We start from the raw sequence: 58,590 nt of genomic DNA on the forward strand, positions 1-58,590 counted from the left end.
CATAACTAAGACCGAGGTCAAAATAAACAGAACCAGGCTAGAACTAGGGCAGAATAAACAGACGACCCGACAATGGCATGAAGAAAACAAAAGGCTTAAATACAGACATGAGGTGATCAGGGGAAGTGGAAACATATGGGGAAACAGCTGACAGCCATAAACCTAATGACAGGACCAGGAGAGAAAAGCTAAATACAATTAACAGAGAACACATGACATTGTCAGAATAAAACAGGAAATACTAAAACTAAACATGACAACACAACTTAACAGACCTAATACGTGATGAATAAATACCAAACCCCAAAACATAGAAAACCCAGGAACAATAACCAATAACTGCCTAAACTAAAGGCAAAATAGGAAATAACACAAAAACTAATAACATATCAAAAAATACAAAGAAAACTCAGAGTGCTGGGTCGGAGACCCAGCCTGTGACACATTAAGCTTTTTAAGTATATCGATGAGATAGGCCAGCTTCATCAGAAAGACTTCATCATTAAACTGGCTTGCAACTTCATGCATGCCTTCCTCCTATAAAATCATCAGAATTTCCTCTCTGAGCTCAAAGACTCGTGTCAACACTTTACCTCACTAAAGCCACCTTGCCTCACTGTGAAACAAAACAGCTACATGCTCAGCTCCAATGTCTTCACAAAGTACGGTAAACTGTTGTGCGCTGAGGGGTCTTGTTTTCATGAAATTCACCACAGCAACAACGTTGCTTAAAACAGTCTTGAGTTCGGGGTTAATCTGCCTCGATGCGAGGGGTTCTCTGTGTACCAGGCAGCGTGTCCATTGCGCATTTGGTGAGACTTTTTTGATAAGTGCGCGCAACCCCTTCTTTTTCCCTGCCATAGTTTGTCCACCATCCATGCAAATTCTCACACAGTTGTCCGATTGAAGGTCATGTTCTGTAAGATAACAGTCAAGAAGCTTGAAGAGCTCATCAGCTGTCACTCTACTTGAGACATACTTGCAAAAAAGCAAATCCTCACACAGAGACTCTGACATGACAAAGCACACATAAGCAATTAACAGACAGTCTTTGTTGCTGTCTGTAGCCTACTTGTAATGCAAAAAGTCTGTCCTTCAGCGCATCAATGAGTTGTTCTTCAGTGTCACATGAAATATCACATATGCGCCTTGCAACTGTGTCATTGGAGAGAGGGACAGCCTTTAATATTTGCAGCATTCATCTCATCGAGCATACTTGACACCGTATTTAAAGCTCCAGAGAGTATGAGCTCCTGGCTCAGTGCCTCTCCTGGCTTATTTTTTGGCTATTATCGGCACTTGCCTCATTTGTCTCAGATGCAACACGTTTTTCTTTTCATAACTGTCAAATATCTCTCCATTTTGACTACCATTCAAACCTGGGACAGCAGTAGATGTGCATATTATTAACGCAACTGTGGCTAATTTCTTTGTACTACCGTAAAAGTGATTCTGATGTTAAACATTAGGTCCACGTTACTTTTCTGCCAGGTAAATTGCGCCACACCGGTCATAACCCTATGCCACACAAATAAGATATGCAAAAATATGCATCAATTTCTATTTTTTAAATTTATTTTTTCCCCATTGGCCAAATTAGTCTGTGATTGGCCTTAGTGTCCCAGAAATCATATTTAGATACAACTAAACATGACTTACAAATGTGTTTTAAATGGATGATTCCTCACTTGATGACAAATCATCCATTTACATATTTGCTGAGTTCTAAATTTGATGCCAGTGAACTTATCAGTGGTTGCTTTAAAAAAACAAACAACAAAATCGCCAATGAGCAAGCACTTGGCAACAGTGGGGAGGAAAAACTCCTTTTTAACGGGGAGAAACCTCCGACAGAACCAGGCTCAGGAAGGGGTGGCCACCTGTCGGGACCGAGTGGAGTTAAAATATTCAATGACATTATATAAACATTATATACACATTTTTTTTAAATAAAGCCTTTAAACTCTCAGTGCCCCCTCCTTCTGAAAGGGACTGCTTACAGAGCAGGTATGAATGGTGCCTGAGTAGACATACACAACTCACAACTTCCTGGCTCTCATGACTCCTCTGCAGAGGGTTTCCCTAAGAAGTGGTGGCCTCGTGGGGGGTGTTGGGGAACGGGGAGCTGTGCCTCACTGCCCTTCCCCTCTCAGAGAAACCCTTCTACAGAGGAGTGGACAGAGCCAGGAGCTTGTGAGCTGTGTATGTCCTGGTGAGCCTCCACCTTTTACAGGTGCCTAGAGACAGACCAGACCAGCTGCACCACACAGACACTTCAAATCGCATCTGCTGACAAAAAATAGATAGATAGATCCATCCATCCATTCATCAGGAACTGCTTACAGAGCAAGTATGAGTGATGTCTGAGTGGCATCATTCAAGAGATTCTCACTCATAATGATTTTGTTCATATATAAGCTAAGACATGTAGAAAAACTTTCATATTTAGTAAAAGATATTTATTAACACTATCTAATTACCAGCATATTTTCTGAGTGTTACTCAATGTCTGTAGGCACTGGGATCTTGGTGGTTGCCTAGGGTACAAAATGTCATCTATGTTTTGTTTGTTTTAATTCAGTTTCATTTCATTTCACAGATGTTAATAGAGGTTTACTAACTCTATGATATCCAAATTGAAAAATCTGTATGGATTTAGCATAATATATTAATCATTCATTGGAATAATCCAAATATGCAAACTAAATATCACATATTTGTTTGTAAGGAGCCCTTGAATGTTTTCAAAGGTGCCTACTAAAAATTAAATGTAGGGGTGGGTTTAAAAAAATGATTTTCCGATTCAAATCGATTTTAGCTTGAATAACACAATATCGATTCATTAAATCCTGAATTGATTTTTAAATATAAATGTATTTTGCCAGAAACGTCAGAATCTCAGGTTAAAGCTCACAAAACTTTTTCAACAACCACCAAACAACTAAAACAGCAAATGAGAGCAGGTAAATGGACTGCGCACAAAGATGTAAACACAAAGCGCGGACCCGACGTCTCACGAGTCTCACAAGTGTCAGTACTGATAAATGATCAGAATTATACTATTTCTGGCTGTCTAAGTCAAAGTGTGCATCACTTTAGTTCAAAGAACCAGCCAGATTTACTGTGAAGACTGGGTGGGGGGAGGGTAACTGAGTTTATTTGGGTACCAGCACACTGGTAAGGGGGGAGGTGGAATGGCACACATGGGGCTAAACAGGTACTACAACAATGTGTGGAGGTGACACTTGGTAAAATAGGAAGAAAAAAACCTCCTAATCATGTTGAAAATGAAAAAGAAGTGGCCGCACAGTAGAACAGGGAAGATAAAGTATACAAGAGAGTAGGGCCAAGCAAGGCAACTGGAAGAAATAGAAAAAAGGAAGTCATTTTTTCTAGGCTAATAATAGGTCTGGAATAAGTTCAGCCACACGACCATTAGGAAAACATGATTCAGAGCAATGTGTAAAATGCAGGAGTGCAGCATGTGTTACTGAAATGTAATGGATACAGACAGCTGCTGTAGACCTCTCAAGTCATGGTCCTCAGACATAAACAAATACCAAATCAGTCAAGGAATGCAGCCGTGCTGAACTCTTCACATTTTAATTGTGAACGCGTGAAATCCTTCAGTACAGAATGACAGTCATTAACAATAATGCACTTTGAACAGCATATTTAAACTGTAAAACAGAAAACAGCATCAACACAGAAAGCAGCTTGTATGAATGCAAACATTTCTTTTTATTATGACAACACAAAGTAAAGACTTTTTAGTGAGCTTAACCCTCATCCTGTCTCACAGGTTTCGGAACAGAGGCTCGCAGTATGAGCATGCTACAGGTTGTGCATCTGACGGATGTTCAGGGTATCCCGCAGCATTAGGTCACGTAGTCGCCAAAGTGCATCTGCCATTGTCTTGTGGGCGCCCTTACTCTTCAGCCAGTGGGACGGCAGTCTGCTCTCTTGCTCTTTTGTCAAACGCACATCTTGTTTTTGAACTGAAATTGCAAAGACATTAAATCAAAGATGAATATGAAAAAAGTACAATTAAACAAAATATTGGTATTCATGGATAAGAAATACGCGCAGCATGTGAAGATATTTCTACTACTGTAACTACCTTTCTATGTAGGCTGAATGACTAACTATTGAAGTATAAAATGAACCTGAGAGAGCTTGGTCCCACTTGCTAACAGTTGAGGATTCTGCTGTAAGGCCCTCGATGTATCTCAGGTAAGCCTCAGAGTGGAGCACCCGCTGATTTTTGGCAGGCGGGGACACAAACACTGGGGTGGATGGCTGCTGCAGTGCAGGTTGTCCCATCTGAGCCTGACCAGGGTACGGTGGTGGAGCCTGCTGTCCTGGGCCAACCAAACCCATCTAAACATAACAATGCAAGAACTCCATTATTTCTCTGATTCAAACTATAATTCAGCTCAATTCCACTCAATTTCTTTATACAGCCCAATATCACATGTGGAGGTTGAAAGGGTTTTACAAGCAGGAAAAAAATATAAAAAGGACATTCACATTACATTTGATCATCATCAGTACTGACATGTATACAAAGCTATAAAATATTGGCAGCTGCCACTGCTACCCCTCCTAGTAGATGCAAGTATGGTATAAATTTGATAAACCTAGGTGACTTCCTTCTTGAATTACTGTATTTACAAGATTTTCAGAAAGGTTGACCTCTGACCTTAAGATCAAGGTCACCAGAATTCGAACTTGTCCAAAATTATTAGTAGATATACCTGTGGTATCAATTCCAAACTCCTACGTCATCTCGTTCACGATTTAGCGGATCCACAAACTCTGAGGTGTAAAAATGCAAATGGTATAAAGGTACACTTTCTTGGAGGGAGCTAAATAAAGTGCAAACATTAAAGAAGTTTTTCAGGTACTCTGTATTGAAATTGTTTGATGTAAACTTTAAACCAATGACCTGATGATTTCCAGGCTTATATCCAAAACACACATCTGCATCAAGGTTGCAAACTATACCTAGACACAAATCTTATATACAGTTTTAAGGGATTTCTTTTTCAGAGCCCAACTGATTACCTGAGATCCATGAACACTTCCTGCTCCAGGTCCACCTACTCCATTGATACCTGTGAAGATATTAATCCATGACAAATTGGAGCCAGCCAAGTGCTACTGGTTTATATTCCAAATACTATGTTAAAAATACAATACTAGAAATTAACCGGTGTTTTTAGCAAGTTCAGAAATGCCAATCGTTAAAAAGATGATCACATGTGGATTTATTAGCATCATAATCAAGGTTATGTTAACACATTACCATCAGGTCTGTTGGTAATGAGCTGCATAAATACCCAAGTCCTTGATGAGACTATGCGCTCTCAGCTGTCTAGTCATCAACTTAAGGACCTCAGCCTATTGGTACAGGTAGCCCCTCCAGCAAGTCAGATTGGTAGACAGGAAGCAACTGCTTGACAGGTGGTGTGGCTATGACAGCACTCTTACCAAAGTATGGTATTCCAGGGAACCCAGGCATAACGCGCAGGAGATGTTGGGGAAAGACAGGCACCCCCATGTGATGTGGTGGTATGCCAGTCATACTAACCATGCCTTCAACATGTCCTTGCAGGGGCATCATAGCTGACCTATATGCACCCATCCTACCTTCTTAGGAAGGAACAGTAGTAACACAAAACAGCAACATGCATTAGTCAAACATGCATTCACTACCAGGCATGCAGTTATATGTTACTATATATAAATGAATGGAAAAGGTCACACAAATGGGAAATGTGCATGAAATCGTTTTAGTGTATGTGCAGCATGGCCAAGCATTCATTTTACCGTATAAACCCTTAAATGGTGTATACCACCCTTTCATGTGTAGGACACTCCATGACCCAATTGAAATGCAGATTCTACGATTTTTATTATGTGTCTGGGTGATGCATAATGGGTGTTATGCACAATTTAAGTTTATGAATTAGGTGAAATAATGTTAGAGGCAATATAAAAGGAAATCACAGCAAAATGAAAACAAAAAATTGAAGATGTGAGTAATTCTAGCAGTTAAGCTTCTTATTCCAGTCTTGTAGTGTGCACTGGGGATCCATCTGCATCTATGAGGGGTTACCTGACACAGGCGTCATGCTGGGATTTAGCATCCCCATGGGGGTTGGGGGAGGCACCACCCCCATCAGTGCCCCTACTGGGGTACCTGCTCTAGGGGACGTCTGATGCTGGGCCCTCTCACGTTCCTGTTGCTCAGCCACTTTTGCTGCTCGCTCTGAAACACAAGAAATATAAGTATAAGGTGTTAACTTTATCATTCACAATTCGTGAGCCATAAATAAGTGGATCGATAGATTCAATCAGTCAATCCATCAATCAATCTCTATGCTATCAACTGAATAGGAATATCAAATAAAAATACTCACCTTCATACTCTGCTTTCCTGGAACTGTCCAGGTTCCTCCACTCTGTGCCAACAAGGCGGCTCAACTCCCCAAAGGAAAAGTCTGGGTGCTGAGCTTTTATCACCGCTCGCATCTCACTGCTGAACAGTATGTAACCGCTCATGTTGATCTTCCTCTTTGAGCCTTCCTTCTTTGAAAGCCCTTTTATGGACTTTGGTGTGGACTGTAACCAATCAAAGGGGAATAATCCGTAAAAATACCGCACAATTATTATTGCTCAAAATTATTTAAAATAATTACTTTCATACTAACCTGCGGAGGAGTGTAAGGCATGATATCCATGTCACTAGACATGGAAGACTGCATCTGTGGAAGAGTCTGGTCCCCTAGCTCGCCATCATCATCCCCAAGATCCTCTAGCTCTTCATCAGTCATGTCAGCAAACTTAGCTTCCAGTTCCTCAATTTTCCTATCTAACAGAGGGGATGGCTCCTTCTGGGGTACTATAAGCTTCCTGTACAAGACATTCAGTGTAATTTATTCTTCTTTTCCAAATAAATTCTTCAGTTAGGAAAAGCTTGTTAATTGATTTAAGTTCTCCTTTCAGTAACTCAAATACATACACGGATGGCAGTAGAAAATTAAAGCACACACAGAAATGAAAACCATCCAGTATGAAAAGATCAGCTGTCTCTATGCAAACTATGCCAGTCTTTAAAACAGTTTGGACCAATAAAACATTTATTACTTAGCTCTTTAACACTTAATAGCTGAGACGTCTTGATTTTTCACCAACCAACAATGATAGGCATACATAGCCTACAGACTGTTCACCTAAAATAGTAGATTTCATCTTCCAGCACCTTCCCAGAGAGTGAGAAGCGCTTCAGACCTTTGAATTTCTTCATCTGCTTCTCACTCTCAATGTAGCGGCTCTCACAGAGCAGAACATTCTCTTCAGGCACTTCAGTCGGCCGACATGACAAATAGTCTTTGAAGGACGACACGACACACTTTCCTGTGAAATGAGAACAGATTTGATTAATGCTTTTAAGGATTCTTCTGATAATGTTATCATCATAAAGTAGTACACAAAGCTGACGGTGTTCTGTTTAGGGTACCTATGATGCAGGTCATGGGACAAGTCTCCTCCAGGTTGCTGAGGAACACTTCCTTCTTATAGAACATCTTTGTGGGTTCGTGCTCTGTTTCTTCAGGATGAATAAAGATGGGACCAAAAAAGTAACCCGCTCCATCGCGCATCCACATTTTCTCAATCCTGTTCAATAAAAAATATAAAAGACGCTGTTTTTTAAGCATTTGATTAACTATGATCAGCATACAAACAATAGAGTTTCAATTATTATAACTGCAGGGAAGCATGAGGCATATTCCAAATGGCAGTTTGGAAAAAGCAAAATTGAATTGTAAGCACATCTTTATAACTAAGCAAAAATATTAGTATTATAATATATTATAATACTAAGTTTTGTCTGTCATAACAGAAATGCTGACGCAACTTTCACAGGAGCAGCTACGCTACCTGCCAACTCGATGGGGCACAAGTCCATGAGAAGCGATGTAAACGAAGTCTGCTACTTTAAGCCACAGGTTGTTGTAGCAGAGTTGCTCGTAGTACTGACACCCTGGCTCCCCATTGGTCACATCCAATGGCACATCTTCCCTTTCCTGCAGACACAAATCATTTTGCTGACAGCGAGACTTATATGCACACTACCAGTTTTTATAGAAGCAGTCAAATCGCTATTTACCTTGTCTATTATACCATTTGTAATCTTGCTTTCATCTGCAATCTCTGGTGGCTTCTCCTCTTGTTTCTGGGCAAAAATGGATGCCACACGGACTACAGGAAGGGGTACCTCTCTGGGAACAAACCGGACAGAGCTCAAGGGCATCGTCCACATCTTGATCTTTTTGAAGGACTTGGACTTGGCAGAGTAACGGGACTCACAGACATAAACATCCTCCGCTCTGAAGCCTTCAGGATGAAGCTTGAAGTATTCCTTCAATGAAAAACGCATTTAAAACAATAAACAAAACAAAAAATGGCCATAAAACAAAACCTATTATTAATCTAAAAAGAACAAAAAAGCAGTGAATTACCTTCACAAACATGACCACACATTTTCCCATAATCTTGCTGACAGGAGCTTTGTTATAATAGTCACTCTTAAAAACTTCCTTCTCCAGGAATTTCCTTGTAGCCAGATGAAATGTTTCATTTGGCCTATAGAACCAGCAGCCATACAGCCACTTTTCCCCTGTGTGTATAAGCGGTAGAAAAACTTACTCAGTTTTACTGCCTGAAAATATCAATATGATTTTTTGTTTTAATGACAAAACAATTTAGTTAGTGTTAAGAGACTGACCGGTGTTGTCTTGCCAAAGACGCTCAATGTAGATTATATGGGGCTGGAGGTTAGGCTCCGCAGGCTCCACGTACACGTAGTCGCCCACATGGTACATACTGTCCTTGAAGCTGCAGTCCTGACTGTATGTGCGCTGTAGGCCCGACTGCCATGATCCTCCAACAGGATCCTCCCTCTTCTCTGCTTCTGTGAATTCACCACATATTCAGCAAAACAAGGCTATATGCACAGATGCATGGTAGTCTATGATAGCACTTTTTATGGACTTTTAGTTTTAATACATAAAGTGTTTGACATGTTTGACATAATACCGATTTTCTCCTCTTCTCTCTTAATTTTGTCTTCTTCAAACTCCTTAGGGAGCTTCTCTTTCTTCTCCTTTTCGACATCACTATGCAGATGCTTAGAAGTATAGCTGAGCGCTGGGGACATCAAGATCTCTCCGTTCTTACACAGTTCATCTCTGATACGTATGAAGAACTGCTGCAGCTCCACAGCATCTTCAAAGATCTCTGAGTCTGTCCTGTAATGAACAAATGGTGTAACACTAACTTCTGCTTCTTTTAATAATAAGCACTGATTTGGTTTTGTGTACAATGTTCAGCAATACTTTACCGATTCAGTCTTCTGGCCTTCTCCAACACTTCAAACATGTGGTCCTGAAATACATCCAACCTCTTGTAATGGCCTCGATCCACATTATTTCTGATAATCTCAAAATTGAGCGATGGCTTCTCTGGGTTAGCGGGATCAACAGCTGGGATCTCAGCGAGTGAATCGCTGTAACAACGTCCCTCATCATCTTGGTGGCCGAGCACAGAAACAAAGAGGCTGCGAATGAGTTCCTGGATGAGGCGAGGCACATCGGGGACATGGGCATCCTCTCCTCCCTCCAGGTCACGCCTCGTCTCTAACAGCACCCTGTGCAGCAACAGAGCGTCGCGGTAAATCAGAGACTCTGGCTCATTGTAAGTGCAGGCGTTGTTGAACATGAGCACCAAGTCCTCAACCAGAGCATCTACATCCTGGTACTTGTTAGCCAACATGTGGCTCCTGATCTTCTCCATGTCCACAGGTTTCTTGATGGCAATGTAATAGTCAGGCAGCTCAGCACGAGAAGGCAACCGCAGGAAGATCGTGCTGAGACGACGGCCCCGCTTATCAGTGTAGTTCTTGACAGCTTCGTACAGTTCATGCAGTTTCTGCTGTAGAGGTGTTAAATACTTTGACTTCTTTAGAGTAATGCTGTTCTTTCCTGCAACAGAAGTAGGAACATTTCTAATTCTTGACAGATAAGAAATTTACATACTTGCATATATTGTTTGATTATGTTACTTGAGTGACATACTTATTTTCAACTTTGGGGACATCATGTCATCATCATCAGTTGCTGGGCCAAGCTCTTTGCGCTTGTCTTTCATGATCTTCTCTAGGACGTCTGCATCGTTGTAAACCTACAGATACAGAAGTTCAGGGTAGACCCCCTCTAGGTTCAATCTCTGTGTCAAACAAGCCAACTTTCCTTTGATTGGCTGCCCCTTGCAAACAAAAGATTTGAAGTGGCTCCGCTGACAGAACTGCATGGCTTAGATGATGATATCAAAGATATCTGGTCTTAATAAATAAAGTCTGAGCTTCAAGCTCATAGGTGTGTGTATATGATTGATAATAATTAAAAGCTCAAAGGAGACCTTTGAGCTTTTAATTTTTGTCATACTATCTACTCTAATAGTGAAAGAAGGACTTGTCTTCAGGAACAAGAAACAAATCAGCTTCTTTAACTTTAGAAAATATAGAACAAATAACTGGGATCTCTAAAATGTATCAAAAAAAGGGAGGCGCATCAAACCTGAGAGCCTTCCTCATTGTAGTGTCGCGCATTGCGGAACATCAGCTTCATATCTTCCAGCATTGAGTCTTCGGTAAGGTACTTGTCTGAGCGGATATTGTGCTCTATGGTCCTCAGGTCCATTGGTTCCAGGATGACTTTGTAGTAGTCGGGATAGTCCTTCTTCGAAGGCTTGACCATGAAGAGGTCACACAATCTGCGACCAGTGCCAGCTTCTCGCGCCTCATTCACAGCAGCAAAGAGAGCTTTCATCCTGTTTTTCTTCGTATTCTTCTTGTGACTAGAAGCCAGAGAGAAACCACCAAAGAACTGTCACACAGGTATCCCCTTTCCAAGAAATGACCAACTTTAGAGAATTCAACAAGTACGTGACAAAGTGCACCTTTTTCTTTTTGTGCTACTGGTGTCAGAGGTGGCAGAGGAGAGCATGCTGTCGCCATCATCATCATCTCTCTGTAAAAGCTCCTTTCTCTTCATCTAGGTGAAAGGTGATAAAAACAATCCGGAGTTACAATAATTCTTTAACAAAAAAAACCAACAAAACAAAACACCACAAAACTGGCAGAAAGGTGTAATCTTTAATAATCCATAAAGGAGCTCTTTTTTAAAGAGAATGTCCAAGCAAATCCAACATAGACGCACAACTACAAGGAACAGGCAGGCACTGACCTGCTGAATATGCTGAAGTTTTAGAGCACGCTTGTAGATGGAAGAGTGAGGAACGTTGTAGCGCTTGGCATTCTCAAACATCAATGTCAGATCTGAGTCGATGTGCTCAACACTCTCATACTCGTTGTTTTTCATCTTGTTCCTGTGGGGAATTATGGGCTCTCACATTTGGGAAGGAGGGCACAGGAAAACTGAACTGTACAGTGAGTGTGTTTGATGCCACATTTTCCCACATAAGATAAAAAAGACAGGATGCAGGTGAAAAAAAAAATAAAACAAATCATTGATGAAAACATTGAAGAACAAATGAGGAACAAAACGAGCTGATATTTGCCAATATAAGAAAATGAAGTTTTCTTTCTTGATTTCTTTAAATTGTGAACTACAAATAATTTTGCCAAAATTAAAAAAAAAACAAGTTTAAGAGCATGAAAACAGCACTATGAAAACACAGTTCTGTCATACTTGATCTGATGAAGGCAGATGGGCTGACTAATCTGGTGGTAGTAGTCTGGGTAGTCTTTCCTGGACGGTAGCTGCAGGAAAGGCTCAGAAATCAGCTGGCCCTGGCTGTTCCTGGCACCACGCACAGCTTCATACAGCTGGAAGATGGGATTACTCATGTCCATGTTAGAGGTCATACTCTCTGCCTCTGATTCTCCCTCATCATAGTGGACAGACCCTGTCAAACACAGGAGATAAATGGCTAATGGCTAATCTCTGTTACAACACCGTAAAGAGCAACTTAATCAACATCCAACAGTTTAACAATGAGATGATGATGTACCGGAGAGTATGCCTTCCTCATCACTTTCATACTGAAGAGCCATGGTGATAGCTGAGAGGCGGTCTCCCTGTGCAGATCTTCTATTCCTTGCAAAGACAGACAGAAAAATTTAAAGAGCCGAGTCAAAACCACACAGTTAACACAACTTCTCTCTACATTATTCCAGGTGTTAAGTACCTGATACGAATGCTGGACTTGATTGGCTCTCCGTGTTCTATCTCTGACTTCTTTTGTGCAAAAATCTTTTTAATGGTGTTTGCATCCTGCAAGACAACAGCAAGTCACAAGTTAGTGTCTTGGACACCAGCAATAGCCTGTATCGTGCTTTCAGATGCACCCTGACCTTAAACACCTGTGATCCAGGCTCATTGTAGGTTTTTGCATTCTTGACCAACAAGTCTATGTCCTTAGCCATGGCATTGACACTCCTGTAATGGCCCAACTAAAAGCAAAAGTATTGGTTGGACATTTCATTAAGAAAATATTTAAAAACACTAAATCAGAATTTAACAGGAAAATATAAGCGTACCTGAATCTTTTGAGCGATGATTTTCAGATCTATTGGTTCCTTAATGATGGCATAATAATCTGGGTATTGCTAAATGAAAAGGGCAAACTGCAAATCAAACTAAACAAACGTATTTTATGTTTCATTTTACAAGTCATACTCGAGGTTCTCGTACCATTTTGGAGGGAAGCTTCTGGAACAGCTCGCTGACAAGGCGACCAGTGGGCTCAGTGTACGACACCACAGCATCAAGGAGCTGCTCAAGGACTTCTTTCAAACAGGTAGGTGCACTCTGATATGCAAGTATTTACATGAGTCAAGCAGCAAAATACAGTATCATCTTTAGTCATGTCAGCCGTAGACCGTATTCTCTTTACTGACACAGTAAAAGATGGCTTTTAGATCTGTTATTGCTGGGACTGAGTTTAAAAGTCCTTAAAACAGATGAGCTAAATGTTTCACATGACAGAACTGCAACTGCAATATCTTCAGAAAAATTTAAAGTCCTATCCGGTCGCTACTTCTTCTGCAAAGATCAGTGTTAGTATCTTGGTATAAAGTTTACATAATGCATTAAAATTTAATCACACTTTCTATTAAAAAATTTTGTAATTCATGATTAATTTTCTCATTATTACTACACATAAAAGTGATCAGCTTTATTAACAAATTAACCCCTGGAGAAATCTTGCTGTTTAAAGAGCACAATGGCATTAATTGATCATTATCATTTTAACTGTAGGCTGCAGTCAGAAAACAAAGCAACGACCTGTTACTCTGTTGCTGCATTTATTGGTTAGTTTGCTTGTGTGACTCATATTTTAACACAGCAACCTCATGTTTGTAGATTTTTGGTTTTGGTCTTTTGGTGAGTTTAGCGCTGGTAAAATATTAAAAATAGCTGTGACGGTAAGTAAAGCAAATCAAATAACCTGAGTATAAACTTCAAATAGCCCAAATCAAACTTTTCTGTTTGCCAATCCCATGGAAAACTGAAAACCCAGTGAAATACTTCATACATATGCAAGTGTGGAATAGTGCAAAGAATGGGACACTCCAGTTGTTGCAGGGCTAATATGGCTAACATAATTTTTAGCTTTGATCAAAACTACACTAACTAGAGCTGTAGTAAAAATGCAACTGAGGGTTAGCTTTGCTGATTACTAACAAAATACAGAGAGATGATTCAATGCTGATTCTGGCCAGTAGATGGCTTATACTGAAGAATAACAATGTATCCCTAAAATGCACCTCATCTTCGGTAGATCCTCCAGGGTTGTCTTGTGCATCATATCCATCTTCATCATCTTCATCATATTCCCCTCGCTGAACAAACTCATTTTTGGTGCGCAGGTAAAGGTCCCACAGTTTGCAGGCTGCTCTGTATTCTGGACTGTCCGACTACATTAGGGCAAGACAAATTAATTTTATGTTCATACTCTGGACCTTACACTTCCTTTACAAATATGTTAAACCATTTAGAGTAGAAATATCTATTTGTTACCTTATAATAAGTCTTTGCATTGTTGAATAAAAGTTGAAAGTCACTAGTTAGTTGTTCAACATCATCGTACTCCTCCATCTTTAATTTTTGCTGGATCTTCATCATGTCAATAGGCTGAGACACCACGTGGTAATAGTCTGGCTGATTCCTGTAGGAAAATTAGACTTTTTTTGTAATGTTTGTATTCAACTTCACATTTTGGGATTGCTATTATAGGATTTTAATAATGTAAGTATATCTAATGATCACTCATCCCTCTCATCACCTCCTTTTCGGGGCTCTAATGAAGAGCTCACACAACATCCTCCCCTGGTCATCCTTGTAATCTCTGATTGTGTTGTACAGTTCGTGGCATACAGCGATCTGTAAGGCAAAATTTAAACACTTAAAAACACCCACACCCTTTTCATCATTAAATACTTACGGTCAGTGTGGCACTATAATTCTCACAGTTCATTTTTTAAGAAATGGTAACTGAAATTTGTAAAATTACAGGATCCACAGTAGGAATGTTTGAGGTCCTTCTCCTCTTTCTCCCAAATGAAGGCACTAACGATGAAGCCTGGCTATCGTCAAAATCTCCTCCACTCACACTGCTAGAGGGAGACGTCGCCCTTCTCCTTTTCAAGGCCATGACGAACCCCTGAGAAGACAAAGTCCAATTAAGTAACAGCATTTGGGAAATAATGCACAGAAATAACAGAGCTATACTCAGTTGTACTGTATCAGAAGCAGATGATTAGATTGTCACTCATGAAAATTATAAACTGATATTATGAAGTCAAAAGATTTGCCAGCTGTTCACGGCGGTGCTGCTGTGACTTTCCTTGGAGTCAAAAGGGATGAACATAAAATAACAATTTGACGTGTGATTTCCTATACCTACAGATAACGTGGTCTCAAAATCTCACTAAGATGATTTCATGTATTAAACATAAAGTTGCCTTAAGGTTTAGAACTGGTCTCTTCCCCTTCTTGACAGATCCTCTCATCCTTAAGCGCAACATGTACTGCAAATGGCATGAAAAGGGCAGAAAATAAACAAAGAAATCAGGCTCGAAGCATACAGTGTGGCTCTCGTTTTCTTGATTTAACAAGAAAATGCAGGTTTCTCAAGTATTCTGGATTTCTGGCATACACTTTCACTTTGAAAAACTAGCAATAAATGATGTTACTTCTCGTTATAGTAAAAGCAATTAAGTATTTAGTTAAAGGAGTCTCAGTAAAATCAAGAACGTCAGTGAAAACAATTTCCGCAAACCCTTTGTTGTACACACAACCACACTGTATGACTAATAGTTATGAAAATGATTAAAAATCTAAGCAAGTAAAGCTTAAATGAGTATGAGAATGGGGAGCATGAGAGACTCCCACTGAAATGATCCACTGTCACTCCGCGGGGGTTCAGCAATAGTTATTAGTATTAGTTACAGTAGTTCAGTTAGTAGTTACTAATCTTATTCCCAACTCAAAGTTCTTCCTCAAACCCACATTTTTTCCTTTACACATGCACTCAACAGGCACTTTATTAGGTACATCTCGCTAGTACTAGGCTGGCCTCCCTTTTGCCTTCAGAAATACAATAATTCTTTGTGACGTCGATCTAACAATGTGCTGGAAACATTCCTCTGAGATTTTGGCCCATATTGACATGATAGCATCACATAGTTGCTGCAGATTTATGGGCTGTATATCCATAATACCAATATGCCGTTCTACCACATCGCAAAGGTCCTTTATTCAATCAAGATCTGGTGACTGTGGCGACCATTTCAGTGCACTGTCATTTTCAAGAAACCGGTTTTGTGACATTGCACATTATCCTGCTGGAAGCAGGCATCAGAAGATGGATGCACTATGGTCATAAAGGGATGGACATGGTCAGAAACATTACTCAGGTAGGTTGTGGTATTTAGGCGATGCTCAGTTTAAGAAGGGGTTGAAGTGGGTCAAGAAAATATCACCGGCCTCATTACAACACCACAATCAGGCTTAACCATGAATATAAGGCATGGTGATTTGACAAGGTTCAACGTGATTTGCATTCAGAGATGATCTTCTGCATACCTTGGTTGTAATGAGTGGTTATTTGAGTTATCTTTCCCTTCCTATCAGCTCAAAGCTATTCTCCTCTACCCTCTGGCATCAACGAGGCATTTTTATCCAGAGAATTGCCCGCACTGGATATTTTTCCTTTTTCGGATCATTCTCTGTAAATCCCTAAAGATGGTTGGGTAAATCCCAGTAGATCAGCAGTTTCTGAAACAGCCAGTCTTGCACCAACAAACATACCATGTTCAAAGTAATTAAATCACCTTTTTTCACCCAATTCTGATGCACGGTTTGAACTTCAGCTGGTCATCCTGATTACGTCTACTTGATCTTTGCATTATTGAATAAACTGCAGTCCCATGTGATTTGCTGATTGTATATTAGTTATATTAACAAGGACTTGGACAGTTTTATGTAATAAAGAGGTTAGTGAGTGTATGTTCACGTAGGGTGTACTTGATACCCATCATCTAACTGACATTCACACCCATTTAAAACCAACGACTGCGTGTAGACTGTGTACCCAGAAGAAGCCCACACAGTTGCAGGCAGAACATGCAAACCAGCCTGTAGAATCCAAACCCATCTCTAAAATACCGCATCACTGTACCCCAAGTCAATATAGCCCATAGCTTACATTTTATTTAATACATACATATCCATTTAAAGTGTGGATTCTGAAATACACACATTTTGTCTTCTTATGTTTACTTTTATATTATACATGACATTTTTACATTATACAGGAGTATTCTTTAATGTACAGAAAGTGAGGATGCTCAACTGTTAATTCTTGTACCAACGCTAATGTGTAAAATGACAAAGTACCAAATGATCAGTATTATTGTTGTCATTCATTCCTCTTTGTGAAACAGCCAAAGTAGGATTTATGCAGCACCATAGGTGAACACTGGCCACTGCTCTCAGTAAATGTAATGCAGATTTTTGGCTGCTATATCCCTGTAGAAAAGCAGTAGTAGTAGAAAGCTTAGTCTGCCTCTTAAACTAACTGTACCCATTTACAGAGTAAACAGCAGTGATCCTCATACATATGTGATATCAAACAATAGGCCTAACGCAGAAATGTCAATAACTGTAATAAAAAATATACTATTGGCACTGTGTACAGTGGAAGGAGGACCAAAAAGGCACGTTGGAGCCTTAAATGATGAATTTAAAGGTATTTAACATATACTTTCGGGAGAGGAGAACTAGGAAAATGAAGGTGTTTAAAAAATAAAATAAAAATAAACAAACCCTCTGCTCTCCTAGTAGGTTTTAAGTACCTTATTTTACGTTGTTAAATGCTGCAGCTCACTGCTTTCACCTCGAATGACATTTCGCTTAGTGCGCGGCAATGATGCTGGTATGTCTGGAGGTCTGACTCGCCAAGAATGTTAACAGCTCTCCCTTAATGCTCCCCAGCAGCTGCGCACAGGCTGCCGTCCAGCGTGCACACATCAGCAGCCTAGCATGCAGAACGGCAGCTGTCCACACACCTGAGTGTCTGTCACTCAGCGTGGACAGGTACGCACCTCGGAGCAGCTAGCCTTAGCTACAGTTAACGGTTAGCCTTAACGTTACCTGGTGGGTTAAAGCCTAGACAAAGACATCACTGTAACGACGACTAACGTTACAAAGCTACCGTTATGTGCACCGACGACACTTGTATAAGGAGAGAAAAAACATACACACACGTTTTACAACTTGACATGGCTGTGTGCTTACCTTTTGTGAACACGACAGCACTACACCCACAAAATCTTAACCATCAAGTAAGCCAATCACTTATCGATTTTAGGTAGGGGGACAGAACTGTAACGTTCTCGCCAATGTAACCTTTATTTCCGTTTGCTTACCTTCACAATAAAAGCGCAGATGGATTTGACGTAGTTATACATGCGCATTTACATTATTGTAATTTCTTTTCTTCTCTTGTCACTTTACTGTGGGGTTTGTTCGATAAGGAGTTGACATAAAAGGGACTACTTTAGTATATATAAACTGTCCCATGCCAGAATTATAAATAAAAAGGGTCAAACTGGACTTGAAAAGGAGCGCAAATGGACTTCCGGTTAGTTCAAAATTATTTTACTAACTTTTACTGCGCCATTAAAACCTCATTGTTGTTAGTCAAAAAACCTATTGAGCTGTCAGACTTACCTAAACTGTAACTCCAGTTACATTAAGCAGTAACTTTCCACGTATTAGCCCATGTTTGTGCCATATTCACACAAACTCATTTTGCCACATTCAGTCAAGAAAAACAATGGTAAATGGACTGGTTCTTATATAGCGCTTTTCTACTCTACCTGAGCACTCAAGCTCTTTATACAACATTCCTCATTTACCTATTCATAATTTTTTTTCTATGCTTTCTTTCTTTCTTTCTTTCTTTCTTTCTTTCTTTCTTTCTTTCTTTCTTTCTTTCTTTCTTTCTTTCTTTCAATCATTCATTCATTCATTCATTTATTTATTTATTTATACTCCAATGGATGGATCGGATAAGAACTTGGAGTTAGAATCTGGCCGCGGATATTTGGCATGCAGACTGGAGCAGCCAGTTAAACCATTGAACCACAAACCTTCTGATTAGTAGATGACCGGCTCTACCTCCAATGGATATTACATCCATAATGTTATGTCATGGCTTTTTCTTCTTCGTTTACTTTTTTTTTGCAGTATTTGCACATGAAGTTTAAAAATGCTTTAAAATATATCAACAATGTTTTCTTCCTCTTTTGGCTGCAACCAGTGGTCACCACAGTGAATCATCAGCCTCCACCCTCACCCTATCCCTAGCGTTCTCTTTGACAACCAACCCTCTGAATGTCCTCCATCACTAAATCCATGAATGGCATGTTAAATGGCATATTTAACATCTTTTGTCCAATATCTCCACCGTCCCCGGTGAGAACGTCCAAGCCTTCTCAGTCTTGCCTCTCTACCTTTCTCTCCAAACTGCTCAGCCTGAGCTGTCAGTTGTGGTCACTCCCGATAAAAGTCTTAGCATCTTCAGCTTTTCCACCTCCAGCTCAGCCTCCTGTTTGATAAGAGATGGCAAAAAACAATAGGATCTTGGAGGACATGGGAATTATGTGAAATAGCAGAAGGGGGTCTGATGTCCTCCCAATCCTGAAGACCTGAAAAAAAGGGAAAATATATGTAACATAATTTATACATCAAATTAAGTTCTGAATGTAGCTGGCCAAATAGTCATGCCATAGTCACATATGACTTGTGGCACAGAATTTATCTTCTAAAGCCCCAGAAAACAGGACAATATCAGATTTCTTGGGCAATAAGAGGGCACTGGGGAAACCTGTCACCCAGCTTGAAATCCTTTTATTGAAAGATTCACTAATATGAACATTGATCTTGTTGTGTGACAATGAAGTAGTTATTCTCAATTCTTCTACTGTGATATTTAGAAAGAGGAATCTCAACTATTGGATAGATTGTGGTAGACAGATACCCCTTCAAGATAAGTTTGTGGTCCTCTGTCTTTGCATCTCGTTCCATCATTAGGTGAATATTTTAATAGAATTGCTAATGATGAAATAGCTGTGTTACTAGACGATATTAGGATGGCAGACATTCACATTTTTTTGATGGTTTAAATGTAATGTTTAAACTTGCTTTATTTTTCAAAGAGCTAATAGTGCTACACTCATATTAACTGGAAAAAACAATGCTAATCCTGTAATAAATTATAAAACAGTAAATATGCTGTAAATAATAATAATAATAATAATAATAATAATAATAATAATAATAATAATAATAATAATAATAATACCTTAAGTTATTGTAGAAATTCCAAGTTTTACAGTGAACAATGAGCCTATCAGCGGATACAATGCCATCTACAAAAGGCAGTGATCAGGTTTATTTTATCTTTATGATCAAAACCAGATGGTGTGATGAAAAGCTGAAGAGCTTTAAAGCAGTTCAGTTAGCTTTGATGTTCCTGTTGACTCGGCACGAGCATTACAAAAGTGAAATAAACATCAAAATAGGCTATCTGCCGAATTGCGAATCTAGAAGTTCGTATCTGTAGCTAGCTGTATCAGCCTGGGAATGAAAAACTGTAATAAAAGAAAAGATTAACTCACGGACTGATTTGTCTGTAACTAACATACTAACTAACTGACATGGGAGTTCACATCAAAGTACAGGCTGGAATTATGTCTTATTTTTCGGAAGAAAGAAGCTACAACAAAAACTTGTTTCTGCCACAGGGAGAAAAAAGGCATCAGCATTATTTGCCATCCATAAGTTATAAATATGAGTTATCATCAAAAAAAATTCTAACACTGAAACGAATAAAAACTCAAAGTAAATGAGCAAACGCACTCCGAAAATTAACTGAAACTAAACAGCGTTCAAAACAAAAAGTTAAAACGAAATAAATAAAAACATAAAAACATGATATAGAAATACAAAACTATAGTAACTGCAGGTGGCAGTGCTGCATTACGTTACAGCATTAAACCTTTGAAGAGGCCGCATAAGCCTAATAATACTGCAGAGGGCAGTAACATGTCTGGAACTGTGCATGCGGCCAAAAAGAAGAAGAAGAAGAAGAAGAAGAAGAAGAAGAAAAAGCTACACCAGACAGGAAGTGTTTGCTAATAGTCCCATGTGTTGCGCTTCTCCCGGTCATTCATTCGCGAAACGAAAAAATTACGGACTCGTTTTTCATGCATTCAGGCTTAATCGTGTTTTTAGGAACCGACTGTGTACTATTAATGATAGTAATAATATTTTCCAAATAAACTAAAGACAAAGCCTGCAGCATTTCTGCAGTAGCATTAGCTAGCTAACGCAGGAGTTGTGTTGTAGAAGTTTAGGAAATCTCATCAACATTTAAAGTGCGGTTTCTGGATGAATAGTTCCGTGGATACTAGCATGACCAAGGAAAACCGGTGGGACATACCCCCCAATGCTCCAGCGTGCATGGAGAGGCACCTGTGCGCGGCACAATACAGAGCAGGTAGGGAAAAGGAGCGCTAGCTGAAGGTTAACGTGTAAACACGTGGAGCCGCTAGTTGGTTATTATTAGTGTGTTTACATTTGTGCTAAACTGTTCAAGTCCTACGTTGGAAATGTTAAATAAATAACATTTTATGTTGAATACTAGTCAGAGTAATCTTAACTGGCAGGCGATGAATGAAAATATAGATATTTGAAGGGTTTTCTCGTTGGGTTTTCTCCACAGATGGCACCCTGCTACTTGGTGCCTCCAGCCTCTCTGGCAGAAGCTGGCAGGGATCTGTTTGGATCTACAGCGACCCTGACCAGGCCCCCAGTGAGGGATTCTGCAAAGCTGGTGTGCAGACTGAGGCTGGTGTCACAGATGTCAAATGGGTGTCAGAGAAGGGAATTATTGTTGCGTCAGATTCAGGTAATGAAATGTTTTTTATGGCAGATGAATCAAGCACACACTTGAGGCTTGTATGAAACTGGCCTCATTTTTCTGTGCAGGTGCCTTGGAGCTCTGGGAACTAGCAGAGGATGAATGTCTACTGGTTAATCGCTTTACCAAGCATGATCATGACCATATTGTCACCACAGTAAGCCCCGTGGTTGGAGCAACCGCTGCAGTCACTGGCAGCATGGACTGCAGGTTAGACTTGTTTTACATGAACATACATACACCATTCCACCTGTCACAACAGAGCAGAAGCAATGTTAATTGCTTTTGTTTCAAACTTTGGCTTAATTAATTTTTGAGTTGTCATCCCTTAAAGTGCATCTTTGCTTATTATTACAGAATTAAAGTCTGGGATCTAAGTCAGGAAACGGTTGTCACTACCTACAATGGTAAGCATCATCTTAACAGTTCTTCATACAGAAATGCACAAAACTTACAAAAATGCTTTTTTCCCCTCAATGTGGAAAAATAAAAGCAAAGAATGTTTATTTTTGGTAGCATTCCTGTATGTATAGATTTTAGATTAATTAATTTACCAAGGGTTTTTTTTCTATTGCTGACATTACCAGACTATCCCAGTGTCATATTCCTATTGACTCTTTGGAACGATTAATTGCTGAAGGAAAGTTTTATATTAAAATGGTTTTAAAAAGCCAAAAATGTCATAAATGTCATTGATGTGAAAAGTTTAACTCAACAGTTCTTGGGTTTTTTCTTCCGCCAGTGCACACACAGCCAGTCACTTGTGTTGCCTGCAGTCCTACAGATGAGTCTCTGTTTCTGTCCTGTAGCCAAGTAAGATACTAATCAGCATGTTGTTTGCATTTTTGTCAGTGAGGTTTATTTTTTGGACCACAGAGCTGCAATCATTCAGATAAACTAAACTACTTCTTCTTCTCACCCCTTCTTTAGGACGGCCGTGTGTTGTTGTGGGACAGGAGGAAGCCCAACAAACCTGCATCAAGAATAGGTAAGCTACGTCACCAAGCTTTGATAACCACTTTTGCCAAACACTACTGCAAGAATAGTCGAGATTTGGAAGAGCTCCACAGGAAATGAAGTATGACAGAGAGTAAAATTTGTTCCAAAACAAACAGTTATGTTTACATATTTATGCCAGTACACACACTATGCAGCAGTCATTCACTCTGCAAATGTATATGTGCTAAAATAGGAGTATATACTAATACCTAGCAGGTAGAGACTATTGCACCTGCAATGGAGTTGATTCCTCCAAATACGCAGCCATTACCAAAGTAATCAATCCAAATCCAGAGCCTTAACTTTTCCCCCACATTTGGAGACTTTATCTGTCCTCCGAATGATGGATTTTGACACCTCCAAACCCATAAAGATGTGATTTCAGGACCATTATAGTAGTTTTCAGGTTTGTCCAGGAGTGGCTGCATAGGCAGAAACCACCCTCACTAACTTTAGATCCAGATCCCATCATTTAGTACTGTAAGCAGGCCTGAAATATGACAGAAACCTCTCAGTTCACAAAAGAGCTTTAAGGGTTACTTTCAAGGGGTAAAGAGTTATATAGAGTGCCTAATTACCTAATTAGCTACCTAGTGTTTGATTTTTGTCTGGATGATTAAAGAAGGAATTTGTCTTATCGTTCCTGGAATCTGTTTATAGGCTCTCTTGGAAATATGTCAGTGTCTATGCTGTACAGGATGTCCTGTGTAAGTAATGACAGATGGCAAGCGCATTCTCAGTTTCTGTTTTTGTTTTGCCTCAGATGTAGAGTCACCTAGCTGCTCCCCTACTTCTCTAGCTTGGCACCCTCACCACAGAAGCACCATTGCTTTTGGTAAGACGCTGCACTTGGTCACATTTGATTAAAAGCTGAGTTTAATTGAGAAAAAGTTGATTTCCTTTTTTTCTTTCACTCTCATCGTGTCTCAGGCGATGAGCTCGGCAGGGTGACTGTGAAAGATTTCCTGGGATCGGAGCCGTCTCAGGTGGAGAACATTCACAGCCGTAGAGTTAATGGGCTGGCCTTCTCCACACACAGGTAAATGTAAAGTGTGTCACGATCTCACCTTTGGCTTTATTGCTCTTTTACAAAATTCTGATGTCTTCCTTTTCTTCCCAGCACACCCTTGCTAGCCTCTGTTAGTGATGACTGTAGCGTTGCTGTTATGGACTCTGAACTGCGAGAAATGTGAGTGCTTGTACTTCATGCTGAAAGCATTTAGTTTGTTGTATTATTAAAAACACTAATCACATATTTGTTTGTAGACTCCGAGACCGGCGGCACCAGGACTATGTCAAAGGTGTGAGCTGGCTTCACAATGGCTCCTCCACCCTCACAACAGTAGGCTGGGATCATCTTGTGCTTCACCATAAAGTGGGTCCAGCTGATGGCATTCCCAGTTCCTCTTCTTAGACCGATCAGTTGGAAATGCACTGAAGGAAAGCACTGTTTTCCCCTCACTACTCTCCCCTCATTCCTGAGGTGTCATTTTGCAGAAATGAAAATCTATTGAAAGCTCTCACCTTAATTTAGCCCCCAAAAACCGCACAATATTGGGAATTCTGCTCTCCTAGTCATGGTTTTTGTGCATTACTAACATAGAGAGCATAAAATGGACCTAGTTACATAGTGATGAGCGTTTCTGCTGTCCCCATCTTGGTTGTAAAAAATGGACATTCTACAGAGGGGCAGGTCTGATCTAAAATGCTTAGTCATTGGCTAGTGACGCGATTGACACGTCGTTAGCCACTAAGTGAGCTATTGAAGGGTATAGGAGGAATTCTGTAGGAGAGTCTTTTTGCAACTGCAGCTTTCGCCCTTAGGTGGTCTTCACATCAAATGTAGGCTTATAGCACTTTGACTTCATTTGATTAATTTTTCTGACCAGATAGCTGCGTCCATATTTTTATTCTCTCTATGACTACTAATCACAGCCTCACTATCCACTTCTTTCATACTGTATAGTTTGTCTTTGTGTAACTGCATCAAAGCAGCACATTTGTATTGCAGAATTTTACATTAAAGGTAACTTAATGTTATCAGTGGCATCATTTGGTGTGTTCTTTGTGTTTACTGAGATCAGATATGATAAACTGTTACTACTGTGAGGTAGTGGGAATAAGAGGAGTTTTCAAGGATACACAAAGTGCAGTCAATAAGTTCCTCTTCCCCGAAAAGCCATAAACCTCAACCCCCTCCTTCAAGGTCATGTCCTTATGCACCTCTGCACTGCTTCCAGCACTGCAGCTATTTTGGAGTTGATACTTGGAATTCCTGTTAGGCTTTTAACTTGGAAATTCATTTTGTGGAAAAGGACAATAGTAGAAGGAAATACAACTTGGTTGTGAGTGAAAGTTTTTTATTTGAAAAGAATGCTTACCCTGTTAAACCTCAGGATGTTACAGTACAACTGTGCACTGACAGTGATGGTGTTTTACCCAGTAAATATAGGGGGGAAAAAACAGGACAAAAATGCTCGACCTCAGACCAACCACTCTTAAATCTTCCAGATCTAGAATGGTTCGCTTTGACGCAGAAGACATTTCAACACATGGGGTGGGACTTCAGTGAAGCCATCTAAAAATAAAAATAAATAGCAGAAGCAATGGCAGCCCCGGAGAAGCAATGAAGGAAACCATCTTGAGTAGCATAGTAGCTAAATTGAGTATGTTTCTTATTTTATTGGTGGAACTTTTTGATCACATGCCCTGTAAATATAAACCACTGTGTTGGTAAGGATGTGGCTGACGCAAACCCCAGTCATTCACTAACAGTGTCAATGTGAGGTCTGATGTAGATAATGATCTATAACTTTTGGTACATTTAAGGCCTTTCATGGAGGTTAAATTACATGTGCTTTGATGTGTTTTGGTTATTTGCGTCAACAACCACAAAAAACGCCTAATAATTAAATCTAAATTTCTTCGTTAGCAGAATCTTGGAATTATTTGGAATTAATTGCTTGATGCTATTTGGGACAATTCTTAGGAGGGAAAAAAAAACTTAAACCAGTTCTTCAGCTAGCTTATATCTTACTTTAATACAAAAAAATCTGTTTGCACACAAGCTCCTACATGATCTGGAGTTGGCACACAGGTTCTTCATGGGGCCCTGACGATTCTTGTTTATATAAAATATTATGAGGTCATCATGTTGCCTAGCAGCCACCTGACAATGTGGCACAATGACACATTTGTAGCTTTTACGCACCTACAAGAGCCTTATAAAAGTATTGTATCATTTTAATTTCACAATAGTAACACATAATTTATATCCCAAAAACTAAGCATGACATATTACGATGATGTCACACTGTCTAGCAACCACCTAACAACAAACTAAAGCCACAAACTAAACAATACTGCACCCTGGGAATTTACCAGTATATTAAATCTGCACTTACATTCTGAGCCACAGCTAAAAGCTTTAATTACTAGGATGATGCAAATCACTGCAGTGTTTTTACATACAATTGAGTACACATGCAAGCCATGTGTACTCAGCAATTTGTTACATTTATTTCCTACTTAGAGTTGAATGTCTTAATTTGATGACTTTCTATATACAACTTTAACATGTACATATAACTACATCTTGCAATGTCCAAATGCGATTTTCATATTATACAAATTGATATCTCCATCAATAACAATGTATACGTAACTAGATTAACACTCTTTATCGTAGTAGTATAGAAAATCCAATACAAACCATAAAGGATTTTTTGGGATAAATGTGAGAATCACACTAGACCCCTACTACTTTGCGCCATAAGACTTTCATAATCGAGATGTAACAGTGAAAGAACATTTCCCATTATTTGGCAGGTAATTACAGCATGAAATAATAACAGTTATGCTCCAAATTACTATATTTTACAATTAAAATTTCTCATTGTTTTATAAAAGACTTTAAAAAAAACTTTTAACTTTTTTTATTTGAATATTAATGGAGTTTTCCTATACAATAACATTACCCAAATCTATGGTTAAAAAGTCAACATATAGCAAAATATAGCTTAAGACTAAATAATTAGCAGCAACTACACAAATGTTTAAAACGTTCTTTCTGACTGTGACACAATGGAAAAGAAAACACCATTTGACAGTGACTGTGTCGTGTTTGTCTTTATGATTCGGCAGTCCTTTGTCAACAGGCATTCTTAACATATTTGCTACCCAGTGTGTAAATAACCTGTGTGAAGCCTTCTTTTTCAGCTGTGGTCCACACTGCTGCTGATAAAAGTGTAGTTTCACACACGTTGTGTCCCATAGTCTGTGTTGAAGGTCTCAACATGTCCAAGAATCGAAAGACCCTTAATAATCCCCGCTACTCATGATAAGTAATAGGATTTTTGGTTCCAGGCCGAACTGTGAAAGTCATACCATGTTGATATTTAGACTTCGGCCCATTGCTGAAAAGAAGAACATTTTATGTATGAATATATTAGCCAACCAGTGAGTTTTGGCATCTTAAAAAGTCAATGTGTGACATTTGAGCATGACAGTCTTACCTGGTCAAAACTTTTGTTGGCGAGTTATCTGGATATTTTTTGTTCACTTTACGCTGCAGCTCCCTCATGTCCAGAGTTGCTGCTTTCTGGTGATATTTGGTAGTTGGTGATTTGAGCTGGTCATTGGACTCCCATTCATCAGAGGAAGGCTCTACATCTTCCTTTTGGTGGGAAATTTTGGGGGCCATTTCCTCCAGCTTCTTTTTTAGGATGCACTGGAGATCAAAATGTCTTTGTTCCAGAGTGCGTGCTGGCTGAGTGGAGTCTGGCTTGGGTTTTGTCTGGACTTGTGTCTTTGGTTGGACATTAGGAGGTGGGTGGTTCAGAGGAGGAGGAGGTGGAATTGAAGCTGGAGGTGCTGTCTTCAGAGGAGGAGGTGGAACTGAAGCTGGAGGTGCTGTCTTCAGAGGAGGAGGTGGAATTGAAGCTGTAGGTGCTGTCTTCAGAGGAGGAGGTGGAATTGAAGAGGGAGGTGCTGTATTCAGAGGAGGAGGTGGAATTGAAGCTGAAGGTGCTGTCTTCAGAGGAGGAGGTGGAATTGAAGCTGTAGGTGCTGTCTTCAGAGGAGGAGGTGGAACTGAAGAGGGAGGACTTGCAGAGGGTTGTGTCTTATTCAAAGGATACTGAACTGAGGCAGGGGAAAGAGAGGTTACAGGTGGTGACGGTGCCTTTTTTGTGGGAGGGTCCGGTGGAATGATGGAAGGTGGCAGGTCCATAATCTTGCTTAAATCATCAAACTCTGGTGGTGGAGGCAGTAATGGCATGCTGAACCCATCTTTATTGCCCTCAGGTTGTGGAGTCTGAGACAGTGAGCTGCTTTGATATGCCTTTTGTCTCTCCTCTGCTTTTTTGCTAACAGCAGGGGTTTCTATGATCCTGTTGATAGCTGGACTGGTAGATGGTGCCTGACCATTGACCAGGGCATGACTGCTTGAAGTTTCAGGAGCATCATTTGTTTGTGGACGGTCTACTGGACTGAAGGATTTTGGAGTCTCTGGTAATATTTTTTCTGTCAGTTTTACAGCTGAAGAGCCAGAACTTGAAAGGTCACTTGAGTGAATACTTGGCTGCTCATTGTTCTTTCCACTGTTTTCCTGTGAAACAGAGTGCGTCGTTCTGTTTTTCTCTCTTTCTTTAGCTGCCTTTAGAAGAGCCAGCGGAGAAGCTGCATTCCCGTCTCGTGCTCCATGGGTTTCACTTCCTTTCAGGTTACGTAGTTTGTGATCCAATATCGGACTGTATTTCTGGTTTGGATTTTGATACCGTACAGGTTTGACTGGGGTTGGACTTTGGTACTCTCCAGGTTTGACTGGGGCTGGACTTTGGTACTCTCTAGGATTTTCTGCTTTTGGACTTTCTGCTTTTGGACCTTGGTTCTCTCCAAGTTTGTCCTTGCTTGTCTCTAAATTAATCTGAGTATTGTCAACTTCATCAAGCTGTAGAGACTTCTGAGGCGGTGGCTGTACTGGTTTGGTTATTTCTGGTTGCACTGAAATTGTCTCTGTTTTAGCCTTTGTCTTAGTCTCTGTCTTAGTCACTGTCTTTTGCTCAAATAGGGTAGATTCAGAAGGTTGGGCAACTTGTAAATTCTCCTCCAGCTCCTTTACAATGGGAACTGGTTTAGATAGTGTAGGCACTTTGGGAGCATTACCGTCCACCTTGACGAGAACAGGGCCAGAGCTGGAAGACCCGGAATCTTCCAGGAGTAACATGTGCTTAGGTTTTTTGTCACGGTCTTCAAACACATTGAGAAATGAGGTCTTAGGAGCAGTGTTAACCTTTGCTGTGTTTTGGGGATTGAAAGTGGACAATGTGGGTGTCTGCACAGGGGGTGGTGGTGCAGGAGTCTGTGGGGGGGAGTCAGAGTTGGAGACTGAGGAAATTCTAATGGGCTTTGGAGGAGGTTTCTTCTGAGTCTTCTGTTGCCTTTCAGTAGGGGGCTGTGGGGCGGCAAATTTTGGATGCTCTGGAACTTGAGCTGATGGTGGACTAGAGATGGGTATGGATGATGGAGAGCCAGTAGAAGTGGTAGATGGAGGCTTTGGTGGAGCCATTGGTGGTGGTTTTAGGAAGGATAAATCCTTTGGTTCTACTGAAGGAGGGTTTGGTGCGGGCATGGAAGGAGGCTGTATGGTTGCTAGGTCTAGAGTGTTTAAGTCACCCAGGAAGTCTGGTGGAGGTGGAATCCATTCACTTGGAGGTGGTGGAGGTGCTACAGAAGGAGGAGGAGGAACAAATATTTCCCCTTTATCAAGGTTAGGCACTGAAGTAATGGAGCCATTGGACAATGGATCCCAACCAACTGTGGATGAGAAGACAGGACAAATGAGAAAGGTTTTTGCAGAAACAGACACAGTATTCAAATATGCAAACTTGCTGCATAAATAAGAGACTAAAATTGAAATCCGTCTGTTTCATTTAAAGAGTGCAATTCATTTGTGCATATAATATGCAATAATAAGAATATTATTAAAGAGGCAGAAACGATTATAAAGAATAAGAAAATTCTTTATAAAGCTTTAAATTCAGCTTTCTTACATAAATTTAGAATTGTTAAAAAAGGAAATAAAAGAAGTAAATGGTTTCCACTTATTATTGAGAATGCTAACACTCCCATTATGTAAATATATTTGGCATCTGGTATGACCGTTTGGACATTTTCAGGGGGAGTTATTGAGCAATGCCCGAGCAAACATTAACCTGCCCTCCTTTTTTTCCTCTTTATTTTGATTGCTGTGATCCATCAACCGAGTCTGAGCAAAAGCCCCACAAGTTATGTGGACTTTTTAGGGTCTAATTAATGGGATTCTTGCCTTTTAGTCAAGTTAAACCTAAAGTACATATTGGAAGGTAGCTAGATGCTCACCTGAACCGTTGGTCTTTGGACCATTGACAGGGGGCAGGAGAGGGACTTTCGGCATTGGGACAGCAAAGCCTTGGAAACTCTCAGACAAGGACTGCAAGGGAAGAAAATTAAACACCATCAGACTTGATTTTTCAAACCTCTTAACACAAGAGACAAAGATCAACAGTAAAATTGCGATAAGGCTATATACTGTAGCCTGTATGTACAGAGATTTTTGTCTGGCAAGTATTTGGTCTTGAGGTGCACAAACCAGTTCTCAACTATATCAGCTCTCATATCAGCTCTCAGTGTTCCTTGAAAACAGGTTGGCCTGTGCAATGCTTGCAGCATTTTTAGCGTCAGCAGAACTGAAGTAGCTGCCAAAATCATTTCAATGTGCTGTTACGTGAAAATTCTATGATGGTGGTTTACGGTGCCTTATGTTCACAAAATTAAGTACTAAATATGTCAGACTGCTTTGCAGCAACTTAGGTACATGTCTAACCTTTAGGCTTCTTCAACATAAAACAGCTAGAGGTTTAAAAAAAATAAAAGAAAACACGTTTGCATACTTGAGTGATGAGAAATATTTGGTGAATCAGAGGATACACCTATTATTCATCACATTGTCTAAGATGGGCCTGGCTGAGAAAACTGCGTGTTACTTAGATACATGGGTGTTTTATGTTGTAGGCAAGAGGGGCAAAATAGAGGAAGAGTTATGGAAAGTACGTTGCTGTTCTCTCTACGACACCAAATAAATAGAGACTGTGTTGACACAATACAAATCTAAGAAACTTGGAAAGTTATATGTCCTTCAAATGGGCAGATATTCAGTCCAGGAATACATAACAGCTGTATCCTTTTGATCTTAGTCTGCTGCAGACCATTTGAGGAGGAAAGCAACAAGGAAATTTTTAACTGGACTCAATTTATGCCCTAAGAGCTCCCCTTATACCACGTTTCAGCCATGCTGATTGTATGCAGTAATGAATTAAATCAGCATCAATAGATAAGAATAAAAATCTTCAGTTTCAGGCAGCTGCCGTCCTAAAAGATATATCACACCTTGAATAACACCCTCTTTTGCTAATAATCCCAGTTGCGTAGCTATTTGGAAAGGTATGAAAACTGCATCACGGAGCGAGGGCGTGCCATTAAAGACAGCGTATGATCCAGTTTGATTCCATCTCGCCTTTTCTCCGCGCTATGACTCACGTTCATCTGTCGCAGCACTCAGAGCTGTCCTGCCCATGTGCTGCAGGGTGTGCCGCATCCACATGCCACAGACACATTCACAGAACACTCCCAGAAAACACTGAGCTGAGGTGTGTGAACCAAGTGCTCAGATGAGCTTTGCATTTTTGTCTGCAACATGACAATGCAATGGGAGACTTTAAGTGCAAGACTAAATTGTAATTGACTTGCTCTAATGTCTTATGGCAACTTTGGCAGCTGTAGCTTTTGTGCGCAGTGTGATGTGACCTGCAGAAGATCATTGATCATGTTTTCTGCAAATTACCTGTTGAGACAGCATCGCTGTGAGATATGTCGTTTTTTTATAGTCATATTTCATGTCATTCTAAAAAAAGAAATGAGCATTATCACTCCCACATGAGATACTGGAAGAAAATAAGTCGTGATCTCTCTGTGGAGACTTTTACTGTGCGGACCACGTCACACATCAGATTGCACGAGTAAATAAACTCTTTAAACACTAAACTGTCAGCTATCAGTTCATTTGCATCTGCAGGCGCAGGGTTTGAGACTGAATAAAATGGTGGAGCTGTTCACATGCAAATCTTATTCATTAAATTCCATTTTATGTAGTGTCAAATCACAACAGTTGCCCCAAAGGGCTTTACATTGTAAGGTAAAGACCCGACAATAATACAGGGAAAACCCCAGTAATCAGATGACCCCCTATTAGCAAGTAGTTGGTGTCAGTGGGAAGGAAAAACTCCCTTTTAACAGGAAGAAGCCTCTGGCAGGCTCTGAGAGAGGCAGCCATCTGCTGTGACTGATTATGGTGAGGGTAGAGAGACAGGAGACACGTAAAACATGTCATTTCAATTTCAGAAACTGGGTAATGAACGTAAAAATTTATGTGAACCACATGGTTTCACAGAGATACTCACAGCACCATGCTTCACTGTGGGTCTAGCTCGCACACTCGCAGTCCCTGACTCATGAGTTGCAGATGACCCCAGGACCAACTCTACATTGTCTGTGAAAAAGAAAAAAGTAGATCATTAATATCCAGCAAAGCAAGTTCTGGTAGCAAAGCAAGTTCAATTGAATTGATTCAGCTATTAAATTACTAATCAAATCTTCATCATTAATCTGCCAGTCAAGGCCAAAACAATGATGTTGTACACTTGCAGTGTGCAGGTAATGAGATACTGTGTGCATCCAAGTGTCCTCTAAGTAGCTGTCAGTCAGACTAATAATCTGCTGTGTGGCCGTTGGTTGTTGACAACAAAATAGCTATGCACAACTGAGCCGATGATTGCAGTCTTTATTTAAAGTCCACCATTGTGTTTAAGGGAAAACAGTTATGGTGCCAACTGAAATCCATTGCACCACCTTCTGCTTGCTGTACAACACCACAATGTTTATCATATAGCCAGACGTAAATAGTTTATCTGTCGCAAAGCCTGGAAGAATGAATTCAAGGTTTATTCTTGGGGAAAAAACTCGCTTTAACTGTGTTCACTCTTTGAGAGGAGCTTCATAACATGCAGCCAATGTTGCTGCTTTTATGTTGCATAACCCTTTGTTCTTTAAACAAACAGTGCCACACAATGATCGTCCATTCTTAAGTCAAAGTGGTTAAGAGACCAGTCGCATTTGTCTTTCATGTCAGTGGAAAAGCCTGGTTTTTCTGTATGTATCTAAGTCACGGGATGACACAAGACACTCAATGATGACTTAAAAGTGCACCGAGGAAGAGACCCGAAACATGACCATAGTCATTTTCAGATGTGGAAGACAAGCAATAACATTCCTGGGAAACTGATGATTTGAGAACGTAAACCTAGAAGTCACACATTCCTTTGTTCCAGTATGACACTGACTGCTGAAAGACACTTGCCACTTGAAGATTCTTACTCTATGTGTTCATTTAGCTTTCTATTACAAAAGCAGACACAAGAAGCAGAGCGACAGAGGAGCCTGTCATAATAGACAAGGAAAGGGAACTGTTTTCCCACCTATTCCCAGTAGTCACAGGGTGTAGGTCCTCATAGCTTTTATGCACTTCTGTGTCATTTCAGAAAAATGTGGGAACTACAGAATGAATTGGCTGCGGTATTAAACCAGTCTAAGCAAATGATTCGTTTTTCCTATTGCGCCCCTTTCTGATTTAAATAGGCAAATGATCTCTCCTGTGTTGCAGCTTTGCATAGAAATTGTCCTCTCCTTTTCTGCTTTCACTAGTCAAATTCCACTAATGTCACTTAGAGCTTATCAGTAAACTGATATCAGTGTGTGAAAGTAATATTTTTATTATTAAGCTATTAACTTGTGTTTCCTTTTTTTAAGGCTTTAAACTGCATCACACACTCTTGCTCAGCAGATGGAGCTTGCCCAGCTGTTGTACTATGGAAATATGCTGTTATGCATTGTTGTGGCCAGAAGAGTGAATTTGTTTGTGTCAGGTAAATAAAAGTACCGGTAATAGATTTCTGTTTTCATCTATAACACCGTGGATTGTATGTCTAAGAGTAGCTGACTCATATGAAATACACCCAAGGTACACATTTAGCTATTCTAGATGAAAACTTCAGTTTTGTCTGAGAAATCTTAACTTGGATCAAAGTGAACACAGTCTGAAGAGGACCCAGACTCTTGGATTTAAAATATGGATTTACTTTTGTTAAAAACACCGAACAAAATTCATAGATGACACCTGCTGCTACTTGTTTAAAGCACCTGAAGGATTCACTCCTGTCAGCACGTCTAAAGTTTGGAGCTTGGTGGAAACATATGTGTCCTATTGCAACACCAAGTCCAAAGGTCGTGCTGCTCTTCGCTGTAGGCGTAGATACCTGCTCTTATAAACAGACCGCACTAGACTCTACTCACCCATCTCCTGCATTTTGACATTGGTGTCGAAAAGAGAATGATTCTTTCGACCCAGAAAATTCAGCGACCCCTTCTTCATTGTTATTGATTAGTTGATGCGTAGCTACGATTCTCGGCTTTAGCGGATCATTGGCGCATTCTCGCCGGCAGGTAAATCCGGGATAAACCGCAAACGTGCTGCTCTGAATGACGGCGTTTCTCCAGGTACACCTGACTCCAGTGATTTGGTGCAAACTTCTCAGACAGACAGAGAAAATGGAGCAAACCCCGCCCACTCGCCTTTCATTGTGCCTCCCTGTTTCTGACTGTACAGCAGCAGCAGGTGAGGCCCTCGGCTCTCCTTACATTCCAGCGCAAACCTCACCTGTGGAAAGAATCAGGTCCTTTAATCACAGGTTTGCTTACGTTAATGGCCTGTACTCTCACTGTTTGATGAGTCTGCCATCCGCATCCGAGCTTTAGCGCACTGGTCTACCTGTATCTCTAAATCTGGGACGAAGTGATCACATTAAAATGCTCAGGAACGCGGGTGAACTTTAATAGCATCTTAATCAAAAAAGACAACAAGGATTTATTGCATGTAGGTCACTGCTATTATGGTCATAAATGTTAACAAAGAGTAAAATAAAAATAAGCATTTGAAAACGTCGAAACATTTTAGTATCCTATTTTATTTTATTTATTTTTTTGCTTATGCTTAAAAATTTGATCCAAGAAATGTATAAACCTAATAATGAGATTGTAAAGTGTGCTTGATTAAATCATTCAAAATGAATTAAAAGCCACAACATTAAATAAACTGGTTCTCTTTAAGGATGTAGACTAATACTGAAAGGGCTCCTTCTATCTCCCGGTGATTTTACATTTAATAGAGTACATTTTGCTGATTGCACTTGTCACGGTTCTGGGTCAGTTTCGACCCAGTATTTTGAGTTTTGATTGATTAGTTTATTTTTGAATGTTTGTTGTGGTTTTGGGCGCTATGAGTATTATTATTATAATGATTATTATTATTAGAATTCTATGTTTCTGTTTATTCATGTTTAAGGATTTGTTCTCGGTTGTATCTCACGTTTAGTTTAGTTCAAGTTCCATGTGTCATTCTGTCTGTCTGTCTCTCAGTGTCAGGTCTGCGTCTTGGTGTAGTGTCCTCGTTTCCTGTTTTATTGTGAAGGCCTGCGTCTTGTGTGAGTGTGTTCAGTTTTACCTCTGTCTCGTCTTGTTGATTATTCCCAGCTGTGTCCACCACCTGTGTGTGATTCCCCTGTGTTTCTCTGTGTGTATTTAAGTCGTGTCCTCTGTCATTATAGTTGCTGGTCCGTCTGTGTATTCCACCATGTTTCATCCGTGTGTGCCGTCACCATCTTGTACCGTCGTCCACCTTGCTTTATGTTCGTGTTCATGCTCTGTAGTTTAGTTGTCCCAGTATAGTTTAGTTCTCCGTTTTGTCGTTTGCCTCTCTATATTTTTGTGTCAATAAATCACCTTCAGACCGTCACGACTGCCTGCGCTTGGATCCTCTTTTTCCTTTTTTTCACACGGCTCTTCTCACTCGCCGTGACAGCACTTTTGCTTGAGTACCATTTCACCTGCAACGGGGTATTTTATAGTGTGCTGTTGCTGCTTTTATGTACATGATTAATTATTTCCCTATCTGTGTGTCTTGCATGTGCACCTAAAACAATTGTTATGACATATGAATATAGTTTAAAGTCTGAAAAATAAAATCAATTATCAAAGTAAAACCATTGTTTATTGTAACCTTCCTTTTTAGATCAAAAATTCTAGAAGAGCAGCTATTAAAAAGTTAGGCCTAACTGACTGTTTACAAAGGAATGGTTTGAAGAGTTTCACAGAAACGGCACTAGTGAAGGTTACAAATGATCTTTTTACAGCCTTTTATAATGGACTCATCTCTGTGCTTGCCCTGGTAGATCTCAGTGCAGTGTTCAGTACCAGTACTGACCATAAAACGCTACTACTGAGATTAGAACACACACTTGGTATTAAAGGAACTGCGCTGCAGTGGCCTGAATTATATCTGGCTGATAGATAACTATATACGTTTTCATGGCTATGCAGATGATATCCAGCTTTATCTATGCATGAAGTTTCGTCTTGATGCATTCTCAATCATCCGGGAAAGTAAATCTCCAAAAAGTTGATTCTGTTCATCTGGACCTAGTGTTTTGTGGGAGAAACATTTTGTCACTCATCCAAGTGACTTCTTCAGTCTCAGCTGACTGCAGGTTTCCCCAATCTTATAAACAGTACAATTGCATAATGACTGAAACCAGCCAACTGAAGGAACAATGGGATGGATGGTCATTCCTTAATCTTAATTATGCAAATTCTCATGACCATTGATCAACAACCACTGACCAAAACCCACTGATCAATGGCCATGAGATGAAACGTTTGTCCCACAAAACGCTACGTCCAGATGAACAGAATCAACTTTTTGGAGATATGCATGAAGTTGATACACGTCAACTAATTAAACTTCAGGCCTGTCTTGAAAACATAAAAACCTTGATAGCCTATAATTTCCTGCTTCTAAATTTAAACAAAATTGAGGTCGCTGTACTCTGCCTTACTTTAAAAAATATTACCTTTGCCTTCAATACCACTGTGAGGAATCTTGGAGTAATTTATGACCAGGATATTTGGTTCAGTGAGCACATTATACAAATATGTAGAACTGCCTTCATTCTTTTGCGCAGTATGTCTAAAATGAGAAACATCCTGTCTCAGAGTGATGCTGAAAAACTAGTTTATGTATTTATTACTGGTAGGCTGCACAATTGTTGATTATTCTCCCATATTGACTTAACTTCACTACTGGATTTCTCTTACATTCAGAATCAAATTTAGAATCCTTGTCTTCAGATACAAATTCTTGAATGATCAGGCGCCATCATATCTTAAAGACCTCACAGTAGCTTATTATCCTCTGGCTGTCCCTCTCTGATCCTGGTAAAAGGGTTTTTTTCTCCCCACTGTCACCAAGTGCTTGCTCATAGGGGCTTGTCTAATTGCTCTGTTAGCAGGGGTGTCAAAATCATTTTACATTGTAGGCCACATACAGCACATGATGATCTCATGTGAGCCGGACCAGTGAAACTCCTCTTTCTGCCAGTGTACAGAAATTTAAGCAGATATCTTAAAATTAAAAAGAAGTCCTATTTCAATAGTATCTCTTCCTTTTTCCTTCCTTCCATTTTTTTCAAGATTCAAAGATTCAAAGTGTTTATTGTCATGTGTGCAGAAGAAATAGCATTTCTCTGTGCAATGAAATTCTTTCTTTGCTGTCCATACACAAATGCCAAGTTAGGTAGGGTTGAAGGAACAACATAAATAAGGATAAAAAAAAAAAGACAAGATATTAAGATAAATAAGGTAAAAAAGGATAAAAAAAATAGTGAAAGATAAATAAGTAAATGAAGACAAGTGAGTTAAGCAGTTGTTAATGTCAAAGGATATACAAAGGAGCTTAATGTGCAAAGTGAACTTAGTGTGCAAATTGTCCTGATGTGCAAATTGCAGTTGAGGTAGGTCAGCTGTTCAGGAGTCTGATAGCAGTTGGGAAGAAGGAGTAAATAAAATAAATCTGTCAGCACAATGTTTTGGACTTAAATTGTAAGAATAACTTTTACTACATAAATAAAACCAAACTGCACTGAACTGAAATCATAAAAAAAAAATTTCTTCATTCCTGTTTCAGTCACATTGGTGATCCAGTCAGAGAGTGACTGAAGAAAGACATTTGTCACTTAAAGATTCTTACTCTATGTGTTCATTCAGCTTTCTGTTAGACAAGCTGAGACAGGAACCAGAGTGACAGATGAGCCTGCCATAAAAAACAAGGAAAGAAAAACATATTTCCATCACAAGGTATAGGCATCATAATGTCCTCATAGTTTCCACTTTGAAGCAAAAATGTGTCACATGTGATTTACAGGTAGACCTAAAATACATTTCTGACATAGAAATATAAAACAAACATTATTAAAGAACAACATAAATCACAGTAATTGAAGTTTTAAAAATGCTATGGTGTGTGGAAGCTAAAATAAAGTCTAATATAGATAAAGCAAAGATATGATGACACTATAACGTGTTGTAAAAGTAATCAACTTTTTCTCTCCATTAATGTATGCAAGGTGCTTGAACAAAACAAATCACAAGAGTTATATTCAACCCTCAGGATAATTGTTCAGTTAGCTATTAGCTCACGTTGGAACATTACATTTGTGTGATAAATGCATGTTTTTAATCTTAAATAAATCTTTGATATTACTGAAGGAAAACCTTCATTCCTTGGTGTGACTTTCTTGAGGATAGTGAAGGATGAGAAACGTGGAAGCAGGATACTCATAAATTTGATTTTGGCTAAAAGGGGTCAAAAGTCTTAAACAGATGAGCTAACCCCTTAAAGTAACCTGTAACAGCATTTTATCTACTCTGCATCACAGTTTAACAACCTGTGGGTATTTGGGGTTGATTACAGCTGGTAGCAGAGTAATAATTTGTAGAAGTATGTTTCCTTTACACTGATATTCAGTTTTATAAAACACTATATACTTTTTACTTTGTATTTCATAACATTTTAGAAGGATTTAATTTGTGGTGCTCATATAGTCAATTCAAAGCTGCAGTTACTCGTTGTTATTAATATACACTGTTATCAGTATATTGGTACCACTTTACAATAAGGCTCCCCTTATAGATGCTAATAAATAGTTTATAGCTATATTATTAATTAATTTGTAAATGCTTTATAAACCATTATTAATGGTTTATTATGCATTAGTTAAGGGTGAGAAAGAGGAAAAAAACTGACCGGTTTCTTGCCAAATAGTGAGCCAAATGTGTTCACCTATATATTTCATCTAGAGTTGCTATATTAAACATTTCAGACTAAGTTACTATCCTGTAAGCACAATCAGCATTTGTAAACATATTTTTTATCATATAAAATTGTACTTCAGAAATGCATTATAAATATCCACAACTATCAATCGGAGCTTTGTTGTAAAGTGTAAAGCATAAAACCATTTATTAATGAATAATAAATATTTATAAATGCCAAATGGGAGCCTTATTGTAAAGTGTAAAGCATGACACCATTTATTAATGACTACTAAACATAAATGACAAAAGAGAGTTTTGTTGTAAAGTTTAAAACATGTCAACATTTATTAAGGACTAATAAACATTTATAAATGCCAAATGGGAGCCTTATTGTAAAGTGTAAAGCATAACACCATTTATTAATCACTAATAAACATTTATAAATGACAAAAGATAGCTTTGTCGTAAAGTTTAAAACATGTCAACATTTATTAATCACTAATAAACATTTATAAATGCCAAAAGTGAGTCTTAAATGTATAATGTCACCATTTATAACACTTAGACCTAAATTACAATCAGTGCTTGAAATAACATTTAACTACTGTCAAAAATGGCAATGTATTGTAAGAGTAACACATGTAAAATTAAATGTGTTTTTTAAAACACCAAACAGTCACCCACTCCAAAAAAAGTTCATGCCAGACTGGTTCAAACTGGAAATATTTTTTGTATGTCCTTAAATAAGCGTCCCAGTGGTCCATCAGGGTGTCGCGAACCAAGCCAAGATGACCACTCAAGAACCATCAGGTGTTCCTCCAGCAACTTCTCAGTGCGATTTCCTCTTAGTCTACGGACATGTCCTTTGATGGTCATCCAAGCCCTTTCGATATGCTGTGTATGACTGCCAGATTGAGGATCTACAAACCACCTGCTGTGATTTACAGTGTAATGTCTGTACCCTATGTTTGTCAAAACATTCTTGTAGGCTCTCCACTCATCACTGATAATGGCACTACCCAACTTAACATGCTGTCTGATCAGAGGAACAAGGTGGCGCCTTGATCGTTTTTCAACAAGTTTTAACACGAGCCTTCGCCTTTTGTCTTTAATTCCCATCATTCCAAATACCCATTTCTTCCTTTTCCATGCATTTCCAAAGCGTCCACGTGCATACTGAAAACAAAAAGAATAAAATTAAATAGAATTAAAATGAAAAAGAATAAAATTAAATATCTACAAAGAAACATTCAAAAAGATGGTTGCTTCTACTAATTTTTTTTACTTATGGTAAATGGTAAATGGCCTGCATTTGTATAGCGCTTTACTAGTCCCTAAGGACCCCAAAGCGCTTTACACTACATTCAGTCATTCACCCATTCACACACACATTCACACACTGGCAATGGCAAGCTACATTGTAGCCACAGCTGCCCTGGGGCGCACTGACAGAGGCGAGGCTGCCGGACACTGGCGCCACCGGGCCCTCTGACCACCACCAGTAGGCAAACATGGGGTTAGTATCTTGCCCAAGGATATTTGGCATGCAGCCAGGAGGCAGCCTGGGATCGAACCACCGACCTTCTGATTAGTTAGATTATGGTAAAGGTTTCCATGTTTAGAGGACACAGTCAGATCTGCATTGATTCTAACAAACCTGTCTGAGAGTTTACCAACCTTTCGCTGATGACCTTAGACAGCTTTCATCTATAACCACAAATTCTCTGTCACCACCAAGACGGTGTCCATTGTTTATTCTGTGTCTTTTAATTGCACGTATACAAACATGTCGAATGTGTCTTGCCATGCTACCTAGTGTTCTGGAGCTGCCAGCCACTTCATCATCGATCATATCTACTTGTCTGAGCCTGAGCCCTTGTGAAAATCTGTGATAGAAATTGAGGCAATTATTACTTACTGAGGCCCTAATTTTATTTCACAAGTCTCGTATTGGTGTTCAATTATGAAAGGTGCATTGCTATTAATGTCTACATCTACATATACCTGTAAATGAACTTCATCCAACTGAAAAGAGATGTTTTTGATTTCTCAAAGAGGGAGCCAGTTCTAATTGTTCTGGAAACTTTCCTATGACTTGCTCTTTTGCAGCACCTGAGAACATATCAATGAGTTAAGTAAAGAAATGGACCCTTAAACAAGAGCATTAATTGAAAAGATAATCACAAAATTAAGTATGAAGAAAATAATAATGAAAAGAGGTTAATGCTCCCTCTTGCATTGATAACCGAAATATTTTGTTATATTTACTACATGCACTACATTATCATGCATTATACATACCACATATATTGGTCTTTCTTCACCACGGAAATCATTTTCATCTTATGGTGACAAACAGGACATCTAAGCTTCTTTTTTAGCAGGTGTTTCTTCTGCAGCCATTTAATGAGCCTTAGTGCCTTATATTTAGTTTGTTTTCCTTCTATTCTGGCGCGCAATCTCATTCCCAAAGACATTCTGGTGGAAAAAAAATGAGTAATTTATTTTATTATCACCTCGAAACACCGTAAAATACTCTATGGGAGTCTAGTGCAAATCGGTTCAGAGTTAAAGAACTTCACATGCTATATAAAACAAGCCCTATAATCAAAAATAGTCCCACGCAAAAAAGAGGATTGTCTCACCTGTTATAATGTATCTCCGACTTTGTTATGTAGATCTAACCCGCTGGATTCATGCTAAAAAAATATGTTCTGCTGCCAAAGGGAGGGAAAACAAATTTAATTTAAACGCAGAGGAGCTTATACAACCATCCAATCACAGTTAACTTTATTAAGGAAAGCCCCTCCTCTCAGAGCGCGACAGGCAGTGGAGCGCTCTGGAAGGTCAAGCCAAAGGGGCACGAACAGACACACTGAAGGCGCTCGTTCAAGTTGCTGCGCCATGGATGGAGCAGAAGATAAAAATTTGTGTGCGTCTGCGACTTACACAGTTAGCACACGTTCGAAGAGATACAAAAAGCAGAGACTGGATGATCTAGATTGCACTAAGCCAACGACGTCAGCAGTTAGACATGAAGGTGAGTATAATGCTAGCTAGCTAGCTACCGAGCCATTTGGCTGCTAGCTACAGTGGCTAACTAACATCACATAACATGTGAATAGCTCTATTACTATTGGTTATTCCAAACGATTGATATCACTTAGTTGTATATTTTTAGTTTTGTTTATGTGCATCATTAAATTTATATTAAACACCCTGGTAAGGCAGTACACATAAGAATTATTTGCCTTGTTTTAGAAATGTCTGAACCACCACATGTGTATATAACATAATTTTTACAAAGTGGCTTTTTATAAATTCAAGTTGTAACCGTTTTTAATCAATATTTTATTTGAGTTTCCCAAGTTTAGATTATAAATTATTTTAGTATTGTAATTTAATAATTGTTTGTTCTTTAGATTCTTCTTCTAATCCTGCCCCTACTGCAACTGCCCTTCTTAACAAGGAGCGAGAGAAACTGACTTTTCTTAAGGAGGAACTGGAGCGCGACACCCTGATGGACCACTGGGACGCTTATTTAAGGACATACAAAAAATATTTCCAGTTTGAACCAGTCTGGCATGAACTTTTTTTGGAGTGGGTGACTGTTTGGTGTTTTAAAAAACACATTTAATTTTACATGTGTTACTCTTACAATACATTGCCATTTTTGACAGTAGTTAAATGTTATTTCAAGCACTGATTGTAATTTAGGTCTAAGTGTTATAAATGGTGACATTATACATTTAAGACTCACTTTTGGCAATGTTTAATATAGCAACTCTAGATGAAATATATAGGTGAACACATTTGGCTCACTATTTGGCAAGAAACCGGTCAGTTTTTTTCCTCTTTCTCACCCTTAACTAATGCATAATAAACCATTAATAATGGTTTATAAAGCATTTACAAATTAATTAATAATATAGCTATAAACTATTTATTAGCATCTATAAGGGGAGCCTTATTGTAAAGTGGTACCAGTATATTAATAATGTACTTGATTGGTCTAAAGTGCATTATAGTAAACTCACTCCAGTAAGCTTAAAAATGGAGAAATTATAATGAGTAAACATAAAATTCTTGATAAAAATATTCTGATTTTCTGACAATAGTGTTGAGATAAAGTTTAGGCCTTCAGTTTGTCCGAGCATTACAATAACTAAGTACATGATGTGGTTTAAAATTTACATTTTATTTTCATGTCATCCAGCAACAGACACAGTTAGATACATTAATTTTTGGACAATGATACATTTTTCGGTGCACCACCACAGTGGATTTTAGACCAGATAATCAATATCTAATTGGAGTGCCGACTTTCAGCTTTAATTCAGTGGGTTTAAATTTCTGAGTTAACTATTGGAGATACATCGTTCTCAGAAGTACTTGGACAATTAAGTGATAAACTGTTTCAAGGTCAAGTAAAGCCTGCTTACTTGTTATTTCAAACTAACTAATCAGATAAAAGATCTGGAGTTGATTTCAGGTCTTGAACTTTCATTTGCTATTGTTAACTGGAATTCTAAACATGTGGTCCAAAGACATGTCCATGTAAGTAAAGAAAGCCATCATTAGGCTGAACAATCAAAATAAACCAGTCCGAGAAACAGAAAAAGGAGTGGCCAAATCAGCAGTCATGTACACTCTAAAATGGAACCAGTGGAGCAAGGTCATTAGCGTTTATTAATCATGTGACTGCTGATAGACGTAGCAGGGTGGATTGTGAAGTATACAGGGTTATACTCTCTGCTCAAATTCAGCCAAATGCCGCAAAACAGTTTACACAGTATTTCACAGTGTGAGTGAATGATGACACAAAAGGAAAAAAAGAAATAGTTTCTCAGGGCAAAGAAATGGGATATTCTTCAGTGGCCAAGTCGGCTATCTGATTCCATCCCCAAAGAGCGTGCTTTTTATTTATTAGATTCAAAACTGAATGCAGCAGCTGAAGGTAGCTGCAGTAAAAGGCCTAACGGAGCATCTCAGTGAAGGAAACACAGCACTTGGTAATGTCCATGGGTTCTACACTTCAAACTGTCCCACAGACCTTACATTTAAAACTACTTCAGGTTGTCCACATCATTTTGTGCTTCTAAAAACAGGAGACTGTATATGATAATAGAGTCCAACACTTAGCTGTGTTTTGTTGTTGCTGATTCCTTTCACTATTTGATATGTTTTCTGGTGTTTTTGTGTTAAGATTTAGCTGCTGAAACAGATGAACTGATTGATGCCTCGGTGCTCATCTTCAAGGTTCTCTCTTTCAAATGTTAAATTTAAAGAAAGGTTTCAATAGATATCCAACAACAGCTACGATCTAGAGAGGTACAACTAACACAATAACTTAGATCCCTGTCACCCAACATATAGAGCTCTTACCTTAAAGACCTCATAGTACTCTTACCACATACTGACTGTTTCCAGCACTCGCCTGCAGCCTGTGAAAATATTTTACACTTTTTTATTGTGAAGGTCTCCTCCACAGGTCTCAAATCTCTCCTTCATGACCCCTCAGTCTCTACTTCCTGCGCTGCTGTCTTTGACAGGTTTGAGCCCGTGACTCTCTTCTCTTTAAAGGAGATTTTTGGTCGTTTTAAGCCTGCAGGGTCTCCAAGGATGTCCCTCCTCGACTCTTAAAAGAGGTGTTACCAGCAGTTGGACCTTTGGTTCTTGAGCTGGTAAAACACAGTCTGATGTTAGTTTGATGCCCTAAAGATTTTAAACATGCTCTAGTCAAACCCCTGATTAAAAAACCTGCTCTTGATCCTGCAATTTTTGCAAATTACAAGCCTATCTCCAAACTACCTTTTCTTTCCAGAATTCTTGAAAAGATAGCTCACAGCTAATTAATGACATTCCTGGAAAATGATTTAGATGTTTTCCAATTTCCAAGTTTTTAATGACATATTTTTAGCTACTGACGCTGGGAACTGTGTTGTTCATGTGCTTTTAGATTTGATGGCTGCGTTTGATACAGTGGATTGTGCCATTTTACTCTCTTGTTTGGAGCACCGGGTGGGCATTAGGGGCACAGCACTGGAGTGGCTCAGGTCCTGCTTGGCTGGGTGAACTTTTTGTGTCTGTCTCTGTGACCATGTGTCGTCCTCCGCTCCTCTCTTGTGTGGTGTCCCACAGGGCTCAGTTCTAGAGCCCCTCCTCTTTTCTTTGTATCTGGTCCCTCTTGGTTCTATACTGAGAAAACATGGCATTGCATTTCATCTCTATGCTGATGACTGTCAGATCTATGTCCCTCTAAAGAAAAAAGGCACATATTCCATACAGCCATTACTTCAGTGTCTTGATGACATTAGGGTTGGATGTCTCTTAACCTTTAAAAATTTAATGACAAAAAGACTGAGGTGATGGTTTTTGGTAGCCCCACTGAGACCCCCAATGTGTTTTTAGATACCTTGGCCCAGTATAATAAGCCATCTGTCACAAACCTGGGGGTCAAAGTGGACTGAACTGAAGCTTGACAGTTGGATTAAAGCTTCTTTCATCTTAGGCAGCTGGTTAAAATAAAGCCAGTTCTTTCACAGCAGCACTTTGAGACAGTTATCCACGCCTTTGTTAGCACCTGATCTGGATTACTGTAATGCACTTTATATAGGGGTCAGTACTTCATACATTACTTATTTACAGAGATGCAAAATGCTGCAGCTCATCTTTTAACTGGCACTCAAAGGTTTGAGAACATTTCCCCTATTTCAGCTTCACTGGCTGTCCACTCCTTTTAGGGTTCATTTTAAAATTCTCTTATTGGCTTTTAAAGCCCTCCATGGCCTAGCCCCATCTTATCTCTCTGAGCTGCGCCTTAAACGCCCACCTGCTCTCTCAGGTCAGCTGATCAGCTGAATGTATCCAGGACTGAGACTAAACTTAGAGATCGTGCTTTTGCTGTAGCAGCTCCCAAACTGTGGAACGATCTGCCTTTAGAGATTAGACAGGCCTGTTTTTTTAAATCACTCCTGAAAACCCATTTCTTCACCCTGGCCTTTGACACTTTGTGAGATGTTGGTTTTAGTTTATTTTCATTTTGGTTGTTTTAGTTTATTCTATGCTGTTTTATCTTGTTTTTAAATATAGGGCTGTTTTAATTTTTGTGTATTATGTATTTTATTTTCTACTGTTTTGTTTTATTCTATTGTTCTTAATTTATTTACTGTACAGCACTTTGTCCTGTGCTGGGTATTTTAAAGTGCTTTATAAATAAAGTTGGATTGGATTGGATTGGATTCACTCTGTGAATCACTTTTCCAGCGCTGATGTACTTTTACATGAAATAAACTCAGGCATATTAACTGAATTTAACTTAAGATTTCACAGAACTCACTTCATTTTCCACACTAAGCTCTGGCAACTTATGCTTTAAGTAAGTATCTCTGCTTAATGTAACTGTTGCACAAACATAAGTTGTTTTTTTTCTCTGAGGCATGCTTGAGTTGCTTTTTTTTTGGTAAACATAAGATATGAAATGAGATTTAAATCTCAATGAGACTTTTCACCTGGATAAATAAAGGATAATAAGGTAGCTTTCACATAGTGTAGGGCCAGATTTAACTTAAGTATATTTTTTATAAATGACAGGATGAGGAATATACGCATTAAAATATATAATGTAGTTATGTAAGCGCAGTTTTGGCACAATGCTTTAATTGATTGTTTTTATTTTATTGCTGTCCAGAAAACCAGTCCGTCCTTTAAAAAAAAAAAAAAAAAAGTCTGTCTGTAGCAGCAGGTCGTCGTGGAGACAAGCTGGTCCATCCAGTTCCTCTGTACTCGATGGAAGGTGATCGTGGCCATGATTTTCATTGAAATGTGAGGAATGTGTGGTGTGAATGCGCTTTTAATGGTTTACCTGCTTGACAGCACTGGACTTACTGCCCAGGATGAGACAACAGTAACAGAGAGTTACTCACAGCATGAGCGTCATTCACTTAGTTACCAATTATCACAAATAAGCAATGGAAGTGTTGCTGTTTTTTATTTAACTGAGCTTCTTCCTTTTTTCCACTTGCTTCCACTGCAACTTTAGCTATGAATCATGAAAAGACAGACAGCTTACAGGCACTGAAGTAAAAGGAAATGAAGACCTAAAAAACACAAATATTTTTTGCATTCCATTATGATGTGGTGTAAACTGGCTGGAAGTGGAAATGAAAGCACTGATGAGATCTTAAAATTTACTGAATCAAAGAATGTGTGCAACGAAGCAGTTTCGGTGCATGGCAGCATCGTAGGCCCACACTGTAGCTTTCATTTTCATTATTACTGCGAAAAGTGTTCACAGGAAGATCTGCGGCTTCTCCCGACGAATGAAGGCACTGTTGGTGTGAATCCTGATGCTGGGTTTTAGTTCAAGTCTTTGTTGTTCACCACTGTGTGTCGTCAGGGGGCTGTTATATATATACCTCTTTCTCCATTTGTTACTGTCCTTTCATTCTATTGTTTGAGAATAGTGACTTTTGTGTATTTATGTATGAGTTTCTTTTAATTCATGAAAGCTCACTTTGTCTACTCTGCAGTCCTTTGAAATTTTTCAAAACCTGTTTCAGTGTAATGAGGTATGTCAAAGAAAGTTGGTGCTTCTTGTGGCTAATTTGATTATTAGTGTATCATTCTCCTTGTTAAAGAAACCTTCTCTGGTGACAGAAGCAGTAGTCTAATGAAACCAAAACTATATGCATACCTGCTGCTAAGTGAGAGCTTAGAACACGGTGTACCGCCTTTAATTCAGCGTATCACTGTTACATGTGGTATTATTTTGGATAGTAGCGCAGTACGGGAGACCGGGGATAGTTGTAACGTGGGTCAGTTGTAACACTTCCAATTTCTCCAATCAGGGCTAAGTTTCAAATGATGTGACTCATCCTGTGCATGCCCAATTCAGTTCTGCTATCACATGTGAAAAATCAGCACATTTCGTCAAACACAGACAATTTAACATGAAAAAAAGTAATTTGTATGCCAAAAAGTAAGTTTTTCTACTTTATTTCAATTTCTAATAGCATTATCTGCTTTGCAGTTAAACTCATCTAACTTAAATTATGTTATTTGTATGTCTATGGGGATATATTCTGTGTAGGTCTTTAGTGCTAATGTTTTAGCCATTGGCTGTAATGTTAGCTAGTTCATGGCTATAGGAGTCTGGGTCAGTTGTAACAGCAACAGTCTGGGTTAGTTGTAACAATAATGCAGATGTTACAACTTACCACACTATTACTTTAACTTATATTAAACAAGTTGGGGCAACGACATCAGCAGAGAGAGGTTCACTGGTCGCATTTGTACAGTGGGGCAAAAAAGTATTTAGTCAGCCACCGATTGTGCAAGTTCCCCCACCTAAAATGATGACAGAGGTCAGTAATTTGCACCAGAGGTACACTTCAACTGTGAGAGACAGAATGTGAAAAAAAAATCCATGAATCCACATGGTAGGATTTGTAAAGAATTTATTCGTAAATCAGGGTGGAAAATAAGTATTTGGTCAATAACAAAAATACAACTCAATACTTTGTAACATAACCTTTGTTGGCAATAACAGAGGTCAAACATTTACTATAGGTCTTTACCAGGTTTGCACACACAGTAGCTGGTATTTTGGCCCATTCCTCCATGCAGATCTTCTCGAGAGCAGTGATGTTTTGGGGCTGTCGCCGAGCAACACGGACTTTCAACTCCAGCCACAGATTTTCTATGGGGTTGAGGTCTGGAGACTGGCTAGGCCACTCCAGGACTTTCAAATGCTTCTTACGGAGCCACTCCTTTGTTGCCCGGGCGGTGTGTTTTGGATCATTGTCATGTTGGAAGACCCAGCCTCGTTTCATCTTCAAAGTTCTCACTGATGGAAGGAGGTTTTGGCTCAAAATCTCACCATACATGGCCCCATTCATTCTGTCCTTAACACGGATCAGTCGTCCTGTCCCCTTGGCAGAAAAACAGCCCCATAGCATGATGTTTCCACCCCCATGCTTCACAGTAGGTATGGTGTTCTTGGGATGCAACTCAGTATTCTTCTTCCTCCAAACACGACGAGTTGAGTTTATACCAAAAAGTTCTACTTTGGTTTCATCTGACTACATGACATTCTCCCAATCCTCTGCTGTATCATCCATGTGCTCTCTGGCAAACTTCAGACGGGCCTGGACATGCACTGGCTTCAGCAGCGGAACACGTCTGGCACTGCGGGATTTGATTCCCTGCCGTTGTAGTGTGTTACTGATGGTGACCTTTGTTACTTTGGTCCCAGCTCTCTGCAGGTCATTCACCAGCTCCCCCCGTGTGGTTCTGGGATCTTTGCTCACCGTTCTCATGATCATTTTGACCCCACGGGATGAGATCTTGCGTGGAGCCCCAGATCGAGGGAGATTATCAGTGGTCTTGTATGTCTTCCATTTTCTGATGATTGCTCCCACAGTTGATTTCTTCACACCAAGCTGCTTGCCTATTGTAGATTCACTCTTCCCAGTCTGGTGCAGGTCTACAATACTTTTCCTGGTGTCCTTCGAGAGCTCTTTGGTCTTGGCCATGGCGGAGTTTGGAGTCTGACTGTTTGAGGCTGTGGACAGGTGTCTTTTATACAGATGATGAGTTCAAACAGGTGCCATTCATACAGGTAACGAGTGGGGGACAGAAAAGCTTCTTACAGAAGACGTTACAGGTCTGTGAGAGCCAGAGATTTTCCTTGTTTGAGGTGACCAAATACTTATTTTCCACCCTAATTTACGAATAAATTCTTTACAAATCCTACCATGTGGATTCATGGATTTTTTTTTTTCACATTCTGTCTCTCACAGTTGAAGTGTACCTCTGGTGCAAATTACTGACCTCTGTCATCATTTTAAGTGGGGGAACTTGCACAATCGGTGGCTGACTAAATACTTTTTTGCCCCACTGTATATGCAGTTAATGCCATTGGCAACACAATTCCTCCACTGTTTGTGTTCCCACACATACATTATGCAGACCTCTGTGTCAGAGATGGACCAGTAGGAAGTATTGATAGTGGAAATAAGTCAGGATGGGTGCAAGAAACAGATTTCCTCATCTTTCTGAAGCACTTTGCAAACCACACCAAGGTATGATAAAAAGTAATGGAATTGCGATGCTGGTGAACAACTACATTTTTTCAGCTTCATTGTTATGTTCAAAATTGGTGCAAGAGTTGTAGGTTATAATGCCCACTGAGCCAATGAGGCCAAACTCAAGGAAGACCAACCAAAATTAATGAAATATTCAGTTGCAGAAAATTCCATAATTTGTCTTTTTTGGGGGGTTGGAATATGTTCAAAAGCTAGATTTCTGCATTCTGTCACACACACACACACAGCTACATAAATGGCTCTAAGTGCATTCATGTGTTGAATAAACAAAGATTACATGTTAATGTTTTGTTAGTACCCTTATTTCATTGTGTTACATTTCACCCCAGGATATGTTACAACTAACCCAGACTATGGGGTTAATTGTAACATTTCACTCTTCGTGTTTGAGACCATACCATGCAATGGGTAATTGTGCTGCAGAGAAAATAGCTGCACTATTTAATAGCAGAGACATGTAAATACTTTGCATTACATTTTGAATCCACTACCTTCAACGAGCTCCAATTTACAGACAGAAATGTCAAAAATGTTACAACTGTCCCCGGTCTCCCCTAAATGGGTAAGTTGAGAGATCACAGAGATAAGACTGGAGAAAAGACATGTGTTATTATAGGGAAATATTCTGAGTGCTTCTTGAATGTAGTTCTTATCAACATCTGCATAAAAACAGAAGCAGCAGAAGACTCACTGTGTTGGCTGAGGGACTTCAGGCCAGCTGATTTCACCTGTGGGACAGTGACAGGACTACAACCCGAGGAAGAAGATTATCCACGCGTACTCAGTCCTGATTTATAGTTTATGCTGCTGTTTTATCAACATAAAATTATATGAAGTTTTTCACTCTTTCAACCATTCGAGTAGGAATTACAACATCGCCTCTTCCAAACTGAACTATCTCAACAACTTCTGGATATTTTGCTTATTTGTTCCGATTATTTATGAGCGATTTGTGAACCATGATTAAATTTTTCAGCTTTGATGTTACAATAATTTTGCTTGTTTTTTTTTAGCACAGACATATTGAAGAAAAAAGGAAAAGAAGGAGGAATGCATTAGCTTTGAGTAATCATAAAGAGTTGCATAAATCCACACCCTTTTTGATAAATAATATTTATCAATACCTATCAATAACAACCAAAAAGCTCAATAATGCCTACAGAGGGAGAATTATATAAAGCAGCGATAACTGACACTAAGCTGACACCTGCTGGTTGACAAATGTAACAATGAAGCAGTCAGTTTGAGTCACTTGTTAACCCGGATCTCCTGTGTCATATTTATTCACCGTAATTCCAGGAAGTCAGAAGAAGACAACATGACCGATGTGTGAAATGAAACCAAATGTCACAACTGCAGCGACTGCATCCCAGGTTGTGGTGATATCTTCATGAAGCAAAAAGAGTACACAGAGAAACCGATTTCTAGCTGCACTATTTTACCACTAGATTGTTATTAACTGAGCCAAGCAGGTTATGTTTTTGCAACCGTTTGTGAGTGCGTGCCATAATTTTGTCTGTGAACTTTAGAGCTTGAAGAGTTGTGAATGAATTTTGATAAAACCTTGTAGGAGAGTGGAGTCATGTAAACAATTAACACTGAGGTGTATGCAAGCCAAAGTGTACCCAAAGACTTATAAGTGTGGTGTATAGTGTTAACATGTTGAAAGATTTAAAATCTCCTGTCATATTTAACCTTTGACCTCTCCTTCAAGGTCAATAGATTGATCTGAAGGGCAAAGTGCTAATAAAGGGACATAGAATTAATTCATTGCTTTTTGCCATTGTTTGCATTGGCAACATACAGACAATCAAATATTGGGATACTAAATATCACATTACTTTATTGTGGCTTGTTATTTCGATTACAGTAACAGGTTATAACCAGGGACGTGCAGAGGGGGGGGGCTAGAGGGGCTTGAGCACCCGCCCCTTTCCTGATGAGTGCCCAAAGTGCCCTTTTGTTGAGGCAACTTTTAAATTTTTTTTATTTATTTATTTATTTATTTTATGTGTGTGTGCGTGCGGAGTCCTGTCTGTGCCCCTCAACAATAATATTTAACTATTAATCACAGTTTTGCTAAATAAAAGGATCTGGCTTGCATCAGTCACATGATCACATTTAACCAATGATCGCCCTCGACGGCAGAACGCGCTGGTTACGAGCCGGGAACGAGCTCACAAAGAGCACGCGCATTTTTTGCGGTCCGGAGCTGTAGGAGAAACACAAGTTAACTCAGAGACACAGACTGATGCGACAAAACCAGTAAGTAGGTGTACAGCGTACACTGTAGTGTGTAGCACCCAGTTGCAACTGACTAACTGAAACAAACGAGCGTGCTGTGTGTGCAACAGCGCGACAAACATTACCTGTCCTTTTATTAACTGCACAAGTAGTGCTGGTCATAGCTGCTGGCTACCTGTGTAAGGCTGTCATGGGTCTGTAGCTCTGTCACCGTTTTAGGGAACATATTTAGTTTTAAAGTAAGTTTCTGGGCATTTCCTGCCTTTCTGGAGGGATTATATTTCACTAAAAAACGATCTAATATGAATGTCCACATAATAATTATTATAATTATAATATATTAAAAAACACACGCTGTATTTTAAAGAACATACATTAAGAAGCAGATTATATTAGATTTATATTTTAAATAAGAAAAAAGTTGGATTTTACAGCAGTAAAATGATTGTATCTCTACAGTTTAAAAATGTAATAAGCTTTGCCCTGCACAGAGTGGATAGTGAAACAAATGGAATCATCATAAATACATTATTTCATATTTATTACTTCCCCCTCCTCATTGCTTTATTATTGTAGCTCTAGTAATAAATAATAATGTAAGGATTCTGGATCAGCACCATGATGCCCATAGTATATACAGTATTCTGAAGAAGGTCTAAAATGTCACTGTGTGTGCATGTGTGTGTTTTATTTAGCTGGATTTAAAAAAAATATTACTCATGATATAACATTGTGCAGACATGGCTGGTAAGGACATGAGGAGGAAACAGTAGGAGCTGTATGAGGCTACTAAAGGCAGTGCTATAACATTTTTCTGTCATCATTTTATTACAGATTAAGTGCAAGAGTTGTTAGGTGTGGATAATTAGATTATAGTTTATTGCAATAGCAAGTTGTGCCTTGTTCTCAGATAGACAGCAAGTGGAGAGTGATATATGAAATGATGGGAAGGAAGGAAGAAGAGAAGCAAAGAGTGATTCACAGGCAGAGCTGAGTTTATGTCACAGTTTTTCGTTGCCTTATGGTTCCAAGCGCTGTCACCAATCTTTGCATTTTGTTATTATCTCATGACACTTGTTTAATCAGCTACCATCTCTCCTATGGACTTTTTAATGTCTACAGTCTCAGATCAACACAGCCCTGCCCTTCCCATATTAGATTCTTGATGAATGTGTGTTGTTGTTATTCAGCATGGTTCAATGTGCCCCTTTTTAACTTTGAGCACCCGCCCCTTTAAACCTCTCTGCACGTCCCTGGTTATAACTGTTTACAATAAGAAAAGTAAAGTATTGTATTTTAAAAAAAACAAAATAAACTTGTGATCAAAATCTTTTTTCACATGATATTTTTGTTACAAACCTTTAAATGAATTTTACTAAAGAATGAATTGAATGCTACATGTGTGCTATCCATCATCCATCAATCCTCTTCCACTTATCATAAGTCAACAGTTAAAAGTAATATTTTCAAATATAAAAAATACAAAAGTAAATACTGCCCAGGCAGTGAGCTGCCTTGACGAAGGTCTGCAGAATGCTCAAAGTGCTTCATATTACTGTCCACTCTTAGATTTTAGTTCAGACTTTTTAAAAAATTATTTATTTATTTATTTATTTATTTATTTATATGAGAGAGTGTTTGGACATGAGACACATTGTTCAAGAATCCAAGAAAAATCAGAACAAATGATCTGAAAGTGAATTTTTGTGTGTATAAGCTATCTACTGATACCACTGTTTTAAGCCGTAGAGGCTTGCTTTAGTGGGACACCATTTCAGTCTTCAGATTCACTGTCTGCCAATTCCTGTATGACTTCTATCCAGTGTTTATTATGCATTACAAACTTGGCAGTATTGTTTGACACATCAGAGGTAGAAGGGATGGTGCAATGGTGTGAGAGCCACAACCTAATGCTAAATGTTAGTGAAACTAAAGAAACTGTTTTGATATTAGATGTAAAAGAGATCATAGTTTGGTCTTAATAGGTGGACAGAAGGTTGGGCAGGTAACAATATTTAAGTAGACGTTAACTTACAGTTTGTCAGTTATAGCAGGCCTCTCTCTCTGGTAAGACCAAAGGTGGAGGTGTCTGCTTCTACATTAATAGTGGCTGGTGCACAGATGTGACAGTGATTGCTCAGCACTGCTCTTCCTCTCTGGAATATCTTTTTATTCACTGCAAACCGTTTTATTCTCCGCGGGAGTTCGCTTCATTCATCCTGGCCGCTGTTTACATCCCGCCAGACGCGGATGCGCAGGCAGCTCAGTGCGCACTCGTGGAGCAGATACTCCACATGGAGCGGACATTCCCGGACTCTCTCATCATTGCTCTTGGGGACTTTAACAAAGCCAATCTGAGCCATGAGCTTCCGAAATATAAGCAGTATATTAAATGCCCGACCAGAGAGGAGAGGACATTAGACCACTGCTACAGCACGATCAGCGGGGCCTATCGCGCGGTGTCCCGCGCTTCACTCGGACTTTCTGACCACGTCATGATCCACCTAATCCCCGCGTACAGACAGAGGCTGAAGCTCTCCAAACCTGTCGTGAGTACAAAAAAAACTGTGGAGCAACGAGGCTGTGGAGGAGCTTCGCACGTGTTTGGAGTCTACAGACTGGGACACAATGAAGGCTGCTTCTAACAGCTTGGACGAGTTTACGGACACTGTCACCTCCTATATCCACTTCTGTGAGGACAGCATTGTGCCATCACGCACCAGGGTGAGTTATAACAATGACAAACCCTGGTTTACTCCTAAACTCAAAAAGCTGTGGCTGGAAAAGAGAAAGGCGTTCAGAAGCGGAGACAGGGACTGCTACAGAGAGGCCAAGTACAGGTTCACTAAAGAAGTGGACATTGCTAAACATCAGCACTCTGAGAAGATGCAGCAGCAGATCTCAGAGAATGACTCGGCCTCTGTGCGGAAAGGTTTTAGGAATATCACAAACTACAAGCCTAAAACCCCCCACTCCACTGACGATTTGCTCTTGGCCAACACCCTTAACGACTTTTACTGCCGTTTTGACGAGCCATCAGGCAGCCTTCACACCTCCAACGGCCCCAACAATAGAGGCACTTTGGACACTAATTCCCCCACCTCTCCCCCCTCCACAGAGCCATCACCACCTTCAAACTGTTCACCTACAACACCCGCCCCCTCACCCCACACAAAAGAGGATTTCACACCACCTCCTCCCACCACAACTCTTCATATTCATGAAGCAGATGTGAGGAAGCAGTTTAAGAGGCTGAATGCTCGAAAAGCTCCCGGCCCAGACGGTGTGTCTCCTGCCACCCTCAGACACTGTGCAAACGAGCTGGCCCCAGTGTTTTCTGGCATTTTCAACTCCTCACTGCAGGCATGTCATGTGCCTGCCTGCTTCAAGTCCTCTACCATAATCCCTGTCCCCAAGAAACCTAGGATCACTGGACTAAACGACTACAGACCCGTGGCTCTGACATCTGTGGTCATGAAGTCATTTGAGCGCCTAGTTCTCTCCCATCTCAAGACCCTCACGGCCCCCCTCCTGGACCCCCTGCAGTTTGCATACAGAGCCAACAGGTCTGTAGATGACGCCATCAACATGGCCCTACACTTCATCCTGCAGCATCTGGACTCCCCAGGAACCTACGCCAGGATCCTGTTTGTGGACTTCAGCTCTGCCTTCAACACCATCCTTCCAGACCATCTCCGAGACAAGCTTTCCCAGATGAATGTGCCTGATCCCATCTGCCGGTGGATCACTGACTTCCTGACGGACAGGAAGCAGCATGTGAGGCTGGGAAAGAATGTCTCGGACTCCCGGACCATCAGCACCGGCTCCCCTCAGGGCTGTGTTCTTTCTCCTCTGCTCTTCTCCCTGTATACTAACTGCTGCACCTCCACCCACCAGTCTGTCAAGCTAATCAAGTTTGCAGATGACACCACCGTTATTGGGCTCATCTCGGACGGGGATGAGTCTGCCTACAGGAGGGAGGTTGAACGTCTGGTGTCTTGGTGCAGCCACAACAACCTGGTGCTGAATGCCCAGAAGACAGTGGAGATTATTGTGGACTTCAGGAAGCACACAGCCCCACTCCCCCCCATCATCCTGACTGACACCCCCATCACCTCTGTGGACTCATTCCGCTTCCTGGGTACCACCATCACTCAGGACCTGAAGTGGGAGCCCACCATCACCTCCGTCATCAAGAAAGCTCAGCAGAGGATGTACTTCCTGAAGAAATTCAACCTGCCAACACGGACGATGATGCAATTCTACACCGCAATCATCGAGTCCATCCTCACCTCCTCCATCACCGTGTGGTACGCTGGAGCCACCATCAGGGACAAACAGAGACTGCAGCGTGTTGTGCGCTCTGCTGAGAAGGTGATTGGCTGTAGACTCCCATCTCTGCAGGACCTGTACACCTCCAGGACACTGCTGCATGCAGCTCGGATCTCAGCTGACCCTTCTCACCCTGGATACAGTCTGTTTGACCTGCTCCCCTCAGGCAGGAGGCTCCGGTCCATTCGCACCAAAACCTCTCGCGATAAGAACAGTTTCTTCCCCTCTGCTGTTGGACACATGAAGGATAACCGTATGACTGTTCCCACCACTAACACATGACCCTACGCTGTGTTCACTGCATCATTCCATGTTTTGGCACTGATCACCACCTGCACTCATGTATATATCTTTCTACGTAGCACTTTTAATTCTTATTCTTACTTTTATTTTTTCATGTCTATTTAAGCGCAATTTATGACAGTATGTTTGCACTGAAGCACCGCAGCAATTTCCTAATGTTGTAAACCTGCTCAACATTTGGCAATAAAACCCTTTCTGATTCTGATTCATCATGTGAATCCAAAATGCTGACTTTATCTAATTTGCAGTAATTACATGCAACTTTTCCATGTAATTTTGAACAGTTTTTAAATGTTCATTTTAATGGAATCCGGTAGAATGAAATACTTGATTGGTACATTCAGTTTATACCAAGCAGGATGTCCTTAATGATTATTTATGTGAATGAATAAACATTTTATTTAATATATTTCCATTGCATTTTACTCACACATACTCCGGCCAGTGTTTTTGTTAAATCTATTATCCGACATGCAGAAAAATGCAGCATTTCATTGAAACGTGCAAACATACATTGGAAAAACAGTATCTAAGGCAAAAATGAATTTGGACAGTTCTCTGAAGCTTGGAAGTCAGTATTTGGCAGGATGATTTTCATATGAACACCCTCTCTTACGCAAGCTGTTTTGTAATTTTTAACTAGTCTTCAGAACTGTTGTACCTTTCTCCTAACACCATACCCACACTCAACATGATTTGAACCAAGAATTTCAAATTTGGATTCCTCACATCATAACAGCTGTTGCCACTGACTTTCACTGAATTCCAGTTCTTGTGTAATTTGGATTTCAGTGAACAGGAGACGGATCAACTGAAGAGTCAAATTCATCCCTCAGGTCCTGTGTCATGTCTTTTTTTTTTTTTTAACTTATTTCTTGTGGACATGACTTTCAGGTACTGTTCATCTGATGTAGATAGTTGTTGTTGTTTTTTTATTGTTGGCATTTTTTATAGATTCAACTAAAGAAATTGGAACAAATTATGTGTTTTTGCAGCAGGCTGCTAGTAACTAAGTAGCTAAAGGTACAATTTAGAACACATTGCTGCATCTATTCCCAATTTCCACTTCTACATATAAAGAAATGAGTGATTGCGCATGACTTTTGCTTGTATCTCAGTTCTTGGAGTGCCTCCCATTGTATCTATGAAATCGTCTATTAAACCCTTTGCAGCCCCTGGGGTCACATTTATGTTGGGAGAAACTGGAAACATCTGTTAACCGCACTGGATCAGACAGATCGTGGTGATACTGCAGGCAGTTGGCAGTAAACTGACCCTATCGCCCCAAGCAAAAGAAAAAAACAAAAAAAAAAACACCCACAATTAGCATCACACAGGAAGCAACAAGCACATGATGTATGCTGTGCCAACACCGGGAAAAATCACAATAGCGGGCCAAGTGACACGCTTTCTGCAGTCCATGAGCAGTTTCAGGGAGTGGTTTGATATTGTCGGCCTGTTTTTGGCTCCTAATGGTGATAGGATCATCATCAACCGTCCACTTGTCTGGAGCAAACTCATTGTGTGCATTGTTTTGTTTTGTTTTTTTCGTCGAAACGCCTCCTTTTCCTGCCAGCTGAGTCATGTCACACCGGTCGCGCTTTTCTTAGCTAAACAAAGCAAGTGTGTGAGTATAAAAAATAAGCATGTAAAGCTGACAGGACACAATTAGTTTAAGTGTTCTCAAAAAGGCCAGCTTTACCCCCCGCCAAAAAAGCTCTTA

General features: G+C 39.8%; 3 protein-coding genes and 1 long non-coding RNA gene across 8 annotated transcripts; 1 reads left to right on the top strand and 3 right to left on the bottom strand.

The window, feature by feature from the left end:
* Positions 1-3,587: 3,587 nt before the first annotated feature.
* Positions 3,588-18,012, bottom strand: LOC308403318 (protein polybromo-1-like). 5 transcript variants are annotated; one of them, XM_080892625.1, is made up of 30 exons: positions 17,892-18,005; positions 14,605-14,754; positions 14,377-14,474; positions 14,112-14,259; positions 13,859-14,008; positions 12,783-12,899; positions 12,629-12,697; positions 12,443-12,541; positions 12,277-12,362; positions 12,100-12,185; positions 11,778-11,994; positions 11,313-11,454; positions 11,026-11,120; positions 10,644-10,923; positions 10,143-10,248; positions 9,410-10,049; positions 9,106-9,317; positions 8,795-8,980; positions 8,529-8,686; positions 8,177-8,428; positions 7,948-8,093; positions 7,526-7,683; positions 7,239-7,422; positions 6,717-6,918; positions 6,426-6,627; positions 6,122-6,274; positions 5,494-5,655; positions 5,068-5,117; positions 4,167-4,380; positions 3,588-3,998 (listed from the first exon to the last, which is right to left on the bottom strand). In XM_080892625.1, exons 2-30 carry the CDS (start codon positions 14,743-14,745, stop codon positions 3,835-3,837), a joined length of 4,917 nt encoding a protein of 1,638 aa, XP_080748751.1. In that variant the 5' UTR covers positions 14,746-14,754; positions 17,892-18,005; the 3' UTR covers positions 3,588-3,834. The 5 variants fall into 5 exon arrangements, 4 of the variants coding, with proteins under 4 accessions (XP_080748751.1, XP_080748749.1, XP_080748748.1 ...); XM_080892623.1 differs by lacking the exon at positions 5,494-5,655 and having other exon boundaries at positions 6,206-6,274; XM_080892622.1 differs by lacking the exon at positions 5,494-5,655.
* Positions 18,013-20,756: 2,744 nt separating this feature from the next.
* On the top strand, positions 20,757-24,624 carry wdr77 (WD repeat domain 77). The gene is made up of 10 exons (XM_080892104.1): positions 20,757-21,159; positions 21,385-21,570; positions 21,651-21,792; positions 21,940-21,989; positions 22,325-22,395; positions 22,513-22,570; positions 23,345-23,416; positions 23,512-23,620; positions 23,702-23,770; positions 23,848-24,624. Exons 1-10 carry the CDS (start codon positions 21,051-21,053, stop codon positions 23,993-23,995), a joined length of 1,014 nt encoding a protein of 337 aa, XP_080748230.1. The 5' UTR covers positions 20,757-21,050; the 3' UTR covers positions 23,996-24,624.
* Positions 24,625-24,936: 312 nt separating this feature from the next.
* Positions 24,937-34,248, bottom strand: LOC308402199 (uncharacterized protein). The gene is made up of 5 exons (XM_080890885.1): positions 34,027-34,248; positions 32,079-32,167; positions 29,962-30,052; positions 27,096-29,397; positions 24,937-26,996 (listed from the first exon to the last, which is right to left on the bottom strand). Exons 1-5 carry the CDS (start codon positions 34,103-34,105, stop codon positions 26,912-26,914), a joined length of 2,646 nt encoding a protein of 881 aa, XP_080747011.1. The 5' UTR covers positions 34,106-34,248; the 3' UTR covers positions 24,937-26,911.
* A 4,483-nt stretch (positions 34,249-38,731) lies between these two features.
* Positions 38,732-41,662, bottom strand: LOC308402924. The gene is made up of 4 exons (XR_013972828.1): positions 41,526-41,662; positions 41,182-41,358; positions 40,885-40,992; positions 38,732-40,056 (listed from the first exon to the last, which is right to left on the bottom strand). It is a non-coding gene; the product is annotated as an uncharacterized lncRNA (long non-coding RNA).
* Between the last annotated feature and the right edge of the window lie 16,928 nt (positions 41,663-58,590).

This window comes from Rhamphochromis sp. 'chilingali' (assembly GCF_963969265.1).
Source record: "Rhamphochromis sp. 'chilingali' genome assembly, chromosome: 9".
NCBI classification, from domain to species: Eukaryota; Metazoa; Chordata; class Actinopteri; order Cichliformes; family Cichlidae; genus Rhamphochromis; species Rhamphochromis sp. 'chilingali'.

What these genes read in the sequence shown, in the direction of transcription:
- LOC308403318 (XM_080892625.1), bottom strand. Translation starts at nt 14,745, where the DNA reads ATGGCCTTGAAAAGGAGAAGGGCGACGTCTCCCTCTAGCAGTGTGAGT. An exon ending in TCATCGCTCAAAAGATTCAG is followed by an intron (nt 12,542 to 12,628) that starts GTACGCTTATAT and finishes TTTTGCTTTTAG; the next exon opens with TTGGGCCATTACAGGAGTGT. An exon ending in GTCCCCAAAGTTGAAAATAA is followed by an intron (nt 10,050 to 10,142) that starts GTATGTCACTCA and finishes CTTCTGTTGCAG; the next exon opens with GAAAGAACAGCATTACTCTA.
- wdr77 (XM_080892104.1), top strand. Translation starts at nt 21,051, where the DNA reads ATGAATAGTTCCGTGGATACTAGCATGACCAAGGAAAACCGGTGGGAC. An exon ending in CGCGGCACAATACAGAGCAG is followed by an intron (nt 21,160 to 21,384) that starts GTAGGGAAAAGG and finishes TTTTCTCCACAG; the next exon opens with ATGGCACCCTGCTACTTGGT. An exon ending in ACTGGCAGCATGGACTGCAG is followed by an intron (nt 21,793 to 21,939) that starts GTTAGACTTGTT and finishes TTATTATTACAG; the next exon opens with AATTAAAGTCTGGGATCTAA.
- LOC308402199 (XM_080890885.1), bottom strand. Translation starts at nt 34,105, where the DNA reads ATGAAGAAGGGGTCGCTGAATTTTCTGGGTCGAAAGAATCATTCTCTT. An exon ending in TGTCAAAATGCAGGAGATGG is followed by an intron (nt 32,168 to 34,026) that starts GTGAGTAGAGTC and finishes TCTTTTTCACAG; the next exon opens with ACAATGTAGAGTTGGTCCTG. An exon ending in CCACAGTGAAGCATGGTGCT is followed by an intron (nt 30,053 to 32,078) that starts GTGAGTATCTCT and finishes CTTCCCTTGCAG; the next exon opens with TCCTTGTCTGAGAGTTTCCA.